The sequence below is a fragment of the Rhagoletis pomonella genome, unplaced genomic scaffold (genome assembly GCF_013731165.1).
Source record: "Rhagoletis pomonella isolate Grant_MI unplaced genomic scaffold, Rhpom_1.0 Rhpom_scaffold_00005, whole genome shotgun sequence".
In the NCBI taxonomy this organism is placed as follows: domain Eukaryota; kingdom Metazoa; phylum Arthropoda; class Insecta; order Diptera; family Tephritidae; genus Rhagoletis; species Rhagoletis pomonella.
The window spans coordinates 43640057-43709287 of record NW_023458559.1 but is presented as its reverse complement, the minus strand read 5'-3'; the positions used below and the strand labels follow the sequence as shown (position 1 = coordinate 43709287).

At 37.9% G+C, this 69231-nt stretch overlaps 4 protein-coding genes across 9 annotated transcripts in view; 2 read left to right on the top strand and 2 right to left on the bottom strand.

Annotated features, from left to right (window-relative positions):
* Positions 1–13513: 13513 nt before the first annotated feature.
* Positions 13514–53749, top strand: LOC118739028 (protein split ends-like). Of its 5 annotated transcripts, none has more exons than XM_036470115.1 (8): positions 13514–14325; positions 28878–30028; positions 30138–31430; positions 32584–35127; positions 35418–35658; positions 35727–37586; positions 39253–39681; positions 52508–53749. In XM_036470115.1, the coding sequence occupies exons 2-8, from the start codon at positions 29993–29995 to the stop codon at positions 52936–52938; spliced, it is 6834 nt and encodes a 2277-aa protein (XP_036326008.1). In that variant the 5' UTR covers positions 13514–14325; positions 28878–29992; the 3' UTR covers positions 52939–53749. The 5 variants fall into 5 exon arrangements, with proteins under 5 accessions (XP_036326008.1, XP_036326007.1, XP_036326009.1 ...); XM_036470114.1 differs by lacking the exon at positions 13514–14325 and adding an exon at positions 25344–26074; XM_036470116.1 differs by lacking the exon at positions 13514–14325 and adding an exon at positions 28279–28344 and having other exon boundaries at positions 35421–35658.
* Positions 53750–63816: 10067 nt separating this feature from the next.
* On the bottom strand, positions 63817–65410 carry LOC118739027 (vacuolar protein-sorting-associated protein 36). Its single transcript, XM_036470112.1, has 3 exons — positions 65194–65410; positions 64406–65134; positions 63817–64311 (listed from the first exon to the last, which is right to left on the bottom strand). The coding sequence occupies exons 1-3, from the start codon at positions 65287–65289 to the stop codon at positions 63925–63927; spliced, it is 1212 nt and encodes a 403-aa protein (XP_036326005.1). The 5' UTR covers positions 65290–65410; the 3' UTR covers positions 63817–63924.
* A 618-nt stretch (positions 65411–66028) lies between these two features.
* LOC118739026 (metaxin-2-like) lies at positions 66029–67264 on the top strand. 2 transcript variants are annotated; one of them, XM_036470111.1, is made up of 2 exons: positions 66029–66133; positions 66226–67264. In XM_036470111.1, exon 2 carries the CDS (start codon positions 66265–66267, stop codon positions 67024–67026), a length of 762 nt encoding a protein of 253 aa, XP_036326004.1. In that variant the 5' UTR covers positions 66029–66133; positions 66226–66264; the 3' UTR covers positions 67027–67264. The 2 variants fall into 2 exon arrangements, with proteins under 2 accessions (XP_036326004.1, XP_036326003.1); XM_036470110.1 differs by lacking the exon at positions 66029–66133 and having other exon boundaries at positions 66220–67264.
* Positions 67265–68620: 1356 nt separating this feature from the next.
* Positions 68621–69231, bottom strand: part of LOC118739025 (26S proteasome non-ATPase regulatory subunit 2-like) — a 3027-nt gene continuing 2416 nt past the window's right edge. Inside the window, exon 3 of the mRNA XM_036470108.1 lies at positions 68621–69231. This exon is cut by the window's right edge and continues 269 nt beyond it. Within this exon, the coding sequence (XP_036326001.1) occupies positions 68673–69231 (559 nt within the window). The 3' untranslated portion in view covers positions 68621–68672.

Here is a 69231-nt window from a genome sequence, read left to right as displayed (position 1 = left end):
GGCTCAAAACTCTCGAAACATTAAGTGAACATTCAAAAGTTGTTAAGAATTCCTTTGTACTTGGAAAAGCTGGAAAACCAAGGGCTTAAAAATATGTTCAATATGATTGTGAACAGTTCACTCCAAGCTAGAATTAATTTCCACAGCTTTGTCTTTTGAATTGTGACTATAATATCACACATAGAACAGAATATTTCAAATCGTATTGAAGAAATTTTGTTTTGTTTATATATTTGATACTATGTATACACCCCGTGTCACAATTTTAAGCGCGTCGTAAATTGAAAAAGTTTAACAATTTATTATTTTGTTGTTTACATTTAATTTTTTTTTATAAAAATATAATTTATTCTGTGACAAAACCATGAAAATCTAATTTTCAAGGTTTGCGCTTACTCAAAATCCTTCCCACCATGCAAAACATGAGAAATAGGCAACAGTCGTCAATGGCAACAAATTGGCGACTCACCGGTTTATTGCTGTGGTGACAAATCGGCAACAACATTTCTTTCATGTCAACTTTGGAATAAATAAGTTTAAAAAATTTCTAAACTTATAAATTTCGCGTTGATAGTATTATCCAAAATCGTCTAATTTTTACCAGGGACAGAATTGAAAAAATAGGAAGCCCCATAGGGAAAGAAAGAATTATTTCTGTTTCTATATAAGTTCCAATTTTGTATACAAAAAATGATTGAAGTATTAAAAAGAATACAATTATTCCAAATATCGCCTGAAGCGATAAGAAAATGACTCATTCAGGTAATAAGAAAACGACTCGCCCAGGCGAGTTGCCTTCGGCGGACGTTTTAGAGCGACTGGTAATAGGAAATCGACACGATGGCAATATTACCGGCAATAAATTTGTTACCGAGGGCGAAACGTTTTCTTATTGCCGGCAACAAAAATTGTTTGGTGGGTTCTAAGAAGTCGAATTAAAAAGCTTAAAATTTTTATTACAGTGTGTTGACTTTTTTAAATTTTTCGCAAAGTTGAAACTCCCATTTTTATAAAAAAAAATTATTAAAATTAATTCAACAAAAAATTAATTGTAAAAACTTGTAAATATGCGCTGCGCTTACAAATTTTGACACGGCGCAAAGCTTAAGAGCGCACCCAAGTACGAGTGTTAGGGTTTAAATATCTTGCAAAGTTTATGTTATGATTATAAAAGTTTAACCGCTACTCAATTGATCTCTAAAAATACATAATAATAATAATAAATAAATAACCACTTTTTCTGTTTTCACCAATCGGAGTAAATTGGATATTTTTATTACTACCTGGCCAATCTCTAAATGTTTCAAACCAAAATTAGCACTAAATCTCGTTGCTGATAAGTATAATGAAATTTAGAAAAATCAAAATAGTATGTACATATATACATATGTACATATCTGTGTTCGTATGGAAGAGTAGCGTATGTATGAAAGGCTGGCTTTAGTATAATGCGGCATTCGCAGCATACGATTGCGAATGACTCACTGGCGCCGAGCTGTTGAAGAACTTTTGGCAAATAAACATCAAAAAATGTCTTGTGGTTTAAAGAATAAAGGGCATGCCGAATTATACTAAAGCCAACTTCCCGACAGAAGCTACTATTCCATACGAACACAGATATATATATATACATATCGTTACCTTAATATAGCAAGGCCCTATTTCAGATTTTTGTTTCTTAACAGAGTAGTTATAACGCTATATGAATACTAAAGTTCTTCAGTTGCAAATTCCTCCAAAACTTTGGTTTTTAATACACACTGAAACAAATTAATTGATGTAGTAGCTGTTTTTAAATTCTATTAGGTCCTTACTGAACAGTCTGCCGACTTTTGTATACAGCTGGGTTTCGAAAGATAATGAGTTAGAGCCTTTCTATATGAAGGTAACGGTATGTATGTAGGTACATTAGACCGTACCATTTTGGGTGGCGCCCACATACGGCGATAATTTTTTTTTTAATAGCTTCACTGGAACAATCGAAAAACTTCTTCAGCAAAGGCGTAATGGTTTTTGAAGCGCTTTAATTTACCAATATTTGGGTAATACGTTAGGTTGATAAAAGCTGAGATCTGGTGCGTAAGTATACCAGAACAGGGTACTTGCCGTCAATGAACTTTTGTACAAAAAAGTTGTCTCCTTCAAACAAAAACATCAATATATGCCGCAACTTTAAGATCCAAATTTAAATGCGCAAGATATGATGAAAAATGTAAACGAGGCGACGCGACGCCTATGTTCCCATTCTTCCTAATACGGTCTAATGCATATAAATATTTACATACATACATATATTCTTAATGTTCTAAAATTTAATGACGCTTGCAAATTCTGTAAATTTGTTAATTACAAACGCAATTGGAACATTCTGTTCGGTGATTTGGCTAATTTTGGCTCAATCTACATGCCATTAAGCAAAGTTGTCGCAAAGTTGACCCCCTAGCATCCACAAACAAAAAAGAAAACATCTACTTTTTGGTATGCTTTCGTTGATGCCTTCCTCCTTTAAAAATAAAGACGGTGAGAACGTTATTCATAACGGCTGGTGCTATAGCGCCGCGATTGCCGATCATTTCGGGGCCCCAATTGAATGGAATGTTAACTGTAGATATGTTTTTCCAGCAAGATGGCGCCACATGCTGTACAATGCGTCAAACAATCGATGCATTGAAGGAAACATCTGTTGAACGCGTTATTTCACGAAATGGGCCAGTCAATTGACCACCAGGAGCGGGCGATTTAACGCAGCTCGACTATTTTCTCTGGGGTTATGTGATGCTATTGGTTTCTGTGAACAAAGCGGAAACTTTGAACGCATTGGAAGGCCGCATTATGCAAACGGTTATCGGTTTCAGAATGTGCTACATCCAAGTTAACCGCGTGAGCTAGTCCGATTTGAAAATACCTCCAAAAATCTCATTGCTTCGATGCCGAAGATAAATTTTTTTTTTTAAATTTTATGCAGACCTTTTGAGCTAAAATTCTTTTATCATCTGAAAACTATTTTTAAAACCCAATTTCATTATTTATTTTATTTATATTTTATTTTAAACTCTATTTTGTTTTCAATTAATTCCAGCGGACGTAAATTTTAATATTTTTCCGAAATATTTTTGCGGGAGTCTTAAAATATAATATATAATGTATATTTTTTTTGTTTGTTTTTATTTTTTATTTTTTTTTTTAGATAATGATTCACCCTAATGACATATGTTATCTCATCATTTTATTTCAATGTGAAGTTCTACACCTCTAAAACGAAGGAGGTTATCAATTCGTCGCAATATTTTTTAATGTATTTTAATAACTTTGGACCGCATTAACCATAAAGGTGGTACCTCAAGGGTGGTCACATACTAATTTGGTTTAGTTCCGATTATGGGATTATGAAAAAATTAACGCTTCTCCTAAATTTTTATATGAGAATTCATTTGGACTGTTTTTTTTGCTTAAAAATAAGTGGCTTATAGCTCGATAATATTTTGCATTTGCTTAAAAGAAATTTTCAGATTTTTTTAGACTTTCCGAAAGCAAAAAAAGCATTCTTCAATTTCGATCAGATTTTCTGCTCTCCAGCAACGATGAAGAGTGAAATTTAAAAGGAAACAAAAAAAATTGTATTGAATTAAATAAGAATAAATTAAAATAGATTATATTAAAATAAATAACTATGAATTGAAATGAGTGAACATAAATTAAATCAAATAAAAACAAAATAAATTGTGTATGCGTATGATAGTCAAGCGTGAACAGGAGCAATATTGAGGTCATACAATTTTTTTTTTTCGATGAGAAAACTTCTTCTAAAGTGGCAATTTGTTTTACTTATTCAACATCTTCTTTACCACCAAACGAATATTATGCAAATAAAACAAATGTAGGCACATTCTAGTGTGTACGTTAGTTGCTTCAAATTAACAAAAATATTGCATTCAAAAATTCACATTAAAGTGTATGTATGTAAAGTATGTATCAAGAACCCATTATTTAACATTAGTAGGTTTGGATACTAAAAAACTCAAAGTACGTAGCGTATACTTAATAAAATTAAAAATAAAAATAAACAGAAAAACCAACTTATAAATAATTGTATACAAAAGAAATAATAACTGTATAAAGATCTCATTGAATGAAACTTTTTGTGAACAATTTAATAAGTGCAGATTTTACATAACTATTACTAACAACTAACACTTAGAAACATAAATAAGTATACAATTAAAAAATGTACATAAACATATGTATGCAAATACAATAATATATGCACGCACGTAAAAATGAATTATTTAAAGTAACGAGCTAACGAACGTTGTAACCTAACAATTTTCTTCACTTTTTTTTAAGAAGGAACTAAGTTGAAGAGGTAAAAAACAAATTTAAAAAAATGTTTAATACAGCAGCATATCGATGGCTGAGTGGAAAATCGACCTATCTCGGCAGTAAGTTCAAAAACGCCCTATCTCAGAAAAATCCCCTACTTCAGAATTTGATCTTAAAAAGTTTTCTGAGATAGGGCGTTTTGGAACTGGCTGCCGAGATAGGTTGATCTTCCACTCAGTCATCGATATGTAGAGTAGTTGGCTGTAAATTACCAATAAAAATTTTAACAAATTTATAAGCAGCGTATTGTTTTTAGACAGAATAAATAAAGTGCGAAAATTTCTTAGAATTTGTGTATGTCAATGTAGCTATTTACTCTCTATTACTAAGCGTATGGGTGTGTGTATAGGAAAAAAGATTTTCTCTGATCTACAAATTTTTATCTCTTTTGAAATATTAATATTTCATACAATTGTCTACTATTTATTAAGGTTGTAACTCAGTTAAAAAATAAATGGATTTATTTTAAAAATAACATTCAAATTGATTATCTACTAGTGTATTGCATGCATAAATATGTATTTATTCAAGAAAAACAAGAAAAACTCATAACCGTTTCATTAATACGCATACTGAATTAGTAGATTATGTAAAAAAGTAAAACATTCTCTAAATCTTACATGCTTATTTGATGTTGTTTATACTATTCAACATACATACATACATATGTAATTATAATATTAATTTTTAACTCACATACCTAAATAATACATGCATAAATACAAGCAGAGATAATTATGGTTTAAGAATTTCGTATACTATAATTTTAATTACATGCGTATTTACATACATAGTAATAAGCGTTGGCCAATGTATTCCTATTATTTTGATAAATAAAACTAAAATTTAAATCGCTTTAAAATAAAGAAAATTTAATATTTGAAAAACAAAGATAAAATGTTTCTTAAAATATTTTAGGTTAATTGGTGAAACCCAAGTGAATTAAAAAATAAAAATAAGCAAAGAATTGAAGCCGCGCGCATTTTGCTAAGTATTTGGGACCTACAGTTTTGCACCACCTCCGAAGGCCGCCAGGTAGTTTTTTATGGGAACATTTATATGACTAGAAATACGATCGGAGCTTTGCATTGGCGACCGCTATTATAAAAGGCCGGTTGGAAGTTGATAGAACCTAAATCCTGTCGTATGGTACTACGCACCTCTAACCACTCCTTTTAAAGCTCAGTTAGTCTAGACTTAATTTACATAACCTCATATTTTGACCAACTTCTTATATGAGAAACTGGTTAGTCAAAACTAAACTAATCGTTGAAAACTGAGTAATCGTTCAAAATGTTTTACGTTAAATTAAGTTAACGGTATGATGAGATGATCTCCTTTTCGTATATTATGTTAAAAATCACTAGTCTCAACTTTCGGTAACACTCACTGGAAATATGCCAATAGCTTGAAAGTATTAAACTGCAAAGTTTCCATTTCTTTTGGATTTAGAAGAATCAGCTATAACTTCTGAAATAACTGTAAGCAGGTAGGTAGGAGTGGCACATTTTGCATAGATAGAAGGCCTATTGTGTTGTCACAGTCTGATACCGTTCAGTTACGCGGCTGAAAAACAACAGCCTGCCAGCTGAGCTGTTCAAGTACGGTGGCGAGGTGCTGATACGGTGCATGCATAATGTGACCAACCGTACTTCTTTCGGAAGTACAGTACTTCTTTTTTCGCTCTTGTACTTCGTACTTCGAAGTACAGTCAAATGTACTTTTTTGCAATATTTTGTACTTCAGGAGGGAGAATCTGTAACCATGATATACAATACAGGACTGATAGTCCTGTACATTAAAAACACGACTCTTCGTGACTGTCACGTGACTGCACACATTGGTAGAGTGGTCAGAGGAAGCCTTCATGCATGAAGATTATGCAGTAAGGCCTTATTCGATATTGCGGGGGCCTTGAAAAATGTCACTCCAGAGACAATAGTCAAGTATATTCATAATCTGGGGATTAAAACCAACCTAATAAGGCTTATCTACAGCTGACTTCGTGACAGAACTGTCGCGGCGGAGTGGGGTAGCGTCTGCACTCTGTCCAGAGTCAATAGGAGCAGTTCACAAGGTGGTATTCTCTCTCCCCTGCTCGGGTGATCGCCTATGTAGATGATGTGGAACTTTTGGTTAAGGGGGGATTTCTGTACACCCTTTTTTCATCTGGCTCAAGGTTACCTGAACCAGGTAGCTAGGTGGGCGATCAACGGCGGCTGTCGTGGAGGCCTAACATTGAGGAAAAGGTGGGAAAAGTGTCGGTGCTGCTGTAGGGGAGCTATCAGCGAGACTTAACTGGACGCCTTTTAGCTCCGGGGGAGTGCTCCACTTTGCTTGATCTGACGCTTAGGCCACAGCGGGTGGACCACTTGGATACATCCCGAAGCGTTCGCTGCATCAGCTCACAAAGCGTTTGCGGAAACTTTCCCCTGACAGCGATCGCAACGTCATCGGCGTACGGCAACGTCCTCCCCTCTCAAATCTGTTCCACGAAAGAGAGAAGTGGAGCCCAGCCTCGCCCTCACCACTCTGCAGCAGAGTAGCTGACCGATAAACTTTACCAGTGAGTTGGCTACTCCTGGGGCCCTCGCGGCATCAGTAATAGCCCCGGAAGTACGTTGTTGAAAGCGCCTTCAATATCCAAAAATTCGATTTACCTTTACGGTACGCATGTTGGTTATCAGACGGTAAGCGACTGTCAATGGTGTCAGAAAGGAAGCTGCTTACAATCCTTTCGAGTGTCTTATGCGCAAAGGAGGAAAGGCTGATGGGCCTGAGGTCCTTGGGTTAGTATGTGAGGCCTTTCCGGCCTTTGGAATAAAGACGACCGTGATATTTCTCCATGCAAACGGTATGTGATTAAACTTCAAACAGGCCTTGAAAATACTTAGAAGCCATTTCGGAGACACATCCAATGCCTTAATTAGGGGTGCAGGTATTGTATCGTCTGGTCCTGCAGTTTTATATGGTTTAAAGCTTTGTATGGCCGATCTGACTCTTTCCTCCGAGATGGGCATGTTCACGGCGTAGGAAGAAGTTACAGAAGGGGAGTGTTCCACAGCTATGTTCCCAGGAAAGTAAGTAAGAAGCCTATCGGGTTAGGAGATCTGGAGAGAATTTTCCGTATCCTGGCAGCTTCAGAAATACCTTCGATGCCACCACAGAAAACTTTCCACGAAGATCTCTTTGCTTCCCTCAGAGTTTTTTTATAGGACCGGTTTAAGCGCTTGTACTCCTGCTCACAGCTAAGCCTTTTGGCCTTATTGAATTGCTTCCTGCAAGTTTTGCGAAGCGAGTCTAACTCCCGCGACCACCAAGTAGCCGTTTATAGTAGCTCCAATCTGCGTTTTTTTTCTAATTTTTTCCGTAGTTTTGGGCTAGTTAGAGAGAAATTCAATACTATTTCAACATAGCGATGGACAGAGAAGAAGTGTTTATCTAAAACCTCGACCATCTCAGTTAAGCTTTGACTGCGTAAAGTTATGGCTAATACTTTCTTACGGTTTTTAGTTTTATTGTATATAAGTACGTTAGTTGTTAAGAGGTAGTTGAAAAATTACTCACCTCGATCATTCATATCTGTACTGTCCCACTGGACGTGGTTGGCATTCGCATCGCTTCCAATAAAAATGTGACCGTTTTCGTACTTGGTCACCAAGTTACGCACCGTTGCTTGAGGAGGGTGCACCGAGTCGTAGGGCATGTATGCCGAAACCAGCACGATGGATGTGCTCTCCAGCTCCAATAATGTTGTCGCGACGTCACCATCACTGTAATTTGGTAAAAGAAAGATATTTAAATCCGCTTTTGCCAAAATGCAGGCTCTAATTTTACCTTTACCACGCTCTGAGAACAGTTCAAAACCCGTGGCACTCAATACACAGACCCTTGAGTTGCAAACCCACGGTTACTGGATTAGGACCACCTCAGCATCGCCTTTGGATAGACGACATAGAAAAGCAGCCGAGGCTGCTTTAGACTTGTGGAGGTTAATTTGCAGTACTCTCATCTGAGGTATCTGCCACCCCGTGCATCGCTATGACGCTTTGCCTACGCATTGTCGATGTGTAGTTTGATTGTGAGGCATCATTTTTTTCAGCGTCGGAGAGCTCTGGTTCCGGATCCGCGACTTGTGCCTCAATGTTCACGACCATTTCCGCACCCAAACTGTAGGCGCGCTGAGCGTCCCCGCGACAGACCCTCGCGGCCTCGTCGAGGCCATAATACACTCGGCCTTTCCGCCCCTCCAGAAGCTCAAGTGACTCCTTATTTAGAGACAAAACCACTTGTCTTGAAGGCCATCAGAGCCCTCGAATCGGATGACCCTCCAATCACTCGTTGGAAGGACTGGGTTCATCATTTGAAGCATCTTTCGGATGCTCTCTAGTAACGAAGGTGTCGCCGGTACCCAAGCCATTGCTCTTGGTCTGACTGGAATGTCCTTCCAGTCTATAACATCCAGCAGAGCCCCTGGATAGACAGAGCCTATCTTTGCAACGGCGGCCTTGTACAGCGGCATCGATCTCGGGTCCTCACAGGCGACCACTTTTACGTGGCCCTGGTACCAACCAGCGTCTTTTCAAGCTGAAGGGGTTCCGGGGTTGTCCAGCAGAACATCAATAATGACTTTCGCCAAGGCTGCCTTCACCCACCTAAATTGTTCCTTCGGTATGGACCCGAGCTCGTTGCCTCGAACTAAAACCCCTATGAGGATTCGGTCTTTCGCAACCTCGGCAGAGCTGGGTCCGCCCATCCAGGAGTGTGGCCGGACTCTTGGCTGCAGGATTTTTACCTCCACCGACCTTTGTCGCTTTGACGGAGGTTTTCCACCGAAGCTCCGAGAAAGACCTGGATGCTCCACGATTTGGGGAAGACGAAATTTTTAATATTTTTTGTTGTTGTTGTCGGGGTTTTTTATTTTGTTGTGATTCATCTTGTTCGTACGACCACCTGTTCAACGAGGCAAGCGCAGGGGTCTGCGTATTGTGTGCGGAAATCAGACGGTACACCGCGACAGCGCCCTGCGGCTTGGTGTCAGGAAGGCGCCGTTCTGTTAAACCTCCTGGCTGCAAACCATACAATGGACACGGTGTCGCATAACACCGTGGATTAGAGGAGAGGAGTTGGGTTGGGATAAGAAAAATAAGGATAGATGAGGGCAACTTCTCTAGGTAAAACTGCGCTAGCAAAATTTCCCTCCGAGAAAGATAAAAAAACTAAAGAGCAGGGAAACGCTTTTCGGGTCAAAACTGGCAATTCTGTCAAACACATCGAAGACGCCATTTTCTGCAGTTGTTTTTTCATCGATTTCCTAAATATGTACATATATGCAATTATAAAGGCAAATAAACAGAAATACTTACAAATCTTGATATTGATATTGACTTTTTGCGACTACCAACCACATTTCATTTCTCTCAAAACAATATTTCCGTTGCTTTATTTTCTTGTTGGATCTGCTTGCACAAATACAAACGGCATCGCACTTTCTTTATAATAGCGTTTTAAATAACTAAAAAAATATTATATTTATTACAAAAAATTCTACACAATCTCACTATTTTTACTAGCAGCGGAGTAATGGCGGACTTTTTCGTTGAAACTAACAGCAGCGGAAACTGACGAGTAAATAGCAGCGAGGATACGGAAGAAACAGTGTTGCATGCATCAAGCTTTCGCTTATTCGCCAGTTTCCTTTTCGCCAGTTTCCTTTTCGCGAATTAACAAAAGGTTGTTGCAACAGCGGTTTTGAAGTACAGTGGCAAGGCGAATTAATACAAGGTGGTGTTGGCAGAACAAAAACAAAAATTACAATAACAAATTATACGCACATTGACAATCAGTTTAAAAAAAAATTACAATCGACACAAATTTTGACAAAAGGTACGAATTCGCCGTGAAATCAACGTCTACCGGAGCCGTTGTATTCGCCTTGTACAATAGTTTTTACTAAGGCGAATTTATAGCCGTCATCGATTCGCCATCAGTTAGCGAGTGGCGAAACGAACGAACTCAATGAGATACAACCAAACTCGCTATCGTCTATCAGTGCTAGCTAACTTTGTTTTTGCTTTCACATGCAAAATTCTTCTTTAAGCGACCGGAACTCAAACATAGCAAGCAGCGAAGTGGCGAATCGTAGACGGCTTATGTGTTTCGCCGCACGGCTTCTGATATCAAATCGAAAAATTTTGTTTGAATTTCTACACACACTCTTACAGATTTTGACAGTTTATGCCGCCAAAGCAAAAACAAATTACATGTAAATTTTTGTTTTTGTACTTCTGCCATCACCTTATATTAGTTATGTTTTTTACAAATTATCCAGTAACTTACCAGCAACTCTCCAGTAACTTTATTTCTAAGAATTCGCTCTCATAGAAAAAATTTGCAATAAAGTACGTGAACGCTTTTCCAGTAATAATTTGCAAGTTTCATGAACAGCTGATAAATTGGTTGTTTATTCGCAGCAAATTCCTAATAAAACAATATATTTTGTATTTAAATAGGTTTATTTCGTGAAATTCAACAATAAAAACCCACAAACAGTTTCCTTATTAGTTTAAATTTCATCCAGAAACATGCGATCAGCTGTTTTTCGTACTGGCAAATTCTTACAAGTAAAAATTTATCCAGTAAAATCCAGTAAAAATTTGCAACCTCAACTGTCATTTTTCGCTCTCTCAATATCCCCTACTTTGCAAGTTTTTGCGTACGAAAACGCCAAAACATGAAAATTCGTAAAAACTTTTACTGGATTTTACTGGAAATGAGTAAAAAAAACGCAACTATTAATGCTTTATATATAAATGCTTTCAAATATGGGAAGCATCGAATTTTTCATATTTTTTAAGTTTTCATGGACGGTTTGGTGGCCTTACTTCAAGCTATTAACTAAAACTTCAACTAAACGTCAGCGCGGGTTATCGATATCCTACGGCCATTCTGCAAAACCACGTAACACATTTGCTGCCAAGAATAGGATTTGCTCACACAAGCTCTTGGCTCAATCCTTATTCATTCGTTCTGAAATATACTAGCCAGAAATGCAATTGCTTTATAAAAAAGAGAATCATTTTGAAATAAGAGTGTTTTTACTCTCTTGAAAATAATTTATGCAGCCTCACATACGCGGTTTCGTATTTTGTTGATACGCGGTTTTGTGCTTTAAACGACGATATATAGGTATGTTATTAGGCTAAAAAGCACAAATATAAAGGGGATGCATATCAAATTTTGCAAACAAATTGTTTTCCATCCTAATATCGTTACCTTAATATAGTGAAAGGTCTCTTCAAAATCGTTGGTTTAAAAAAACCCTATAGCTAATTTATGAATGTAGTAGATGTTATCTTAATATAGAAAAAAGTTTCTTCAATTAATAAACACTGAAGCGAATTGATGGATGTAGTAGATGTTTTTAAATTCTTTTATGCCTTTAGTGAGTAATCGAACGACCTTTGAATCACGAAAGAATATTATATACATATGTGTATGAATATTGCTTCTTTACTACTAAAAAATATGTTTCGAATCCTTTGGGAATGTCGTGTGCTAAATTTTCGTGGGTGATTTCACGGAGAATGTCTGGCATCACTGAGTCAAGCTAAAAGGTGATTTTTGTCTTTAAATGTAAAATGTAACTGTAATCTGTAATTCGCATTGTAGGGAAAATATCCGCATCGGGCGCTTGAATAATCTTCCGCCCCATAACTCATTTGTGTGTGTGGAGCTGTGGGTCGGAAGTTCCTTAAACCAGATGCTATCCCAACCCTTAAATTGGGTGAGTAAATGTGCGGTGATAAAAGTAAGCTAACCAGATTACGATAACCGGGACGACAAATTTTTACTTATAATTCGTACTGTGTGAGATCGTGCAAATTTATGAGAAAGAATAAAAAATGGATTGAAATATTTTTCAACCTGCAATTTTTATATTGCTTTTGTTTATAGTTACGCGCTTTGAAACATTATATAGTGGTTGTTCACAGTTGCCTGGTTATTAGGTTATCTTATTATTCTGTAGTGTATTTTATTGTTGTAAACTGAATAAAAAAATATAACCAAATAACCTGACAAACAGGCACCCCTCTATCCCCCATATTTTCCTTAATTCCGTACTCCGGGGTTACTATTCTAAAATTTTCCGAAATAGCTTATCTTCTAAAATTGGAGTGTATCGCGTACCAGAGTTCTAAGACACTTTTACTTTGGACGGCAATTCTTTTGAAAACACCCTTATGACCGAACGCACTCTCTACTCGCTAACAGCTGTCAAAAAAACTCGCTTATTCAGCAGTGCTGCCACTACTAAATCAGTTTCCAAACTACCAAAAAAATGTTCAGCATTTAAACAAAGTTTCTTGAATTTACGGGATTTCAGATACACAAATTAGCAGTAAAAAATAAAATACCAAAGAATTACAGTGTTGGTTAACCATTTATACCAAATTTTAAAGTTGTACTAACTTGATCAAAAAATGTATATCAATATGCATACAATCACACTTTTTTACTAAATGCCTATCTTTCAAGCTAAGGAGTTTTTCTTTCAGGATAGGCAATTTTTCGTTCAATTTCAACAGCTTATGAATCATAACTTTTAAAGTGCTTTTTAGTTTGCAGAAAATTTTGTGAAGTGCAAAATGAAAGCGTATTGAACGAAATATGCAATAAGAAAAATTCTTTTTCAAAACAAGTTTCGGTACTTGTCTGTACATACCTTCGGACAAAAATCCGCATTTCATCCACTGGTTTCTTTTTTCGGATGCATTTTCGGATTTTTTTCTGGCTGGGAAGCGAAAAAATTTGCGTAAGCTTCATCGAGCCAGCCAAACTACCAAAGTAAAATGAAGCTACCAATTTTGGTCCAATTGGATCAAAACGGCAACGCTGTTTTTTAGAAATGTCATTTATAAACGAGAAAAACACCTGCGGCGAATTCGCTTCTAAATTCTTGTAACATCAAGTTATTTCACTCGCGCATACGCACTTTACATACGGTAATCAAAAATGTTTTATTGCCAGTACACGTATCATTTCACTCTCACATATACCCAACATTAGTTGCTCGTTACAGCAGCAGCAGTTGCAAACGGCCAAAACGAGCCAGACTAGTTTGTGTAGCGATTTCGGTCGTATTTCCATCGTTGTCGTTTTCTCTATAATTGCGTTATTTTTTCGCAATTCGTGAGATTGTGTACACTAGTGCAAAGTGTACAAAATGACAATTCAATGGATCGTCTATCGTAATTAAGTGAATTCGTGTAAATGCAAGCAAAGCATAACGAGAGATTTTTGTGTGAGAAATAGTTGTAGACGAAAATTGTACGGCGTTTCCCACACACAAGTACCCAGCAGCCAAAGTCGCAGGCACAGTTTTCGTCCCTCATACGTCGCGCGCAGCACTTCGGGTGCGTTAACCTAGTGCTAACTCTTTCGGTTGTGTGCATTTTGTGCTATGAATGTATAAACTACTCGCATTTTCGGTATTGACAAGCATTGTAGTGTACTCGCTCCGACGTGGAGTTAAACAGTGTTTTTGTAAATTTCTCTGCACTCGCTTTCCATTCGTAAGAATTATAAGAGTGTGTATGGTATGTGTTTGCGTGCGTGCGAAAACGCAAGAAATAGACAACATAACTACAAGAAAAGTAAGGAGAACGAATTGCTGCTCATCTGTTTATTTGTTTTCGTTTTTATTAAGAGCAGCGTGAATAGAACAGTAGTCGAGATACCGTGAGTAAGCCGTCATTCATTAGTGTGAGCGAGTTGGACTGTGTGAAGAAATTTCAGATGAGGAACATTGTGGCAAATGGAACCTTATGTTTGAAAACAAAGTCAGAGTTGTTACTAGCAAAAGCTGATATTAAATAAAAAGTTAAATAAAATTATCTCCCCGCAGGGATCGCATTATTGGCATATTAGGGGAATGATAAAAAGGTAAGTCTGTCATCTAAAAATTTTAAAATGCTCTATATATGACCCGAAATATGTTGCTTCTAATTTTTGTGGCACCACTCAGCAACGCAATTTTTCGTTGCATTTTTGTATGAACTTCTATAAATTATATTAATGACATAAAAGCCGACTGAGGATGGATAAAAACAAACAAAAAGCTGTTCAAACCATGATACAAAAAATAAGATAGTTTCATTACTATTTTTTTTTTTTATTATAAAGCAGATTTTTGACATTTCTCCAGATGTAAACATTAACCATAGCTTTGCCACATTGAAATTGTTTGATAGGGGAGATTTTCTTTTAAATATTTGGAAGTAAAATTTTCATACAAACAATAGTAAGTTGATGTGTTCGATAATCAAATTTGTACGTTTTTCACAAGCGTTTAAAAGACCCTTTGGGTACTGTTTATGAATTTGTACAACGATTTTGGGTTGATGTGCCGAAACGCGTCAATCGAATCAAAAAACTTTTACACACACTTGTAGACAACAGTTCACGCTTTATTACAAAAATTTACATTACTAAATCTTAGCACTAATTTAACAATAATGTCGGTTGGAAATATGGTATTTGTTATAAATTTGTATATACATTTTTATATACAAGATATTTTTATAAAATACCCAGTAACCAAAATAGACATCACTGGGGCGGCAGCCCCAGGTTTACCACACAGAAAGGGAATTCTAGTTACCTCATCCTTTCCCAAGGTTACATCACTGGGGCGAAAGGTGTTCTCTGCAAAAGGTGTTCAGCACCCCTTCTTCGGACGCAAGTTTAACTTTGTTTTTTCCTTGCAAAAAATCTAAAATTCCCCTATTTTCAAACAGCTCCCCAGAGGTCTGTGGGAGGGGTTGGGGGTAGGGGTGCCTTTTCATAAAGGGGGTTTGTGGGGCCCACACCCCTCCCCCTCCGCCCCCACCCCTACATCGTTGTACAAATAGCTAAACATTGCCCTTCATTAACTCCGTTAATTTGCTTGACACCATTTTTTCCATAGCTATTTTCATGCTTTCCATCATTTCACCCATAATTTTATTGACGGAACTATCTACCATATGGACATACTGGCCATTGCATTCGTCGCACATCCTCCTCAGGTTCCTATTATGGATATCAGCCTCAGCTCCGGAGCTGTTATGCTCACACAATTCGAGTGGAACCACTTTTGGCATACCCCTTCACATCCAATACATTCATCATTTGTAAATTTTTTCTTGCATTTTCCACAGGTCTCATGTCCGCCGCTGGCCATATTGGTATAAGTTACTACCAACTCTATAAGTCTGGGTTAATGTTATCAGAATTCATATATTTTCCACTGCCACTTGTTTACTTCTAGACTCTTTCAACTTTTTTACATCTTTTTACTAAATTTAGTTTAATATTTTTATTTATTTTGGCTGTTAAGTATACAAGCGCTATTCCGACCACTTGCATCCAGTGTTGCCAGCGTTTTTTTGTGTGTGGAAATTCAAACAAAATTTTTCAATTTGACATAAGAAGCTGGGAGGCGAAACACCTATACAAAATCCGTTTTCATGGTAGTCTTGTGGACCTTTTAATACCATACCGTTTAATTAACCCTTTTTAATAATAAAAGATACTTTTTTTTAGGGTTTGAGTACGTTTGTAAATTATATATATATGGCAGTAATACTTTTGTCTTCTGGATGGCAACCCTATGTTACATTTTTGCTTACTTGTGCTGCTTCCACATTTGATATTTCGACGAAACGCATAATTAATTAACAAGAATAACCTGGCTAAGAACTTTTGATATAAGTTCCTTGCTTGTTGTTGTTGTTGTAGCGGCTACAACAACCCCGCCCAGATCGGTTGGTATCTCAGTCGTTGTCGTCAAGTTCCACTAACGGCAACCCTAGGAAGCGTGCAGCTTCTGTGGGATCTGTCCACAGGGACAGGGCCGTTAGGGTAGTCGGGTTTTCCGGGCATGCGAAGAGATGGTTCGAGTCATGTGGGGTCTCTCCGCATGCCGGACATTCGTTCGGCACATCCTCATTCAGCCTACTCAAGTAGGAGTTTAACCTGCTGCAGTAGCCGGAGCGAAGTTGAGCAAGTGTAGTGCGTGTCTCCCGAGGCAGATGAAGCTCTGTCTCGTCAATGTCCGGGGGTGGTATGCCTAGAACGGCATTCACAGGTCGAGAGTCTACATAACTCGAGACTGAGTCCCTGTGAATGCCGTTCAGGGCCTGTCTGTACGCTGTCGGGTCCAGAGGTTGCTTAATGAACCTCTGGACTTCGTCCGTCAGTTCATATAGATGCCTCCTGACGTGCCTAGGCGAGGGCTCCTCTGCAAGCAGCTGTCTGTTTGGGTGGCCACTTCTGTGGCTCCCGATCAGGAACTGCTTGCAGAGCATTATGTTGTGCTCCCTAACTGGGAGCATTTGCGCCTCGCCGTGCAAGTGATGTTCTGGCGACATCAGGAGGCATCCCGACGCTGTCCTAAGTGCCGTATTTTGTCCCGTCTGTAGCTTCGTCCACTGCGTCCTACTAGTCCCTGGCGACCACACTGGCGCTGCGTAGTTCAAGACCGGCCGGCCTATTGCCTTGTATGTTGCCAGCAACGTTTCTTTGTCTTTGCCCCAAGTACTGCCGGCTAGCGACTTGAGGACCTTGTTGCGGCTCTGTACTTTATTGACAATAGCGGTTGAGTGCGCAGAGAAGGAGAGCAGACTGTCGAAGGTTACTCCGAGTATTTTGGGGTTATTCACCGTCGGAATTGGTGTGTCATCGACGTGAATCCCCAGCGGTAGCCTGACCTCCTTCGTCCAGATTGTGAACGCGGTCGCGGAGGATTTCGTAGGGGAGAGGGCTAGACACTTTGCAGTGAAGAAGCGAGAAAGTTCGGAGAGATAGCCGTTTACTTTCGAACACAGGTCATCAATTCCATTCCCAGTCGCCATAATCGAGCAATCGTCGGCATAGGAGACAATCGAGACTCCCTCTGGTGGTTGAGGGAGCTTTGAAATATAAAAGTTAAACAGTAGCGGGGAAAGGACACCACCCTGAGGAACCCCCTGTTTTATTTTTCGCTGCTTACTCGTTTTGTCTCTGAACATTACCGACGAATGTCGACCACTTAGATAATTTGCCGACCACCGTTTGAGCCTCTGTGGGAGAGAGGAGGCCTCTATATCTTCTAGTAGCGTGGAATGGCAGACGGTGTCAAACGCCTTTGACAAGTCCAACGCTACTAGAATCGTTCTCTCACAGGGACGGTTACGGTTAAGGCCACGAGTTATCTGAGTGTTTATGGCGTTAAGTGCTGTTGTTGTACTGTGCACTTTTCGGAAACCATGCTGATGCTTCGCTGGGGTCAGGTGATTTGTGAAGTACGGGAGCAGCAAGGCCTCGAGTGTCTTCGCTACCGGGGAAAGGAGTGTAATCGGACGATACGAATCTCCTTTGTTTGCCGGTTTCCCCGGTTTGAGCAGTGGGACCACTCTCCCCACCTTCCAGATGTCTGGGATGATGAGAGTGGCCATTGACAAATTGAGGACCTCCGTTAGGTACGCTACCCCCGCAGGACCCAAATTTTTCAGCATCAGCATGCATATTCCGTCGGGACCCATGGCTTTGGAGGCTTTCGCCTTCCCGATGGCCACCTGAACTTCACCGCAAGTGAAAGCAAGGGGGGCACAAGTTGTTGGCAGTTTGTGCAGCCTTCTGGTCACTCGACGCTTGGCTTTGTCCACCGGAGGATGCAGTATGAACTGCCGGCTAAAATAGCTCGCGCATCGCTCCGGGTCCGACGAAGCATGGTCGCCGAAGGAAATTTCGACTCTGTCGTCGTGCTTCGTCGGATTAGACAATGACCTCACGGTTGACCAAAGCTTGCTCACACCACAGGTGAAGTTGCAAGTCTTCAGATGCTCCTCCCACTTCTTCCGCTTATGTACGTTTACAAGTTGCCGAATCTCCGCGTTGAGATCCCTGATACGGGGATCTCCGGGATCGGCCTGACGAAGGCTATCACGCTCATTGGCTAAAACAGCCGCTTCGGCAGGGAAGTTTGGACGTGGGTCCGATATGCACCCTGCCGGTATGAAGCGAGCTGCAGCAGCAGTGATAGCCCTGCGGAACTTACGTTCACCGAGATGGACGTCGGTTGGTGTGGGGAGCGATGTGAAGGTGTTTTCAGTAAACTCCGCGTAACCTTTCCAGTCAGCTTTAGAAAAGTTGACATAGGTCCGGTGTTTGGCGGAGGCAAAGTCGGTTGGTTTATCAATCGAGATGACTATGGGTAGATGGTCTGATGCTAGAGTCAGCATAGGTCGCCACGTTATGCTGTTTATCAGACCAGCGCTGACTATTGTGATGTCTGGCGAGCTACTGCAGTTACCCATAATCCTGGTGGGTGCGTCGTCGTTCATTGTGCAGAATGTCGAATCGTCTATCTGCTCAGCCAAGTCTGTTCCCCTACGATCGTTTGACAGGCTTGAGTGCCAAAGATCGTGGTGCGCATTAAAGTCACCTACTACCATACGGTTTTCACCTCTGAGGAGCGCACCTATATCAGGGTGATATCCTGCCGGGCAGCAGGTGACAGGGGGTATGTATATATTAAATATTTCGAGCTCGACATCGCCTGACCGGATAGCGATGCCCTGACATTCTGCGGTCGATGTCTGCTTCGATAAGACGATACTGCACGGTGTGGTGCGTGATGAACGCTAAGCCACCACCATTATCTCGCTCGCGATCTCGACGGTGCACGTTGTACCCGGCACAATTCAACAAAGTTGAATTGCTTTGCAACTTCGTCTCTTGGACCGCAACTATTAATATACCATGCCGACACATGAAGGCGGTTATCTCCTCAATCTTGCTCTGTAGCCCGTTGCAGTTGAATTGGAGGAGCTTCATGTGGTTCGGGAGACGTGTTGTGATGTGGGGTGTGAGTGAGGTGTATGTTCTTGCCGCCGTTGGCTGTGTGTGCTGCTGAGGTGATTGCCTCCCTGTGGTGGTAGTGGGGGGCGTCGCAATTGATGTCAGCGACCGAGCAGCGCAACACGGGCCCTCGAAGTTCCCCGTCCAATCTCGCGTGGTGCGCAGACCTTAACATGCCCTAAAGTGGCACCAGCCAAGGCAGGTGTTGCACTTGACTGATGTCACATTACGGAATATTCTGGTCTGACATACCGTGCAGATTGTAGGGGGAACCAGGAGTTGTTGGCGGCGGCGTGTGGGTGGTGGTGCGGTTGTGTGTGTTATGTGGTCTGTGGTGGCTGTGGTATGTTGTTGTGTTGTGGCGACTTTGTGTGGTTGCTGTGTGAGTGTGTGGGGCTGCACGGGCGGACTATGGGTTGCCGTGGAGGCTGCTCTGTTTGAGCAACAGGGGGCCACGTACGACGTGGTCCACTATCTGTGTGTCCGTAGTCCCGAGCAGACCCTGAGGTGACTCCACCCCTCGCAGGCATTACACTTGACTGAGGTGGAGTTGTGGTGTAATCGTCTTCGGCATACACAGCAGGTGTATATTTCTGGCCCAGGGTTTGACTCGATGCCAGCCCTGAGTAGGAGAATGCGTAGTGAATGTTGCCCTATGGACGGACAACTTCTGAGATACTTCGCCGACCTAAACGGGGTTAGATCGCCGAAACAACAGCCCTTGGTCGGTTGAAACCCGAGTCATTCCGGTACGTAGAACCGGCTGTCGTGGGAATGTAAGTTCCTTGCTATTTTTTAATGCTTATGAACATTGTTTAGTTAAAAAAATATATATATATATATTTATATTTTCATACATTTTGTATGCAATTGTTTTGAATTTCAGTTATTTTCCTAGCATAGCGTCACTGTAAGACTAAAATCATATCTTCTGGAGCGGCGATCAAAGATAACGAGCAACAGTAAGATAGAACGGCGAAGTCGTTCACCCATTTTTAAACTGAGCACGGGTGCCTCAAATCATACCTTCACCGATTCAAACACGAACCGGACCCCATATGCCGGAGGCAATAGAAGACGTTCATGTCTTTGAGTGTATGTGATTTGACAGTAACAGAAGCAAACTTGGCGATAACTTCATGCTTGAGTCACTCGTGGAGGCTATGCCACAAATCAACGACCAATGGACAACATCATTTGATAAAATAGCAGAGGCGATGAACAAGCTAAGGGCCCTCGAAAGGCTGCGGCGCACCAGCGTCCTTTTTCCCTCCTGTTGTTGTTGTTGTTGTAGCGGCTACAACAACCATGCCGAGATCGGTTCTTCCCTCAGTCGTTGTCTTCAAGCTCTACTAGCGGTAGTCCTAGGAAGCGTGCAGCCTCGATGAGGTCTGTCCTTAGGGACAGGGGCGTCTGTCGATAAGTTGTTTGTTTTACGGTTGTTTGATGAACCTCTGGACTTCGTCCGTCAGTTTCCAGAGATGCCACCTGACGTGCCTAGGCGAGGGCTCTTCTGCAAGTGGTCTGTTTGGGTGATCACGTCTGTGCGGGAGTAGAAGGGACTCTAGTGTCTCCGCTACCTGGAAAATGAGAGTTATCGTCATTTGTTGGATTTCTGGAATTAAGAGAGTAGCCATTGACAGTTCGAGGACATTGGTTAAATAATCTACTCCCACGGGACCACAATTTTTCAGCATCAACATGCAAATTCCGTCGGGTCCAAAGGCTTTGGAGGCTTCAACTTCCCGATGGTTACTTTTACCTCGCCGCTGGTGAAAACAAGAGGCGCACTAGGTTTTGGCAGTATTTGCAGCCTTCTGGTTGTTGTTGTTGTTGTTGTAGCGGCTACTAAGCCCTGTTCGGGGCGGTTCATCCATCAACGTTGTCGTCAATTTCTGCTAGGGGGAGGCCCATGAAGTGTGCTACTTCCACAGGGGCTGTCCATAAGGACAGGGACGTTAGCTGAGTAGGGTTCTCAGGGCATGTGAAGAGGTGTCGGGAGTCATGTGGCGACTCTCCACAAGCCGGGCATTTGTTGGGCACATCCTCGTTGATTTTTCTCAAGTAGTAGTTGAGCCTGCTGCAATAGCCAGATCGAAGTTGGGCTATTGTAGTGCGGGCCTCCCGAGGCAGACAAAGTTCTGTCCCGTCCTTCTGGTCACTCGACTTGGCTTTATCCGCCAGAGGATGCAGTATGAACTTCCGGCTCCGGGTCCGACGAAGCGTGATCACCAAAGTCTATTTCGACTCTGTCGCCACGCTTCGTCGGGTTGGTTAATGACCTCACGGTTGACCAAAGCTTACTCACACCAGAGGCGAAGTTGCAGGTCTTCAGATGCTCTTCCCATTTCTTCCGCTTATATACATGCACAAGTTGCCGAATCTCGGCTATGACAGCCGCTTCAGTAAGGAAATTCGGACGGGCTTTCGGATGGCTTTCTCCAAAATGTTTTGGGAACTACGACGTGTTTGGCTCCATGCATATAACATGGAGTTGGTTGTTTTACCGGAGATTAGTGTTAACCAGATATTGAGTAACCGGCGCTTAGTCTTTAACGTTAGAGAAATATTTTGATTTTACATTAGAATACTAATGTAGTTCTCGTATCGAAAATCAGGTTAAAGAACTATGTTAGAATTTGATTAGAGAATGATTAGACATACACTAAGACATTAAAAACCAATTAGAATTCAGCGTTAGTCTAAGATTAGATATCTAACCTATTACTCTAAATTGACAAGCTCTAAGTCACCTTTTTGTAGAGAATACTATAATTCTCGACAGTTTCTCTTATCGTATTCTAACCTCCTTCCTTAGAGAAACACATTAGAATTCTAATCGTTCTCTGACTTCAATGTTTTTTTTTGGGAAACTCTCATGACATCTCAGAGACTTCAAAAATATCTGCCATTAAATCAAAGACTACATTCTTCATCATAAAATGTATAACTCGAAGGAGACAAAACTCCTTCTGGAAACTCCGGCACCCTTGATCTCTAAGTTTAGCTTGCTTGTACAAGAATTATTAAGTTTTCCTCTTCGGTCCTGAAACGTAAGTCATTCCACTTTTGAAGGAAAGCTAATTATGTGTCTTGTTTTTTGTCTAGCTGGCAAGAAACGAGAGGCTGAGAGAGTCTGAACACAGGTATCCGTGAACTGTGGCAAATACTATATTTACTATTAAACGGCTTAAAACTCAGTTAGCCCAGACTTAAATTAACTTGCCGTAAAAAATCATCAATGATTACTCAACACGTCAACTTAGGTGCAAATATTTTGTTTTTGTGTTTTCTTTTTCAGCTTCTTATAGATCACAAGGAATAAAATATTTATTCAGAGTCCTTGTGATTAGCTATTCATTTTGAATTTCTGAAAATTAAACATTCTAGCCTATAACAATTTATAAAACTTATTGTTCAAATTTAAATTAAATATTTAGCAATTTGGTAAATATTTTTTTATAGAGAAATGTTTTTTTTTTTTTTTAAATCTGTACGAATGTCCTTGCACGTGCAATACTGTTAGAGTACAACTCCACAACAAGTTTTTCAGGCGTTCATCGTTTTTCAGGCTTTCAGCAATAGCTGAATTGTGTAGCTCCCCAAACCCCCGCTAAAGACCCCTTGGGAGGTGTTTTGGATTTTTTCCAAAACGATTATAACCCTCAGTACTCCTTTCTCTGTTGCCCAAGAAGAGGGGCTGAACACCTTTTGCAGAGAGAACCTTTCTGCGTAGGCGGCCTTCGGCCGCACTTATGGATTATAACCCTCACTAAGTAGAATTCTCCTTTCTGTGTTGCCGAAGAAAAGGGACTGAACAACTTTTGCAGAAAACAACTTTCTGCGTAGGCAGCCTACGGCCGCGCTTAGGGATTATAACCCTCACTAAGTATAATTCTCCTTTCTGTTTTGATAAAGAAGAGGGGCTGAACACCTTTTGCAGAGATATTTCGTGGAAATTTTTTTTTTTTACAGCTCAGCTCGGAAACTTGCAAAAAATACCATATTTCCAACCGACATTATTAATAAATTAGTGCACAGATATAGTAAATTTTATTTTTGTAATAAAGTGTTGTCTACAAGTGTGTGTAAAAGGTTTATGATTCGATTCACGCGTTTGGGCACAGCAACCCAAAATCGTTGTACAAATTCATAAAGAGTACCCCATTTCTCTATAAATCTTTATATATATACATGCTCTTCACTCGTTAACAGTACTTACATATAAATATACTGATAACAGTTACTGCCCAATGTCTTTTTTTACGTTGCCTCAATCGTTCGTTCAATTTTCAAAAGTGAGGGGTCAAATTAAAGGGGTTGCAAATTGTTAAAAATCTAGCTTTGAATTATGTTATAAGTTAAATGAATTATTTTATCTGGGTATCGATAAAAATATCGATAACAAAATTTATTAATACATCGATAGGTTCCGAAAATATCGATAGCAAAATCGACAACATCGATAAAAATATCAATATTAAGATCGATAAAAAATATCGATAAAAATATCGATGTCAAAATCGATAAAAATATCGATAAAGATATCGATTATTATGTTGATAAGTTCCGAGATTCGCGAACATCTCTAAAATCCCGAAATAGTTCCCATATTAAGTCTCTGTGTCTGTATCTATGTATATTCTTTTCTTTATAATCTTTCTTCCTCTTCCTCTATCTTTATCTTTACTTTTATGGGTTTCCTCGTCCTCATCTTTTTTTTTATAATAATCTTTGTTTTTACCTTTATGTTTATTATTTTCTTCTTCTACCTAATTCGACACCTCACTTTTGAAAATCGAACAAACGGTGCAGATCTGACGGCATTCAAACTCATTCATATTCATATATAGACTGGCAAAGGAAAAATATTTCTCCTGCATAATAGTTATCAGGCAAGGTAAAAAAAATTGGGCAATAACTGTTATTAGGCAACGAAAAAATAAATATCGGGAAATAACTTTAGTCGGCAACAGAAAAAATAAACGTTGGTCAATAACTGTTATGGGGAAACGTAAAAAATAAACGTTGGCAATAACTATTATTGGCAACGTAAAATATTAACGTTGGGAAATAACTCTTATCGGCAACGGAAAAATATTTATCATCTAATTACTGTTATGAAACAACGTTTTCGTTAAATTTCAGAATTCCGGCAACGTTTTCAATTCGTAAATAGAAGATAACATTTATTTTTGGTCCCTGAATAAAATAACACAGGCCGACAGCATTTCTGACCCAGAAACCGGACTATATATTCTCGAAGGATTTTGATGCGATGAATTGCTCTATCAGCTCTGGTTTTCGAGATATCTTAACCTAAAAGTGCAAAAAACACTGTTTTTGCCCATATTTGAGGTTATGTAGCCTTGCAGATGTTTTCTTTCACCAAAATAATAGGCTGGCTTCTTTAAGTACAAGTCTTCTTCTTTCAAATGGCGTTTTGTTTGCTCAAATATCATTTTTTTCGCTGAGATATCGCATTTTTAAATTTGCATGTCATTTAGAAACATGAAAATTTCAAAATGCGTTAAACCAGCGAAAAAAATTATATTTGAGCAAACAAAACGCCATTTGAAAGAAAAAGACTTGTACTTAAAGATGCCAGCCTATTATTTTGGTGAAAGAAAACTTCTGCAAGGCTACATAACCACAAATATGGACAAAACCGGTGTTTTTTGCACTTTTAGGTTAGGATATCTCGAAAACCAGAGCTGATAGAGCAATTCTGAGGCCAGATTTGGATTCAGCGCATCATAAACCATCGGAAATATATAGTCTGGTTTCTGGGTCTGAATGTTGGTTAAATTTTGTCGGCCTGTGTAATTAATTGCCACAAAAACTACGCAGATAACTTTTAAATAAACGCTCACCAAGGTAAAGAATTAAAATTTAAAAAATATGTACATATATAAATAGGATAAAAAAAAAATATATATATATATAAATTGGATGTTCACATTCCACTGCATTCCGTTGATATAACTCATTCATTCACAAGCAAATTGTTTCCAAAATTTGTTTGCCGTTCACCCTAATATTTTCGTATGTTAAACTCTTTTGTTGCATAGAGGGTTATTATGAATCCATTTCACGACGGTGAGCAGAGCAGCATGTATAGATATGGCCGATGCAGTCGTTTACATATGCTGCGCGGTCTCTGCATTTCATCGCTGCTTCAGTTGCAATTTCGCTCCCAAGAAATTGAATATTTCTATGCTGCTGTCAGCGAATATTTCCGACGGCGAAAAGCAGACACAAAGAGAACTGTCAAAATCAGCAGCAAAGCTGGGAGCATAAAATAATTGACAAAATAAGACAAGAACCAAGCGAAATCCAGGAAGAAGACACGACGCGAAAGCGAAAAGCAAGTTAAGAGTATTCGGTTCATATTTTATTTGTTTGATAAACAATTTATTCCTTTCGCCAATATTTATTCGCCAAAACAAAGTGCAGTGAAAAGCAGAGTAAAGAAAAACATAAAAATTTGGAGACAAATTAAGATAAAACGTAACTACATATGAATGTTCGCAGAAATTAATTGAATGGGAAAAGGGGAGGTGTTAACACGAAGACGACATCCAGATCCACGACGGGCAGTTGCTAACAAAAACTTGCACGTTTTCTTTAATGAGCAGAGAAGTCAACAAGATAATCTATCCAGACAAATATACAGATATAAAATCACACCGTTTCTTTGGAACAAATATCTGTTGAAATGTGCAAAAAAATTATAAATATAAAACAAGCCAATCAAAAAATTTGACAAACAAGAGCGACAGCAAGAGCAAGAAATGATGGAAGCAGCATGGTATGTTGACAGGACATTGGTCAATTGAAGTTTATGAAAATATATGTTGCCACCTGTTATTAATAAATCATTCATTCAGGGTGATTGGTGGTGGCAAGTTATTTTTGAAAGCAAGAATGATAGAATACAAAATTGCGCCGATCAGAGAGGATTTTTGAGAATAACTTGTGTGACGTCACACTAGTGCAATTGCGAGAGAGAAATGCCAAAACATGAGCAAGAATGGAAGAAGAATGTTGCAGGGAAAACGTAAACAAGTTGCACAAGTGTGACGTCATGCAAATTCATTAAGAGAGGAATAGCGGTCCGAGATCGGCGCAACATTTGTATTCTCTCAATCGTGTTTTGAAAGCTAATTTAATTTTTGATTGGATAATTGATAGAAGAGTTGGGAAAAATGCTTTAATTTTTTATTGCATTAATTTTATTGTAAAAAATTAGTGCATTAATTTTTGAAATGTAATGCAAATACAAATTGCAATTCATTAATTCTGAAAAATATAATGCTAGTGAACTTCTAGTGATAACTTCGTTTGTATTACTAAAATCCATGAATTTTTTTCTAGTGAAATGCAAAGAACCGCTTTTTAAGGACTTCGAATAATTACTTATAGTTTATTTAGCTTCATTCTATTATGTTTATTTGTTAACGTTAGTTGTGTATTCGTATTCTCCAGCAAAAAAATATCCAGTAAGTTGCCTTTACCAAATTTCGGAGAGTAAGCCAATATTTACTCCCAATGAGAGAAATATGCAAGAAAATACGAAAACGCAAAACCAGCAAGAAGTTGCAAGTTTTATGAACAGCTGATTAATTTGTTGTTTTTCGACGCTATTTTCTAAGAAAATAATATTTCCCATCTTATTATATAGTTAGTAGTCAATTACAACTCTGAAAGCACCGCAAAACCTCGTCGCGGTCTTGCGTGATCTCGTATTTTGGGTTAATGAGTTTTCATCGAAACTACTTCAGTGGCAACGCTAACAATATTATTCTACCAAGCATTGTTGCCAACTTATTGCACTAAGCACTAGATTTAGTGCTTTTTGGAAATAAAAAAAAAATGGTTTAGTGCCATGAACGAAAGACACAAGATCACGTAAGAACAAGAGAGTGAAAAAAGTCGACTTTTTTAGCGGGTTCTACGCCATCTTGTTTCACTGGAAAACTAGCGAAAAGTAAACAAAGCAAAGAAAACAACGAAAAACAAAATTAGCCAAAAATATTGTCAGCCACTTTAAGCGCACAATTTAGGTAAAATGATGCAATGAAATGCTTGAAAATGTGTTGTCATGTTGAATTAACTCTTCTTTACTTAAATAAAAGTGTAAAATAGTGGTGCTTGTGATGTAAACAAACGCTCAGCTGACGAACCCGCTTTCGCAAACTTTTTTCTCAAAACCAGTTACAAATACAACGTCGCGTTCTTACGTGATCTTGTATTTTTGGTTCATGGTTTAGTGTCTAGTGGCTTTTTTAGTGCGTTTTTTTGGACTCAAATTTCTCATGCAAATGAAATAATTTGAAATATTTAAAGCTGTGGCAGCACTGAACTTACAAGAATCAATAAATTTAAATGCACTAGAATGCAGCCATTATTTATAAAAAGCCCAAGTTGCAAACCTTCGTTCCCGTACACAGGTAATTTAAGTATTTCTGTTTTCTTTTCTAATTGTACATATTTTGATTGATTTACACAGTTCGCCAAATTTAAATTTTTTTACCTCCTGAGTAAAGCACATCGTGTCTTGTTAATTATTTGGTACTGATCCAAATCTGGCCACAGAATTACTCTAGCTCGTCAGAATTTTGAGGTGTCCATCATCAAAGTGCCAAAAACACGGTTTTGCTTATGTTTGAAGTTACATTGTGAAAACAACAAATTTTTTTTGCTAAATTCTACTTAAAATTTAGTATTACTTTTCCGCTTTAAAATTCTTTTTCCTTTGTTGCGATTCGATTTCCCTTCCTCGAGATATACAAGCTTAAATGTGCAGTACTTCGGTATTACCTCGTAAGCATGAGCCATCATAGCATGTTAAATACTATAAGCTGTTGTAAAAAAAAGTATCCTTTGATTTAAAAAAATTTTGTGCTTTTAGTGTGGTAAAACGCTTTGTTTTCCAAGTTTTGGTGCCTTTTGAAAACTGTTGGCAACACTGCTACCAAGTGAGAGCGAAGAAATGACAGAAAGCAGACAAATCAAGAAAATCGTGTCAAATGCAAACATTGCAAAACTTTTTTCACATTTTCATAAGGAAATATTTTGGTAAAAATATTATTTTAAAAGAAATTTAACGCTATAATATATACCAAAGTGAAAATATTAGTTTTTAATAAAAAGCCTTGTGTAATGGCCACTGCAAATACATAAGACCGAAGGGTGGTGGTGATGGTAAAAAAAGTCTGAAAGCGTAAATGCAAATGTTGAACGTCTTTATTTAAATTTTGAGATTTCTTTAATACTAATGCGATAATTTTTGCTAGGATTCAAGAATTCGTAGAAAGGGGCAAGTAAGCGGTATAATTGGAAAGGATTAAACTAGAAATTTGCATTGCCCACTAAGGAGCACAGGAGCGAGGATATGAGTGTATGTGTGTACATGAGGATAAAAATGGGAACGAAAAAAAAGAAATTATGCAAAGATATTTTGTAACATATCATACTTTTTCAGCTAATTTTCCTAATCCCTTCTTGTACATTAAAAACATTAGTCTATGCAAGGGAATTTAGTTATATGCTTAGCTGCTTTTTCCTGGTTAATACATATGTATCTCATAAGTTTTTCTTTTCATTTTCAGATTTCATTAACAAATTGATGAGCAAAACAAACCAAAAAACGCAAAAGAAAACGGTTAACAAATGCTAAAAAGAGAGAAGTAGTTATAGTATACAAATGGAATTGAATAAAACCAGACAATTTGTCAAAAAGTGATACAAGAACATCGTGGAAAACTTCGCGAACCACAAACTTTAAAATAGTTGGTGTACAAAAAATTTTTAGAAAACTACGTAAGAAGGCGTCTACGCTTAGACGGCAGTGGTATTTCACTCCCGACTAAAAAACATTTAAAAAAGGGTTACATTAAAAGACAACTACAACGGAAACGGCATACCTCTAATAATCTTAAAAAGAAAATTTAAAAAAAAAATACCAATAAGATATCAAGGATACACATGTTTCTTAAAAAGATTAAGTAAAGTAAAAGTTTAGTAAACCAAAAGAGGCGGAAAGTTAAAAAGTGCAAAAAAAGGCGATGTGACATAGTAATTGTGCTACCCACCCACCATAATTGTTAGCAGTAGTGAAATCAATTAATACTATATGAAACACTGAAGAAAAGGCTATTTATAGGAAGTTAATATTCATTAGGTTCGCCAGTATGCCAGCACCACTAACTGGAGTAGCAAAACTAATAACAACAACAAGCAAAGGATTATCTTCGTATGCCTGTGTTTCTTCTACTAGAACGTAAAGGCACATCAATTGTTATTGAATTCAATAAATTGGCTTACGCACTCCCCGAATAGGTGGATTCCTACTGCATTTCTGCGACTGTAAGCCATTTATTTGCTGTAGAATTCTAATAAATAATACCGTAAAATTGAAAAAAATATATAAAAAAAAAAAGTCGCAAATACAACGGCATTCCAACTAATTAAAATTATACCCTCTGCAAGAGTACTAAAGCGTATATCTTAAGTAATAAAAGTAGGCCACACAGAAGCTTTTTTTGCTTATATAAAGGCAGAGCTTTAAAGGTGCTCTAAGCATTCTCAGAGCTGGATTTGTGTTTTGGGTTCCAGAAATTTTTTGGCGCTTTTATTTGATGCACATCTCAAAGAGGGAATTGAATCAAATTTGAATGTCGTCGGTGATTAAGTTTTATCGAAGTAGGAAGGATTCACTGGCACCATGCAAAGCTTGGATTCATCATGTCAAGAAGCTGATGTAAGTACAAAAGAAAATTTTACAAAATTTAATTGAAATTTAATGTATTTTTCTGAATTATTTCATTAACTCTGCGCTTCCTTCTTGATTGCTTTCCACCGCAATGCAGTTCATAATAAATGACACGCTTAAAAAGCTAAAAGGCTCTAGCACTAGCATTAATAGCAACAGCAATTCGACGTTACCGGCGTTGAACTCGAGCGGCAGTGGCAGTAGCATATTGAGGCAACAACATCCGCATCAACAATTAATTTATCAACAGCATCAATCTATTCCACAACAATCGAAGCAACCGCCATACTCACACTATCAGCATCTACAAACTGCGCTGCAGTGTCCCGCGCCGCCACAACAACCACAACTATTGACATCTCCACCGCCACCAGCACCACTGAGCAGCGTAACGTTCTCCAGTAAAAGTTCACTGCTTGACTCAAGTCTGCTACATTGTAATATCACACAGATTCCTAGCCAACCTCCTTATTGCATTTTCGATGATGGAACTGAATCACCAAGTGAAGTACCGCCAGTTGAAATACTCGCAACAAGTAATAGCAGTAGTGTTGGCGGCGGTTGCGGTAGCAGCAATATCGGTAGTAGCACAAGTGGCTTGGATGGAATTGTGCTACTCGCTGAACCTTCAACGAACGCGTCAGCGCATGGTACAGCTACATCTACGGTGCCATCACCATCGTCCTGTTCATCATCGACAAATCTTTCCAACTTTAATTCAATCACTTCCCCCTCGCCGGTAGTGCCCGATTTGTTGTTATCAACACCGCCAGGCTTAAATTCTACAACATCACTCGGCGAATCAAATGTAGCTAACATCGGAGTTTATGGTAGCTTGGGAACAAGTGCATTTCTAACATCTTTAACGCAGTCGTCACAATTCTCCACAGCAGCGCATCAAAGCAACAATAATAATATTACAATAACCAGTAATAACAATAACAAAAAGGCTGATAAACGTCCTTCCGCGTCCTTAAGTACACAACAACAACACCACAGCAATCATTCACATCATCATTACCAGCACCACTACCAACAATCATCAACAACAACGCATCTTCATCCACCTCAGCATTTGTTAAGTACATCATCGCCCTTGGCTGGTGCGCTGTCATCGTCTGCATCGCCTACCTCCTCGCCTAGCAAACGGCAAAAAATTTCAAAAGAATCAACAAGCCGATCATCACCATCAACATCGTCCGCGCGTAATTCTGGTAGCAAGCGCGACAGTAGCTCGTCGGCGGCATGTGCATCTGGTAGCACAACATCATCTAGTTCAGGTGGCGCATCATCATCGCCGTCATCTAAGTTCTTTAACATTCACGACAAAATACGCGAAAACTATCTACAATTGTTGGCTAATGATTTAAACTCATTCACGGAAACTGGGGTAAGCAAATGTACTATGATTGACTAATAATTATCCTAGAAGTTCAACGCATACTTTGTTAGGTTAGATTTAGCGCATATTTTTTAGTGCGCTCTATTTCAAACTGGAAACATTGTGTTTGCTTTTTGGAATTCACAAGATTTAAAAAACCAGTGCTGAAACAAATTTGGGGTCACTGAAACTCAAAAAGTCCTTATGTACACAATTATTAAAGGGAAGTTATTAATACAATATGTATTGTAACTCCAAACCTAACCCTTTTTCAAGAGTTCCTATCTTATACAAGCTCTAATTATCGACTTTTGCCCAAAAGATTCAAGTTTGTGGTGAGTCCGCCCGGGCTCGAGCTTTTTAAGGGACCTGAAATATCAGAACCATAACTTGTTAATATTTTTTTTTACAATAAAGGCTTTTATTAGAAATATATTCCGATTCGTGCTGATTCCCTCTGACCCTATACGCACATGTTTTTAAATTAATGTAATTTATGTATAAGGGCTCGTGATTTTTCATGGGGCTGGATTTTCTCTCGACGGCGCTGAGTCGTAGTTAACGATACTGAAAGGATGTAAGAATTTGCAATAGCCGAACAATGGCAATATGTTTTATATTTCCACGCCATTTCATAAAATCGTTCAAACTACTGCTTTTGTAACGTATTTACTGATCAAATTAAGCTTGATATCTTTTAAATAATAATAATAGATTGGCGTTTACACATATGTTAGTGTTTGGCCGAGCTTTTCATCCAATTTGTGGCGTGCGTCTTTTTATGAGAAGCTGTTTTTCATGGCAAAAATGCACTCGAAGGTTTGCCATTACTTGCCGAGGGCCGACCGCTGTCAAGAAGAACCCTTTTTTCTATTTTTTTTTTTTTGCGATGTTGCTTGACCAGGCCTGCTCACCACTACATTACAGCGGCCTTATCTAGCATGCTAAAAATATGTCATTAACGTCTCCGGTACAAAAAGTTAATCCAGAAAATAACTACCATTGATGGCAATAATAAACAACTTTTTTTCCCAACTTAAAAAGTGTCGGGCAAACTCACCAATTCTCAATTAAAAAAGTCCACACCAGCTATGCAATGCCAAAAAAAAAGATTATACTCTTGCATAAAACTATAATTACTATGTGCCTAATCTATTTGCAGCTCAAACAGCGTTCGCGTGCTTTTGTTCTGGAGCGTTTGGTAGAAAGTGAAAAACTGAATACAATTGTTGTAAACCTATACCCGGGCAATAAAGGATACTCATTAGCGTTACACTATGACGATCGGCAATTGTTAACGCCTAATGGCGAATTTGTGCATGCAGGTGATGGGTCGGGTACTGGTGGCGCGGAGAGCATACAAGCAGGTACGAGTGGCACTTCTTCCGCAACCACCTATAGAGGTGCTTCTAGTCGTAGCATTGGCAGTGGTAGTGGTAGTAGTAGCAGCAGCAGTAAACTAAGTTTCGCCGCTATACCGCCTGATTTAAAAGGCGCCGGTAATGACTATGAAAATGCCTCCGACTTGAAGCTCAAAGTTGCAGGCGGCAGAGCCGATGAACATGGCTTACAACAACATCAACAACATGAGTACCCACTGATCGAAGTACTGCGTTGGCCCTACGAAAATGATCAATTGCTACAGTGCATTGATCGTGAGGTAATACCGGACTTTCTTGTTGACATGTTGAATGCGCCCAGCCTCACATTGAACGCTTCGCACGATGACAGCGAAGCTGCACGTACCTACGTTAAGCCGAATGTCTTCTACGCTGGCTGTGTAATTGCGCAAATACGCGATTTTCGACAAACATTCGCTATTTCGACGAATATCTGTGATACGAAACACGTCCTTCTGCGGCCCACAAATGCCACCATATTTGCTGATGTGCAGCACTTGGCCAGCACAACGAATCTGAACATTAATCCAACGACATCGGCATCAGCTGCGGCAGCAGCGATTTGTGGTGCAGAGGATAAATTACAACTGGAAAGTCAGTTAGTGCTAGCCACTGCGGAACCGTTGTGTTTGGATCCCGATCCTAATATCGGTCGTTTTGCCATCAATGCACAGAATGCGCGACAACTGTTCAATACGCATGAGTTGCGACGTCAAATGAAAAAGTACACGCAAATTTCAATAAATCGAAAACGAAAATTGGATCAGTTTACTCATCATTACGGACTTGAGTTATGTGACTACTTGACACGACTGCGCGCACGGCCACGTACAAGTAGCCTGGTGAACGCTAATGCCGCCGCGGCCACAGCGCCTAGCAGCAATCCCCTGGTGAGTGCAATGCTCACTTCGTTCTCGTCGAAAGTACCACGTCGACCGCGTGACGTCATACGACCGATACGTCCGCCACGGCTGGAATATCCATCGAATCTGAAAGTACCCGAGCAGCTTATAAGTGTGGAAAAGTATGCTAAGACGTATGAGCGGCCACGTGAAACCACAGACTGCCAGCCGCAATTGATCGAAGAGTACGTGTTGGAAACTGAACGTGAAGAAAATGCTGGGCGACGTGTGATCTATCACATAAAACTTTCCATTTTTCAACGACCCTCGAATTCTGAGTACCTGGGTGAGCTATATGTCGATCGCGATTACCGTGAGGGTGAACGCAATGGTGAGTCTTGTCGCTTTTCGTTGGGCACACGCATACATGCGAATCGATACATACAGCAATTCACCGAGATTTTCACCGAAGAGGGACGCAAAGCAGTTAAAATCACGCACTTGGTGCCGGGTCATTTGCCCAAGGTAACACACACAGGCATCACACCGGAACAGCGACAGGCCTTGCTGATGCAACAACGACAGGCGGCACTATTAGCAGCACAACAACAACAGCAGCAACAACAACAGCATGTGCAACATGCTACGACCTCGGCGGGTAATGCTCAGCATGTTACTGTTGCAGCAGTGGCTAGTGGAAGCACCACAGCCAGCCAACACCAACAACCGCCGCAACAGCAACACGTTGTGTTGGTCGGACCGAATGGCCAGCAACAGCACATATTGCCCGCCACCGTACAACACATAGGCACTGTTGGACATCAACAACAAGTTGCGCAAACTGTTTGCGCCGTTGGCGGGGGCGTGCAGCAGCAGCAACAACAACAACACATTGCCATAACGCCAACAGGCGGTAATTTGACGAAGAATATCAACATTGTCGGGTTAACTGCCAGTAATGCGGCTGCTGTACAACAAGTATTGCGCCAACAACAACTACAACAGCAGCAACAACAACACCAACAAATTACAACACAATTTATAGATGCGAACGGCACAACGATGCACATACAGTCGAGCGGCGGCAATGTCAGTAGCGGTAGTGCGGGCATTATTCATGCGCAACAGCAGCAGCAGCAACAACAACAGCAGCCAGCGCAACACATCCAACTACATTCGGTTGCAGGTGGCAATACTCATACGACAACGCAGCTAAGCCTTAGCAACGGATCATTGGTGTTGGTGCAACAACATCCACTTACGCAAGCGCAGCAACAACAACAGCAGCAACAAACGCAAACGCTGCAACATGCCGGTATTACTATACAGCCCGCCAACTTGCAGCAACAACAACAACAACAGCAGCAGCAAAAGACTCAGGTCATCACGGCGGCGCAATTGAACGCCGTTACTGGCACAAATTCAGCGTTGCGCACACAACTCAGTTCCAGCGTGCCAATATTGGTATGTATAATAAATTATAGTTAAAAAATCCCAACAAATATTAAAAGTTTTGCAAATATATTGACTCCAGTGTAGCCTGAATGGTCTGGTTTTAAAAAAAGTTTTTATTCTTGCTGATCACTGAAAATGAGCCAAATCATCAATTTTATCAATTATATTGTATTGTCCTTAAGCCGTCCACAAATTTTCAATTTAATCAATTGTCTGAAGTACTTGCAAATAACGATGAAAGATTGTTGACGAACAGTCAGACCATTTTTAAATTGTTTAATTTTCTCGTTTTTTTTCAGCAGGCGCAGCTCAAGGCCGCGCCATTACTTACTGCACAACAGCAGCAGCAGATCTTGCATAAAACCACACAACAGCAACACAGTACTGCCAGTAGCAACAATAGTAGCAATTCGACGACGACGACATTACACACAAATCCTGCGATAAATGCAATCTTCACCAATATCATGAATAGCGCCAATCAATTCCAACAACAGAAGCAACAGCAGCAACAACAACAACAACAGTTGCAGCAGAACTGTGAGTATAATTGTACAGGCAGTCTAATCCATTTTTATGCAAATGTTTCCCATCTTATTTATTTGTAGCCAACAATAATAGCGGTGGTGTCAGCAACCCTAATGTGAAAAATAGCAGTAACGCCTCCATACGCAGCTTATTGAATAGCGCACCTGCCGCTATGACAAGTACACCAGTGGCCAGCGGCACTTTTACCACTTCGACCGGCCAACATCAGACCGTCACACAGGTGCAACACACATCTTCAACGCCTCAGCAGCAACAACACCAGCAGCAGCAACAGCAAACAATTGTGAGCGGTGAAAACTTTGTCCAGGTGACAACACAGCCAGCCACTGTTTCGGCGGCGACAACAGTGCAGCAACGTAAGCAGACCAACAACGAAGTGCTGCAGAATCTCCTTAATCCTAATCGAAAATTTAATATCGTCACCAGCGGTGGCAATATTGTGACTGCCAGTGCAGGAGGCACAACCTTCCGTACTGCAGCGGGCAATTTGGTTGCTGTCAATCTGAACCAAGCAGCCCAACATCAAAACCAAGGCCAGGACGGCCAGCAGATGCAACAGCAAACGACTGGCACCCAGGCACATCAGACGGTGCGCGTGTCAATGTCGGCACTCGCCTCACAATTAGCTTCACCGCCAGCGATTATGACGAATCCAAATGCGCCCAACTTTGGTTACACAGTGAGTGCGCTGGGTGCTGGTGGCGGCGGCGCCACGGTGAATACTGTAAGCAGCGTGAGCGGTGCATCTGGGGGCAGCATAAAAATACTCAATAGTGGCGCGCAGCAACAACGAGTTGCGTTGGCAAATGCATTACGACGAGACTCTAGCAACACAGGTGCCCCACCGAATGCTATTGTTGTTGGCGTGGCCGCACCATCACCTGGTAGTGACTCGAATGCGTCAAATGCCAGTGGCTTTGCGGTGCCGCAGCCAACCAGTACCACAAATTCAGTTGGCACCGCAACCAGCTTGACACTGCTAGGTGCGGCAACGCCGTCGCCTTCCGGCTCCGATCATTCACAGTCGTCATCACAAACGCAGAATCAAGTACTGCTTGAGCGCCTTCACAACAGTAGTGGAACTGCTGCGACTGCGATGCCAAATATGTCTCCCCAACAACAACAACAAGCGCACGTGCACACACAATACCTAGCGAAAACGTTGGTGCAATCGCCAGCTGCTGCCACATCCATACACTCACCCATGTCTAGTCCACATCCACAGCCATCGCCCTCACCACAGCATCACCACCAGCATCAGCAACAACAACAGCAATCAACTGCCTCCAACACGACGACTACGCTGAATTTACAGGGTATTAATCTCTTGCAAGGCGCCATAGCTAATTTTCCTGGACTGCAGAATGTGCAAGTGCAAATACCGGGCTTGGCTCAGCCGCTTTCGTTGCAGCTGCAGGCCGCTGTGCAACAGCAGCATGGCCAATCACAACAACAGCAGCAGGCGCAATCTAACGCTGCCACTGTCTCGTGCGTGCTTAGCGGCGGCGGTGGTGCGGGTGGTGCTACAGTAAGTAACAGCAATGCTGCGGCCGGTGTGGTCGGTAGCAGTGGCGTAGTTGGTCAACAGCCACATTTGCAACAACGTAGTTTATTGGTATCAGTTCCTGTCTCAACACACAGCCAACAGCAGCAACACCAGTCGTCGCAACAGCATACAATAACGCTGCAAGCGGCAACGGGGACGCAGCAAACCCAAAATCATGTGCAACATGTACCACCAACAGGTACGATTGTGAATCTACCTAGTGGCGGTACGGCGACCACTGCCGGTACACAAACTGTGATGCTAACGAATACCGGCGCGGGTGGTGCTGGAACCGGTGGTGCTGGTGTCGGCAATGCAGGAAATGCAGCAGGCGGTGGCGGTGCTACAGCAACAATGCTAACATTGCCAATTGGTAAGTTGAACATTTTATATACTATGAGACTTAATGCTTAAGTAGTTTTTTAGAAATATTGATATCTTTGGAATGGGTTTGAAAAAGTAAAATTTTTTTTTAGAAGATTGCATTTGTGGCATGTTTTATTAGGTCTTCCAATCGGGATTTAAAACGTATTATGTTTGCTTTCACGATTTTTCTGCGAGGAAGAACTTCTAAAATCTAAACTACTGATATCGCTCAATATTGTTGAGTTACGGCGGCACATTTGCTCCGCCGGACCCAAAGAAACAACCCAACGCCGAGCCACCACAAGGCTGCAAAGCATCTGTCTTATTTTCACATGAGCTAAAGTTCAGGGAAAAGCCAAATCCAAATCCACTGTTTCAGACGGACAAGCATTGAGATGCAAAATACTTGGTCCGACCAAATTAGAAAATCTAACTGAGCTTTCTTTTCAAGTTCAGTAATTTTCGTGCAAACTGACCTCCGCCACACCACCGCAGTATTTTTTCGAGATCTAATCTAAGTAGAAGCCCTCGAAGGTATTTAACTTCTACATCTAGAAGCTTGCTTAGTCACCACAAGTAGTTTAACTGATCGTAGGCATCCACGTTAATAACCCTAACATTTTAGAGCTTGCTAGCCCCCAGCGCACATAACTGTAATTGTAAATGAAGTACACAGCCGCAACAAGGTTCTCAACTTGTTGGCAGCGCTAGGGCCGGTTCTAAATTATGCAGCTCATTGTATTTTTCAAAGAGCTTGCTTTAATCGTCTGCACATTGAAGACATAACCTTTATGGTTAACATTGCAATTGGTTGAAAACTTTAAGAAATGAGCCAGCCCTTGCTTTCATCCTAAAATAAGTTAAAATTTATTTTTAAAAATATAATATTTTGTATCATTACTTATATAAATTTATTTCGCCCAAAAACATACAAATATCAACGATAAGCAAACTAAAATTATACTTCAAAAATTTGCATTAAAATTGCCGAAACTACACTAATTCTTTTTTCTTTTTGCATTTCTCATTGCTTCCTAACGAAACAATGCTACCCTCCTTTCCCTGAACACATTACTCAACTCAAACCTCAAAAAAACAATCCTTGCATATCACAAATTGATACATTATTACGTCATTCTGCTGCACATACAATGCTTGCACATCATATAATTTTACTTTATTTTCACACTTTGTTATACAAATTTGAAAATTAGTTTAAACTCAAACTGTACTTAAATATGTAAGCAGAAAGCTATGTTCCCTCCTCTCCGCACCAATTAGCTGCACAAGTGTAACATATGTATTCACACACAATGTTCTTGTATGTAAATGTCGAACAAATTTTGATACTTGTAACTACTTGTTTCAGTAAACAAACCTTGCGAAATCAAATCGCTTCCTCACTCCTTTTTCCACAAATCTTGCCCTGTCCACCCCAAAGCCGCACATGCGACATGTTCCTTACTAACATTTTCATTTAACAGAAAGAGTATGTAGAAATTATCATTTTGCCAAAAAGTGTAGAACAAAAGCAACAACAAATTGTCTAATATTTAATCACATACAAACGTTCGTTCACTCGTTCAACCAGTCAACCAATTCATTTAACCAATAAATCAACAACATCAAAAAAATCAAAGCAACAACCCGCGTACTTCCCCTTTCAATTCCAGCTCAATTTGTTGGTCCCGGTGTACAAAAACTAAATCCTCAAACAATCCGTACCTCAAGTGGTGGTGGTGGTGGTGTTGCAGGTGGCAGCATTGTAATACAACAGCAACAACAGACGCCACAACAGCAGCAGCAGCAGCAAGTGACGCAACAGCATCAGCAACAGGGCCATCAATCGCAACAACAACAACAACAAACTACTACGACAATAAATGTGAGTGGAGTTGCCGCGGGCAGTGGCGGTAGCGGCGGCGGCATTGTCAGTAGTGGTCAACAGACAGCAATTCAATTGGTGGGCACCATACAGCAACGTCCACGCAACATACAAGTTGTCGGTACGAAACAATTGAGCGGCGCACAAAGGCAATTAATTGCGACGCAACGCAATATTGGCAGTTCGACGTTGAAAATCGCCGCGACCCCAATTAATGGTAAGACATGAAATTATTAACTAGAAAGATATGCAAGAGAAATGTTTATGAATCATAAACATGCATACACCTGTGGCCAAAATATGTGCATAATAGAAACACGATATTGGGTTTATTTAATATTTATTATTTTTTATAAAATTATAGCTCAATATCAAAAACCATTTAAGTCAAAATCTCAAAATTCATGGAGAAAGTTACAAAATTCTAAAATCTAAATTTGAAGCTTTTTAATCAGAATTTAAGATTAGTAGTTTGGTATGCAGTTTTATAGTCCGTTTGATTTTTGTATAATAAATTGGAAGTTTGGAGTTGCTAAAATATCACGTTGATTTTTTATAATTTTTATTTACCTGAAGGAGTTAGTCATTTTCTTCCATACAAAGTATGTTCGACAAAAAATTATTAAAAATCAACAAAATATTTACATGGCTTGAGCAATACTTTTATAAAAAAAAGTATAAAAACTAAATAAACAGAAGAAAAGATGTCTAAACTGGTCAACATTTTGTGTTTCTGTTATTTTGTCCATTGGCGTACGTATGTATGTACATTAGGGCGGTCCACAAAAAAGTTTGAAATGTAAAGCTCTCACCCCCTATGAATTTTCTAAATGGAAAAAATAATGACCGCTTTTTTTTTAATATATATGACATATTTAGAACTGCCCCAAAGACCATAAAGTTTTCCATGTATTTTTTATGGGGAAAACACTTTTTCGTAAAAATAGTATAGAGTTCTTGAAAAACAATATTTTTCGATCGGAAAACTTTTTTCTCTTTTGAATAGTTTCAATAATGCATATTTTTGGATTCTTAAAGGACCTAAATAATAGGGGAGAATGGTTCCGTGCGCAGAAGTGGAAAGCATTTGGCTGCCATTCACCTGGGAGTGGCCAGAAGTGATTCTTTTGCGTACGGTTCAAATCGCAGCTCAACGTCCGGATATTTATATCCACGTATCCTCTAAGTAGCAACCAAACACCCGTTTGGGAGCGAGCTAAAGTGAAAAGGTGTAAAACTTCGCATGCCCTGGGTTTGGGTCCCGCCACGTTATAATCCCCCCGAATGAAAAAGTTCAGAAAGCCTCGGATGAGACCCCTTTTTCTGATTACGATCACGGCATATGTATAAAGGACTGTGATTTGAAGTTAGCCATGGAGAAGTAGACACTTTGAACGTACCGAAAGGTGATGTAGATCTACGTAACTTTGATGTCTGCTATGATGATGTTTATACACAACTTTTAAAGCTGAAGGTTAAGAAAGGAGCTGGGCCAGATGGACTGCCGAATTTGTTCTTGAAAAACTGTGCTATCGGCTTCTGTGAACCAATCACACATATCTTTAGTAAATCCCTGCAAACTGGTGTGTTCCCCGCTGTATGGAAGATATCTTATATCAGTCCCATTCACAAATCCGGACTGAAGTCAGACGTATGTAATTACCGACCAATTTGTATCCAATCGTCGCTAGCTAAACTCTTGGAAAAACTGGTATTGCCCTGTATGTCCTTCGCATTCAAGAATATCATAACTACCAGGCAACACGGATTTACATGTGGTAGGTCGACATCCACCAATCTATATCAATACGTCACCTACATTTTGGATAAAATGAATGGCAATAAAGATGTGCACGCAATATACACAGACTTCAGTAAAGCTTTCGACATGGAGGACCACAACATACTACTTGACAAACTTGTTCTGTATGGAGTAAAAGGGAATGCTTTAAAATGGTTTCGATCTTACCTGTGTGAAAGATATCTGCAAGTCAGAGTCAATGGCTATATTTCTAGTAGTTTTGCTTCTACTTCTGGAGCTCCGCAAGGTTCACATCTGGGACCAATTCTGTTTAATATCTTCATAAATGACATTGGTAATGAACTTAAGTCTGAATATCTGCTCTATGCAGATGATTTAAAGATATATAGAAAGATAACCAGTGATGAAGACGTTGATATGCTACAGCATGATGTTGATAAGATCCACGACTGGTGTACAACGAATAAACTCTATTTAAACACGAGAAAATGCGCTGTTATGTCCTACTCCCGTTCGCGTGAACCGCATACACTTGTATACTGGTTGAACGGTCAACAATTACAGGTGGTCACAACCATTAAAGACCTTGGTGTAATCGTTGACAGTGAACTAAGTTTCGCCAGCCACATAAAAAAACATAGCATTACGAGCACACAAAACGTTAGGGTTTATTCTCAGATCTGGCAAAGATTTCCGAAATCCGTACACTCTCATCCGACTGTTTAATGCACTGGTAAAACCAATCATTGAGTACTGCTCTATAGTTTGGTCACCGTTCACAGACCAGCTTGTCAATAGACTGGAAGCTCCTCAGCTCAAATTCTGCAAGTATTTGCCATACTTTTTAAGCTCTTCGGGTGTAACCATGAACACCAATGAAGTCTATAAACATTTCGGAATCAGTAGCCTCATGAGCAGAAGGCAAGTTGCCGACCTGTCCTTCTTCTACAAAGTAATCAATGTTCACATTTGTTCACCTGAAATTCTTGAGCAATTTGGGTTCATCTGCCCCAAAGTGGGCCTCAGAATCAACCGCCAACTCGAAACAACAAGGACGACAAAGAACTACATATTGCACGGGCCTAACAATAGAATCGCAAGACTTGTAAATGAACATTGCTCTACTTTAAATTTCTTTGGAGGAACTCATGCGCTGTTTATGAAAAACGTGAAGGATCAACTACTTCTTACTTGAAACATCATACACAGCTATACGATAGTGCGCTTGTTATACTAGTCTTTTTACATTGAATTGCGTCATTGAATTGTTTAATTGTTCTTGTAATGTAATTATCCTAGAATGTTTAATGTGTTTAATTATTACATTAGTACAAAGCCGATTGGCGTTAAGCGTTAAGCAATAATAAATTAAATTAAATATATAAAAAATTATAGTTATGCACCTTATCCAGACCCCTAATGGGGATGGGGCCTCTGCCCGGCTGGTTGGTGTCCTCGGGGAAAACAAAGGCTGACATCACCGCCATCCAAGAAATGCGATGGACGAGGCAAGGCGAGGTAAGCGCATAGCCTTACGGCGTCTACTACGGTTGCCACGTAAAGGAGCGCAAATACGGTGTTGGATTCGTGGTAGGAGAGAGACTCTGTCGCCGAGTACTGGCGTTCACCCCGGAGGACGAACGTCTAGCCACAATCCGCATCAAAGCGAGATTCTTCAACATCTCGCTAATCTGCGCCAATGCCTCGATGAAAGAGAAGGACGAGGCGTCCAAGGATCTCTTCTATGAGCGCTTTGAGCGTACATAAGAACGCTGCCCTCGACACGATATCAAAAACGTGCTCGGCGATTTTAATGCCAAGGTGGGCAAGGAGAGGATATTTGGCGCTACTGTCGGAAAATTCAACCTCCACGACGAAATGTCCGATAACGGACTGAGGCTGATCGACTTCGCCGGGGCCCGAAACATGGTAATATGTAGTACTAGGTTCCAGCATAAGAAGATCCACCAAGCTACATGGCTGTCTCCATATCGAACAATCGGAAACCAAATCGACCATTTTGTGATAGACGGAAGGCATGCTTCCAGCGTTATAGACGTACGTACACTCCGAGGGCCAAACATCGACTACTATCTTTTTGCGGCCAAGATACGCACCCGCCTATGTGCATACAAAAATGTGCGCCCAACAATGCAAAGAAAGCTTAACGTCGAAAAGCTGCAATCACAACAGACGGCCAATTTATTCGCCATTTGGCTCACACACCTGCTCTCTGAGAGCCCTCGTCAACAAACCGACATATGGGAGCAGTGAAACCACATTTCCCGCTCATTAAGTACCACCGCCGAAGAAGTAGTCGGATTTCAGCGAGCCTGAAAGAACAACTGGTACGATGAGGAGTGTCAGTAAGCTGCAGAGAAAAAAGATGCCGTCCACAGGGCCACGCTGCGATCTTGCGCAACGCCTGCTATGTGAGGCGCTATAAGGATCTGAAGAGGGAAGCTGCAATAAGAGAGAGGCCGAAATACGTGAGTGCGAAGAGCTTAAAATGCTGACCGGCAGGAAGAATTCCCGAAAATTTTACCAGAGAGTTAGGCGACTTACGGAAGGTTTCAAGACCAGGGCGAACTCCTGTAAGAACAACCATGGTGACCTAGAAACCGATGTCCAGAACGCATTTAAATTATGGAGCGAGCACTTTTCCACCGTATTGAATGGCAGCAGCACTGAACGTAGTGGAGCAGACGAACCCGAGCCCGATGTCCGATGAAGATGGAGTCGATGTCCCACAGCCTGACTAGGACGAGTTACGAGTAGCGATAGCTGAAAAACTACAGAGTTGTTGGAGCTGACAGCCTGCCAGCAGAGCTATTCTAGTGCGGCGGCAAGGAAGGTTATAGGTCTTATCAAGTGTATTGTGTGAAAGATTGGACCTTATCAGTGGACAAAACGAAGTATCTCCTGTCATCACACAAACAGCCAGAGCATACGCGTCACTATTGACAGTTGAAAGTTTGAAAAAGGCGACGACTTCGTTTATTTGGGAACCATCATTAACACCAATAATAATGTCAGCCTTGAGATCCAACGGAGAATCACTCTCGTCAACAAGTGCTACTTTGGACTGAGTAGGCAATTGAGAAGTAATGTCCTCCCTCGTCGTACAAAGATCACACCCTATAAGTCACTCATCATGCCTGTGCTGGTGTATGGCGCGGACGTATGGACAATGAAAACATCTGATGAAGCGGCTCTTGGAGTTTTCGAGAGAAAGACTCTGCGAAAGATTTATTTATTTTTTTATTTTTTTCAGTCGATTTAACGATGAGCTGTATGAGCTTTATAACGATATAGGATATAGACATAGTGCAGTGAATTAAAATTCAACGGCTCCGCTGGCTTGACCATGTCGTTCGACAGAAAACCGCTCCTGCTCGGAAACTGTTCAACGCGGGCCGCGATGCTGGTAACAGTAAGAGCTAGGCCTCTGCGTGGGAAAGACCAGGTGGAGAAGGACTTGGCTTCACTTGGCATTTCCAATTGGCGTCAGCTGGCACAGAAGAGAAATGACTGGCGAGCTGTTTTGGACTCGGCTAAAATCGCTTAGACGCCAATAAAGAAGAATAAAAAATAGTTAAGATGAAAAAATGGTTAAATAAACAATTGGGTACAATAAAGAGAAACAGAGTTTTCCGACCGGAAATCAGTCTCATTGGGAGTGTCGTGTCGAGTACCAGTCGCAATTCGAGAGTCGAGTCGTATCGAAAATTGCATGTCATTGCCTAACATTTCGACTCGACTTATGTGCTCAAACGGAAAAACTTGGCAGCACTGGATAATTTTCGACAATTTTCGTCGTCAACTTACTTCAGCACGACAGTAGGCAATGCTAATGTTGTCGACTCGTGCAATTTGGTCTAATTTACGAGTAATGCGACGAGGCTGATTTATTTTCAATAATTCTATACCATTTCTACGAAAAGGTCCTCTTTTTCCATTTAGAAAAATCCTAGGCGATGAGAGTTTAACTAAAAAAAAAAATAAAAATTCGCCGCATGTATTTTTGGACCACCCTATCGCCGCCCGTATGCCAAAAACATGAATGTGTAAAAGTGAAAACTTTGGGAAATCACGCAAGAATTTTTTTTCGAGTTTTGACTACATTCATGTAATTGATATTGTAAAATATGTGGTTTCTGGGTTTTGGTATAGCGCGTTTTTTTATAAAGAGCTTTTCATATTTCGAAAGTGTCACAAATACTTACATTTTGCCACACTTCAACAATATTTAATGATTCCCTCATTTATGTTAAAAAAAAAATACCAAGAATATACAGATAGAATCAAATAAAACCAATTTTGCTTCACCTCGCTTGCTTAGGTTTCAACAAATGTATAATTCATTTTGACTGCTGATAGTTTCTGCTAGTTTGGGTTAAGAAACGTTTTCCAGCAGAACGTAGTGGTAATAATCTGCAATTCAAATTATAACCGTTGTATGTACATCAGACCGTACCAGAAAAAAGTTCGCCGTACACCCCTGAGTCAAAGTATTTTCAAACAAAACAAGTAAAGAAGTATAAGTTCGGGCGAAACCGAACTTTATATACCCGGCGCAGGTATCAAATATCGTTGGTTTAACTTTCTCTAAACTACCTTGGCATGATAATCAGGACTGTTTTTCCCGATTTCAAACGGTTTCGATAATATGCTGAATTAGGCTTAATGATATAATTGAACCAAGTTTGGTAAAAATCGAGTCGTTGCCGAGATATACTTTTGTAGTCTATAGCAGTCTTATTTATTGTTAAGAGATTGTTGTAGCTATTAACTTGGAGTAAATTAGTAGGACTAGTGGGAGTATATTAGCAGTTATTGAAATATTGGTGTTTTCGTATTTCTGAAACATACCGTTATATGGAAAGCTGGTGTAATTTTAGTCCGATTTGAATAATTTTTCACGAATTTATTTCCCGTATCAAGGTTATACAGTGTACCGAGTTTGGTAGAAATTGATAAAAAGGTTACCGAGATGCGCATTTGTGGTCATAAGTCAACGGCGTCACGCCCATTATCCAAAAATTTATAATAATCTAATTTTCTGCTAAGTGGTGATTGCAATCATCGATTTTAAGTGAATTAGGCTTAGTAGTTGCTGATTTATGGCAGTTTTCGTGTTTCTGTAAAACAGATTTCTTAGCTAGACGCTAGGCAAGGCTCGTACCGAGTTTGGTAAGGATTGGTGAAGCGGCTATTGGGACACAGCATGTCATCATAAGTTTGCAAAAATTTCATAATTATGTTATTTTTTGCCACAATTCTTCTTCACATACTAATTTTCAACAATTTGCATCCAATATTAACTGAAATATCCCAGTTCTTGCATTTTTCGAAAATACCGTTATATGGGAAGTGGGCGTGGTTACAGTCCGATTTCGCCCATTTTCAATACCAACCTACCTTGGATAAATGGATACCTATATACAAAATTTTTGGCTCGAGTTATCGTGTACACGGACGAACGGACAGACAGATTCGTTTCGATTCTCGATTCGTTTTGGCTGTTACAAACAACCGTTATGTGAACAAAGTTAATATACCCTTGTGCACAAGTGCGCTCGGGTATAAAAATTTTGGATTCGAATATTTTTGAATTGCCAGTGCCACTTAACTTAAAAGGAAAAATAAACCAATTTTTTCATATAAAAAAAATTACTAATTAGTAATACAATTGAATACCGTATTTAAATAAAGCATATAATTTATATTGTTTTAAGCGTTAATTCGTTCATGTTCACCCACAGCCCTGTTAAACATAAAGCAAAGTAACAGAAGTCCAAGGCATATAAAAATATAAAAACACCATGATTTTTGATTTTTTACATAATAGGTTATATATGTATAAAAATTAAAGATAATTTTCTGTTTTATTTAAATAAAGTATTCAATTGTATTACTAATTAGTAATTTTTGGTTTAAAATATTTTTTATAGGAAAAAATTGGTATTTTTTTCCTTTTAAGTGTTTCTCAAATTTTTATATACGAAGTATACAAATACGCATATCAAAAGAAAGCGGGTTTAATCGCCTTTACAACGGTACCAATTGTTTAAAAATCGGTGAGTAATTTTTTTGTTTAAAATATTTTTTTTTTTTTGATAAAAAAAAAAAATTGTTTTTTCCTTTAAATATGGTTTTTCTCACATTTTTCTATACGAAGTATACAAATATGCATTTCGAAAGAAAGGGGTTTAATCGCCCTTACAACGATACCAATTTTTTAAAAATCGGTTAGTATTTTTTGTTTGATAAGTATTTTTTCCTTTTAAGTGTTTTTCTCAAAGTTTTTTATACGAAGTATACAAATGTGCATATCAGAAGACAGGGGATTTAATCGTCTTTACAACGATTCCAATTTTTTAAAAATCGGTTGGAATTTTTTTATTTAAAATATTTTTTTTATAAAAAAGGTATTTTTTCATTTAAATGTGTTTTTTCTAAAATTTTTATATACGAAGTATACAAATATGCATATCGAAAGAAAGGGTGTTTAATCACCTTTACAACGATGTAATATTTTTTTAAATCAGTTCGAAATTGTTTGAAATATAAGGAATTTAATTTTTCGAAGACCTGAACTTTGACCCCTTATAGCACCTGTAATATAAGTTTGTACAAAAAAAGTTATATACCATTTAAATAAGAGCAAAAGGAGGATTACGTCTATATTTTTAGTTTTAATTATTTTTATGCAATAATTAAATATGATTTTTTACCAAAGGTCCTATTTCGCACTTCGAAGGCCCATATCTCGATTTCGGAATCTAACTTCGAAAAACGGAGAAATTACTCTTTTACCTATGACTCAATCTCTTAAAAGAAATGGTTTGGTTCAATACCCAGAAAAAAAGTTGATTTTGCCGTACAGTGTAGTTGAAACATGGTAGAAGTAAAAATATTAAAATTTAAAAAGTTACCTACGAAGAGAACTAAATAATTCTTTTGTTCTTTCAATCCCTACATGTGTATGTCTGAAGGTACTGGCCCAATGCAGGCTTGCTTTGCTTGCTTCGCTCCGAGAAGTGTCAAAAATTATTTGGAACATACTGAAATGTATAAAGGCTGGCCAAATGGCAGCTTTTCTTCACTTGCTTTAAGCGCCTCAAAGTTTTAAATAGACAAATGTTTTTTTTGAAAGCGTTTTGTAGGCTTTTGACAAAGAGGTATGTTCCTTTCAAAATACATAAATTCAAACAAAAATTTGCTTACTAAATTTAAAAAAGTCACAGAAAATGCAGGTAATTCGAAATGAAATAAAAATGATTCATTGTTTCCATATTTATATTTAACATATCGTTATCTTATAGTAAAAAGTCGCAAAGCCCAGTTTTACAAATTTTACACGAGAGGAAAAAACGTCTAGCTCTTGCTGCAAGTAAATCGCTTTTTTAAGTTATAGTTTTTTTTAGTAAATGTAGATATAGATATGTATGTATCATTATTATCATTTCTTTTAAATACAAACATTATTTCGCATTAATTTAAAAATAAATCTGAAAGTTTTTGATAAATTTTTTTGAGTTTTCTAGGAAATAATTATTAACGTTAAGGGAACAGACATTGACTTTTCAACCAGACAGCTGGATACTTTGACAGCGTTCCAAGCCACCATTCGGCCAAGCAAGTTTTCAAAGTAAATCAAAGCAAATTGAAGTCAGCAAGGCGCGCAAAGCAAGCCTGCATTGGGCCAGCGCCTTGACTCAGAAAGTTTTACAGTACTGTACTCCGCAATGAACGATTTTCATCTCCAGAACAAGCTTTTAACGCGTTCACATTCCACGTTTTTGAGAATCACTGCTTATGTAAAAGTGTATATCAGGCGACCCCAGAAACTCCGAGCAACAAATTTCAACTGCATCCAATCATTTTACAAATTTTTGTCCGCAATATTAGATTTCAATTTATCATCGTAAAGTAAAGATTTTTACCGAATTTCCCAGAATGTAACGAATTTTTTTACCCAAACCAATTTTGGAGAGAGGATGAAAGAATTGTGAAAATATATCCGCCATTTTGGAGTTTAAAAATTCATAATTATATTCCTTATCACCTGCCCCCAAAACCCCCGAATAACGAGTTTCAAGTTATTTCAATCATTTTCAAAACTCTGTTTGGCATATTGGATTTCAAAAAATGCCACTCATCATCGAAAAGTAAACATTTTATACCAAATTTTGAAGAATGTAATGTGACTTTTTTACCCGGACCAATTTTGCAGAGGGTGCTCCAGTTGACGAAAAACGCCTCATACGTAAGTCGTGCGAGAGAATTTGTTTCTTTTTTTTCGCTGGTTTAAAGACTTATTAAGTGCCCCTCGTATTTTTATATACAGTGCAATCCGGTTATAATGGACTCCACGTGACCGCGTCAAATTGTCTATTATAACCGAGTGTAGAATATAATATTTTTAAGTAATAAAGAAATAATGTATGTACATGTATAAATACAAAACTGTATACTTCTCATGCAAGGTAAATGCCCTTTTTCCAGATCAAAAACCAACCGTCACTTACAATCTACCGCAGAAGCTGATTGCCTATTTTGACAGATTTCGGTAAACCAATGAACTTTGTTGAGGTATATAGACATTTTCTGTTGCAGAGACGGTTGCTTCTCTTTACTGAATTCGGGAAATTACCGAACTTTGTTTATTGCAGAGATTCTTTTTTTAAATTTGGCCTTGACAGCCCCGGTTATAATGAACAAAACCCGATCATAACCGAGTTTATTTTAACCGAGTTTTATTTCATATATTTGAACTGGTACTTTACAAATAGGTCTATAATAACAGAGTTTCCATCTTAAGCGAGTCCATTTTGAAAGGACTACACTGTATTTTTAGAAAATTTTTGAAAATACCTTGACTTTTCCAAATTTACTTGGGTTTGTGATTTAATCATTTTGTTTTTGAATATGTGTGTACTAGGGTTGTTTCGAATGTCACATTTTTCACTTTCGCGAATGCGAATGTGCGAAAGCGAATGTTAGGAATAGCATTAAATAAGCTATAATCAACTTAAATTTCCTTTTATAAATTATACAGTGTTTTAATCTAGTAGTCAAAGTTCAAAAGGAGCATATTAAATTTCAGGAAAAGTAATTTTGCTACCTTTTCTCCCATGAGGCGAATTCTTAGAGACTCGTACATAAGGCCGGCTACACCGAACAATTGCTCACTTTCGACGCATAAAGTACTAAAATTAACTAAACCATGTAACTCTTAATACAACTACGTAAAATATGAATAGAACTGAAATATTTTACAGGTCATCAAAAAAAAAGACCACTTTGCAAACGTTAACAAAAAATGCGAACACATTTGAGAGGGTGCCCAATTAGATCTACATATTTATAGCGTGGCGACGAATAACTGTTACCCAGGTTTTTTTTGAGAAATAAAAGGGTCTTTTATAGATCTTGCGAAAAAAAGTATTTTATTGTTACAAATTTGTAATACAAAAAAAAGAAACGTGAATTTAAGTCCTCAAAACTTTAATTCGCTAGCAATATGGTTGTATTGGAGCTGCAATTAATGCGTCAGTGTTACTTTTTATGAAAGAGCATCACGTTCTATGCGAAAAATTGGGCGACTCTCCCTTCATCAAGCGTTCGAGATGAAGAAATGTTGACAATTAATAATAATAATAATAATAATAGATTGGTGCTTACACATATGTTAGTGTTTGGCCGAGCTTCTCCTCCGAGCTTCTATCCGTCCTGTATTATACGGGACAGTCCTCTTTTTTCGTCAATTGTTCTAGTAATTTATTTATTCCATACGGGACGCCAAAAGTTCTGTATTTCTTTTATTGTCCCATATTTGTCCCATATTCGGTATTTTGGCGCCCTAGCAGCTCATAAAAATGACATGCCTATGAACTAGTACTAGGTTTTATTTTAATATGGACGCTTGTGATTCGAATCAAGAAGCACATATGTAAATGACGTTGAAAAACTGGGTATTTGTGAGTAGATATGAATCGAAATTAGACGTTAATGATTATTGTTCAAATTTCTGAAAGAAATTGCACTAGTATTAGGCTTTTCAAAGGTCTTTTCAACGCATCTCACGATGAATATTTTGTATGGAGCAAAGCATATTGCAGTAGTAGAGCAGCTGATTTTCCTTTTTTTTGAGAATCTCGTCTTTAAATTGTAATTTTCTTTACATTTTACTCAAGGCGAATTAATATAAGGTGATAGCAGAAGTACAAAAACAAAAATTTACATGTATTTTGTTTTTGCTTTGGCGGCGTAAACTGTCAAAATCTGTAAGAGTGTGTGTAGAAATTCAAACAAAATTTTTCAATTTGATATCAGAAGCCGTGCGGCGAAACACATACACAAAATCAGCTGAGCTAGTAACAGCACCTTATATAAATTCGCCTTGATTTTACTCTAAAATTTTTAACTTTGTTTATGAAAGGGAAATGGAACTCTTCAAAGGTACGCTTTGCAATTCAGCTCGTTCCGCATGCTATTCACTGCATTGCGCTTGGCCGAAATCAGAGTCTCCGTGGAATAACTCGTGCTTCAAAAGTATTAGGATATTTTCATCATGTTTTTCTGCCTTGGAATGTTTGCATTTTTAAATTCATTTGTAATGCTAACTAACATAACCTTATCAGTCCGATTCTGAACAGAAACTCCCCGGGAGTTTTTCTTTTTTCCCTTTCCTGCTATCATGAATTTTTATTCACTCCCTTTGGATTTTTTATTTTAAATGGCGGAGTTGAGCTGCCAAAAAAGTGTCAAAAAGCTCTTTCGAAGTTCGAGTTTCCTCCTCCCAAGTTTTCGGGAAAATGCTATTCCCTGGGAGTTAATTATTGGAGGATTTATTGCTCGGGAGAAACAAATTTTTTGCAGCACAAATTCCCCGGGAGTATTCAGAATTGGGCTGCATACTTTCACATAAATTTTAATTAAAAAATCCCTTCTAAAATGTATGCAGGGAAGCACTTTCTTCATACCTTCTTGGATAGGCCTTTTAGAATGGCTTCAGTGAACCCAAATTATCTTGTGAGGAATTGCTCGTTTAAAGTAATATTAATAGTTATAACATAAGACAAAGCAATCGTTCAATACGAAAATGCTCGTGCAGTGCACTAGTACATAGCCGCGTTGGCTATAAAACAATTTTTTGGTGCAGAACTATTTTTTTGTTATTAGAAAATACATACATACATACATATGTACAAACGTTTTTCGAAATTTGTTTCTAATCCCGATTATTTTCTACTCTCTCCCTTACGTTCTTAAGCATCGAATGCAAACACAATTACAACAACAACTAATTTAACTGCCACACCCATTGTGATGTCGACGCAAAAATTGCAATTAAAGACGATAAAAACGCCACAGCAGCAGCAACAACAACAACAACATGCACGTATAATAAATCAAGTGACGGCGACATCTACATCCCAAACGCAAACGCCACATCAAGCGCAGCAGCAGCAACAACAGCAAACGGTTATTATAGGGCAGCATGTAGCCACAGCGCAAGCGGCACAGCAGGCGCAACAACAACAACAACACATACAACTTGCAGGACGCACCGTAACAACAACGGGTAATGCCAATCTAAATCAACAACTTATTTCGGCAATAGCCAAGGCAGCTAAGCAGCAACAACAACAACAACAACAAGCGGCAAATCGACGTAGATCGGCAACAGATGTAAATAAATGAATGTCGCTGAATATATAATGTATATGATTTAGTAGACAAGTAGTAAGTGGAGCAGCAGTAGCAGCAGCAGCAGCGGCGGTTGGCTGAATTGAGTCAAAAGAGTATAAGTGAGAGAAACTATATAAGCAAAGCAGTATAAGAGAAAAGCAGATATTAATATAATAATAATAATAATAATAAAACAGAAAAATTTAAGCATAACCAATTATATTGCAAGAACAAACAAGATACGAAAGTTTAGGCTAAGGTATTATATTATACTTTACCCTAAATAATATGCGTGTAATTCCTACTTCCTCCCTTCCCCTCACTAACACATAGCCCCAGCCCCTCCTACATGCATATACATACATTCTATATGCATGCAAACAATATAATTATCGGCTGCCATACTTGCTAAAGCGCGCACGTCTCTCCCTTCCAACACATACAGACGCACACTGTTAACGGCCACCAATTGATTTGATTTAAATTAAATTGATTTTTAAAAAAGTATAAACGTTTCAGTTAACGAATTTCACAAAAATCTCTAGGTGGCTTATTAATAATAAAGCCGGTGAATGCATTGGATTGTACATACAATAATTAAAGATTAATTGGTAAAGTATTTGAAATTGATTTTTTTGCAAAAATAAACCTAAACAATTATGAACAATGGAACACATAGACAATTTTGATGAATTCTACACTACATAAGATCAAAACTATTGGCGCGCGCGAAAGAACTTGGCATAATACATAATTTTAGTGATATATCTTAAAACTAAAAGCGTCCAATTGAAAGCATGTTTATCGAAATTTTATTAAAAAAGAAAAAATCAAAGAAAACACTTAATTAATTCGTTTAAAAACTCTACCCTAGTCATTACAACCTACAAACATACATATATGTATGTATGTGTATATGTTTGTTATTTAAGTGGCTAAAGTCGTTGTTAGTAGTTATTTATTAAGCACCACATCAAAAACGTAAACAAATTTAACCAAAAAACAAAAATAATATTCGTGCTTTTCTCTGAAAGTATGCGGCGTCACTCAACTCTCAAAATGCCTCCTCTTAAAAATTAACTTATTTTGGGCGCCTGGATTTTGCTGTATGTATGTACATACCACGTGTAATGTAGCAGTACGAAAAACTCGAATCGAAAGTAAAATTAAGTTAAAAACTAAAATGAAAGATTAAATAACAAAACAAAACAAAAAACAAGTTGTCGCGCAATCAGTGTAGTGCTGTGTTCTTTTTTCGTCGTCCATCGATGAAAAATGTACTATCTGACTGCTGGGAGCCAAAAAGTTGTTTCTGTTGTATTTCTCTCTCTCTCAATTTCATTTTTTACGAATCGAGCACGATAGGTGCAAGCTCTACAAAATGTATCTGTATTATACTTTGCTGCTCTAAATTTGCATGCGCTCCTTGTAGAAGAACAAGTTCGTGAAGGATCTAAGAAAGCGGAAAAACATTGCATGTGCATGCGAAAAGCGCCGAAAATAACGAAAACGCACGACCGCAGCATACTCAATTTTACAATTGCTTAGCAAAAAAAAAAAGATAAAGTGAATCAATCTACATTTTTTGTACATACCCGCAGGCAGTATATATGTAAATATGTATGTATGTATGTATGTATATGCATTCAAGCATACGCCAACATACTCAATTGAATAAGAATATATTTACATATATACACACATACATACATGCATAGTACATATAATTAAGAAATGTTACACTTTGGCTATATTACATCAATCAATTTTTAGCGGAGTTATTATTTATAAAGTTTTTTTTTCTTAGATTTCGCATTTGAGTACTAACGCTGTGCGAAAAGTGTCACACATACATACATATGCATACGAGTATATGTATGTGTCCTGGCACATAGATATTGTACGCTTGTAAAAAAAGAACAGTTATTTCATATGTTACGTTAATTAAATACATAATAAATTATCTTTAATTATTTAATATTTGGCAATTAATATACAATTAAGCATAAATAATAAATACATTTAATTGAAAACAAAAAACATACAAATACAAATATCAAGCTAAACGAAAACAAAAAATACAAACAAATGCAGCAATAAATTATAAACAAAAAACCCAAAATTAATAAATAAATATAATTTAGAAAATACAAACAATTATGAAGACTCGCATTTTTCACTCTTTAAGTCGAAAACGTTTTCTTCCGTGCAAGTCGTTATAATTTTTTTTTTTTTGTAATTGAATTATTTTCGGAAAACGTAACGTATAATAATTGCATAATAAAAATCAAAAACAAATTGTGTCTTATTTGTTTAATACGTTTTTAATTACATCAGAGCAATATTTTTTATTATTTTCGAAATGCTTGAATGTCTATGGGCCATTTTCACGATCTCTGGTTAACTCAGGGGGTCTATAAAGGTAAAGATGTTTAACTAGACGTTAGAGTTAACCAGAGATCGTGAAAATGGCCCTAAAAGACCTGCCGTGGTGATCAATACATATGGAACGAAAAACAAAATTTTACAAAGCCTGGCCTAGGAAAGTTTTTAAGGTAAAAACTGCGTTTCTCTTGGTTAAGTTTAATATCTCAGTGCTGAAAGCTTATGTAAATGAGACAATGCTTAGATTTTTCAACAAAAATATAGTTTTCATCAAAAAAGTTGAGATAGCTAATAATTCAATGGTCATAACCAGAAGAAAATAAGCTAGTAAAAAGCAATTTTAAGCGCTTAGATAAGCAGTAAAACATTAGTAAATATGCTCGAAAAACAACAACAAAAGTTTAAGTTCAGTTTAATGTTTTGTTTTTTATTCAGTTTATTTTAGTATTGAAAATTTACATTGAACAATCAACCAATGTTGCTTGATATTCTCAAATAGCAAAGATCTGCTCTGGTCGTTATAATTTTTTTTTTTTTTAATATTCATTATTCTCCATTTAAATATAAATTATCTTTATTCACTTCAATAACACCAATGCCTTCCCGTAGAGACAAAACCTTTGGTTTCAAATTTTTGTATCTAAGCAGAAATGCAATTGAAGTTACGATTTAATAAAAACCAAATCCGTTTTTATGTTATTACGTATTTGTAAACTTTTCTTTGATTCGACAAATCAAAAAAAGCTGAGGAAATGCTCAAGAAAAATTTACTGAGCCAAATTTTCTTAAGTAGTACGGATTTCTTTAAGAAATTTTCTGCTCTTCCTACTATGGTTTTCTAAAGTACCTTTTACTTAAATTTATTTGAACAAATCGAGTGAAAGGTCTGAAATTTTAAGAAAAAGCATTTGCTTAGATTTTATGCACACGGCCTAGGGTGATTGACTCGGTTTTTCCAAACCGTTTTTTTTTTTTTTTTTTATATCTATAGTCGGTTTTTTTTTTTTTAATCTTGATTTTACGAATATCGAATAATTTGGGGACTAACAGTACACCAATATTCATCCTATAAATGAATGTTTGGAGCTTTACCGTTTTCTACATGTTTGGCCTAGCTCCTCCTGCAATTCGTGCTCTGCTTCTTGATGTTGTGGCACAAACGGATAGATCTACACTATTATTCCACCTCCGAAGGGTTTTTATGACAGAAGTACACTCATAGGTTTGCCATTGTATGTCGCGGGGGGCGGCCGGTAGTTGAAAAAAAAAATCTTGATGCTCCTGGGACCAAAAATTGAACCATGGATCTCCGGAGTGACAGTAGGCACCTCGGCTATGGAGGCAAAACCGAAAAGGTCAGAAAAAATGCAACAAAGTATTAAAAAAATAAAGATAAACCAAACGTGAATTTTTTATTGATTTTTATTTGATTTACTTTCTATCTAAAAATAACTTTGCACTTATTTTGCTTCGCTCTTTTCTAAATTAAAGCTATCTTTACAGGGCTCCCGAGAGTTTGTTCTCCGGGAATTTTGTTTTTCCCGAAAAAAAAAAAAATCCTCCCAACTGTTAATTCCCAGGGAGAAGGAAATTCGAACTTCGAAAGAGCTGTTTGACAGTTTTTTGGTAGCATAACTTCGCCGTTTAAAAGAAAAAATCCTCAGGGAATTTTTATTCATAATAGGGGAAAGGGAAAAGAGAGAAAACTTCCAGGGAGTGTCTGTTCGGAATCGGGCAGATTGTAATTTTTGGTCATGACTTCATACCAAAACAAGCATTTTCATTGTATGAAAACTATGTAAAGTAAAACCGGTTTATCCGTTTTTCCTGTCAATTTCCAAATCGGGAACCGGTTTTTTTTTTCTAATTGCAATTTTTCGAATAACTCGGTTTTGGAAAAAATGCGAATAATCGAACACCCTAATATTACCCATTGTTTTCTAGTTTTACAGATTATAAGTAAACTCTTCAGAAGCGGTAGTTATTTCAGTCAGTTTCGAAAAATCAGCCAATGAGCCGACTAAAATATCATCATTTAAAAAAAGTATAGAGCCAGTAATTCTCAAATAAGCCAATGATATGGATATAATTTTAGAAACGTAAATGTTGTTCCATATGTTTTGACCACCACTGTATACATCACCCTCATTGCGAGAGTCGTGTCGAATGCAAGTCGTTTTTCGAGAGTCGAATCGTATCGAAAATTTCACGTCATTGCCTAAAATTTCCACTCGACTAGTGTATTAAAACGGAAAAACTTGGCAGCACTGTATAGTTTTCGCAAAGTTTCGTCGTTTACTTTTTTTAGCACGACGGTAAACAATGCCAATGTTGTCGAGTCGTACAATTTAGCCTAATTTGCGACTTACGCAATGAGGCTGAATATGTATGCTTTTTCCACCGAGCCGGCTCGACTGCAGTTTACCCTTAGCTCATTTACAGATTTTATTTAAACGATAAAGGTCCATAAATACTTGATTTTTTTACGATTTTATTACGTAGGTATGCGTCTTTAAATAAAAAGCAGTGAGGCCTAAAAATATTGTGGGCAGTTTAGAGCATTTAGAATATTTTAACTTTTGACAGCTCTTGCTACATTCCAAAGCCTCACTATTCTGGTTAGGCAGTTAAAGTATCACCGAATCCATCGTTTAAAATCTACGAATTCGAATGCCTGCTACGAATACGAAAAAATTTATCACTGAATCCGAGTGAACTCGAAAATATCATTGCCAGCTTCGAATGCTGATTCGAAATCAGCTAGTGCAAAGGAAACAATAGACATTTATTTATGTATGCCATTTTGCTCACCCTTCGCCAGCAGTTGCAATGGTCGAGCGGACCTTTTTTTTTTTGTTTTTAACCGACTTCCAAAAAAGGAGGAGGTTATCAGTTCGTCGGAATTTTTTTTTTTTTTTATGTATGTTACCGCATGACTTTGGACCACGTCAACCGATTTCGATAATTCTCGGAAAGTATCGGAAAGGTTGTCTGAGACACAACACAACACCACAGGTGATCCCATACTAATCTGGTTAAGATCCGATCAGTGGATCATGAGATATATGTATATATATATATTTTTTTTATATGAGTGTTGAAGTCGCTTTTTTTTTGCTAAAAATTACTTGTTTTATTTGATTTTTGTTTCTTTTTTTTAATGTTTTTTGTTTAGCTTAAATTTTACGCATTTAAAAGGAAAAATATTTTTTTTAAATTAATTTTTATGATATTAAAGTAATTGGGGGTTCTTTCACAAAAAATATTCACTAATAAAATTAGCAGATGAATGTATGTATGTACAAACATGCACATATGTATGTATGTATGACATTGATATTTTACGTCTTCGTTTACACAAATATATGGAATTATATCAAACTTATAACAACTTTGGAGTATAATAAATATTTATTATTAACAATAATGCAGCTTTTTCCCTTTCCTTTTGAGATTCAGTGACTTTATATCAGAGACCCAATATAATTATTATCCTAATATCTGTAGTTATAAGCAATAACCGCCTAAGTCGACTTAAGAAAAAATTGAGTTATATATGCCATCGTATTCTGAAACTACTGATCCATGTGTATATGAAATCACCATCTCGCCAGCTGGGCTATTTACAAGTTATAAACGAACATATATCGGTTTCCCCATAAGGCTAACATTCCAATCCAAATGTTTAAAACGTTTTTTCTCGAATTTAGGTTTTTCGACTTAAACGGTTATTGCTTATGACCATAGATATTTGATCACAAAATCGTCGCCCTGTTGTAAGTAAACAATTTTTCGTCTTTGTATAATAATTATTTATGAGAAATATGTATCTTTTTTCGAAGGCGTAAATCATTTCCATCTTGAAATAAATGTCCCGCGATACGAAAAAAATAAAAGTCCCATATAATTATTACTAGCAGACCCGGAAAACTTCGTCCCGTGTAGAAGTTATTGTGTCAACAATGATCTGGTTCGATGCTGAATCGTCCTTGAATCTGTATAGTACAGTTGGTGGCAATTTTGAAAAGGGGGAGGGTGGTATCATTAGCCCACAGAAATCCAATATACACAGGCTTATTTCAGACGAAATACCGTTGATGTCTTACTGTTGTGTTTGTAGGCATTTATCAAGCATTGTCTTTATTCTGTTTAGTCGCCGCAAAGCAAGGACCGCAATTATTCTTGTGGTTGATTTAACGATGGTAATAACGTTGATCCTTGATGTCTCCGAGTGACTCCACTTGACGATTTTTACCAATAACTAACTCGACTCCAGCGCCACCTTGCAGCTCTTTGTGGGCTAAAGTACATATTGCCGCTGTCGTTACCAATATATATCTCGAATATGAGCCAAATCGGACAATAAATATGATTTTTAGTAATAACTTCAGTCCAGCGCCACCTGGCGTTTCGTAACTCACAAAGGCCCTAACCAACAAATTTTTATTTTACAGGAGAACATTAAACATTATAAAATGAGTATCAAAAACAGGTAGCACGTAGCATGTTGTTTTTGGTACTAACACTAAATTTTCTCCATGAGTAAGGGATTGACTTCAAATAGCTCGGCATCTGGTCCATCTATCAGAAAAAAAGTATCCTATATGTCAATCCAGGCAGTAAGCTACCTCCTTACTTTCAAGCAAATCGCACCATAAATGAGATTTTTTCGAATAGATTGGTCCCTGGTCTACTTAGCGGAAAAAGGTATTCTAAATGCTAATTTCGGCAAAAAAAAACTGCCTACGTGCCAAATTTCAAGCAAATTGGACCATAAGAACGACTTTTTCGAATAGATCGGTCACGGTATTACTCACCGGAAAAAAGGATCCTATATGTTAATTTCGCAAAAAGCATATCGGACCATAAATACGACTTTTTCGAATAGATCGGTCCCTGATCCACTTCCCTAAAAAAGGATCCTATATTCTAATCTATGCAAGAAGCTAAATATGATTTTTTCGAATAGATCGCTTCCTGGTCCACTTCCCGGAAAACGGATCCTAAATGCTATCTGAGCAAAACGCTACCTACGTACCAAATTTTAAGCAAACCGCACCATTATAAGAGTTTTCGAATAGATCGGTCCCTATGACAAACCACCATGTCATAGCTGAAAGCTATTTATATAAAAAATTTTATGAAAATCGGACCAGCCGTTCGCGAGATTACCTTTTACAAAAAAAGGGACATCTCTTTATATAATTAGGTTAGATGAAAAGACGAAAATAGTTTACATCTTAAAATAATCGTCCTGCGAGACGAAAACAACTTTTCCATTGTTCAGTTATAATTATAGAGCAATATTAAATTTTATTTCTTATAATTGTTATGGTCTCTGCTTTAAATTTTGTTCCGACAGCATAAACTCGTCATAGAGTATCTTCAATAAGAACGGATTCGATGAAGGCTCTCTACGAATTTCGAATTTACGTTCGTAGCTAGATTTCATGAAAACCAAAGCTACGATGGATTCTGTGATAGTCCTGATTACCTTTTTTTAATAGAAAGCAGTTGGGTCTTTTATGTGATTTTTATTTTATAATGAGATGAGTTTATTAGAAAAGTCAGCAACTGTGGATCTCGTTTGAAAATAATAATTTTTTTTACATTTTTTTTTTTGCTTGAGTTTTTTAGTTCCCCGACTAACCGTGCAAGAAGATGATTAGGTGTAAGCAGGGCCACCAAGAGCTAATCCGGGCCCGGTACTAAATATGTGCTGGGAACAACCCCCGCCAACAAAAAAAAAAAAATATCTTAAAATATTGTAATCAAATTTATCAACTTAGTAAAATTTTTTTATTTACCAATTTAATTTTCAAAAAATCCCGGGCCCTTGTTAATTTCGGGCTTTCTTGTCGTTGTCGACAAACTACCAGTCGGGCCTGGGTATAAGTACATCCTAACGGGGCGACCGCTACTAGAAAAAACTTGTTGAATGCTGCTCAGAACACGTCTAACCATCAGGCTATATCCTTATCCCCGAAGGTTATCTAATCCCTCAGTAAAGCTTGTAAATAGAGTCAAGTGTAATAGTCGTCGTAAAAAAGCGCCTGGGTTTATTTATTTCAAGATTTTTTAACACTTTTTTCAGAACCGTAATTATATTCACTAACGGCAAAAACTATTGGCACAGAGAAAAAATGTTTATTAGGTATAATTTTTTCTGCAAATTTTTTTTATAAAAATATGTTCAACTAACGGCTTCAACAAAAAAAAAAAAACTTCTAAAAAATCAGTGCGATTTTTTATCAACTTCAAGTTTGCCTTTTTTATCAAAAATGGGCTACAAAACTGCACTTAGAAATTCTGTGTAAAATTTAAAAAAAAAATCTGTTGAATATTTATTTAATTTGCACAAAGTTAAAAATTATATTTTTTTGATTGTTGCTGTAGTATGAACCATACTTTTATAACAAGTTATCGGAAAAAATTATAATAAAAGAAGTTTCATGTAGTGTGAAAAATTTTGTGCCAATACTTTTTGCCGTGAGGGTATGTATATATGTACATTAAGCTGCGGGAAATAAAATAGTAGCAAAATTCAAAATCATGTTGTTTGCAACTTTAATAATGTTCATTAAAAAATATAGTTCGATCTATAACAGAAACCACACAAATAAAACTTGCAAATAATGCGCAAAGTTCACAAAAATTAATCTACCTAAAAACTTTTCATCAAAATTTCAAAGTTTATTCAGAATTTTTGAGTATGCAGTTTTGTAGTCCATTCAATTTTATTGCAATAAAGTGCAAGTTTCAAGTCACTTAAAAGAACCATCGACTTTTTCTTGTTTTTCCTTTGTCGAGGGTGAGCATTTTCCTCCGTGAACAAAATCTGTTTTTTATATGGAAGAAAATGCGCAACACCCTCGGTAAAAAAAAGTCTAAGAAATCAACGGTAACTTTTAGTGGCTTGAAACTAACACTTTATTATACTACAACTGAAAATTTTGTAGTTAGTAGAAGATCCGAATAAGGAACGACATTCACCCATCTGTTTATTGGATGAAATTTTTTTATATGAAATTTAATGTGGTATTCGTTTATGAGAAGGAATTATTCACATGGAATTATCGGTAAGGCTCAATGTTTCGTCATTGCAATGTACTCAGTAGGTCATTATAATAGCAATCGCAATAGTCATTATTAATAATGATATTTTTGTACTTACTAGGTGTTTTGTCGAGATTTTCCTCCCGTTTATGATGTGCGTATTCACGTTATTACTTAAATGGCGGTACCGACAGTTTTACACCGCCTCCGAACGGCAAATGTTTAAATGTTTAAAAGAAACTTCTAATTTAGATGTTGCTCGGACCAGAGATCAAACCCATGTCCCATGGAGAGGTAGTACTCGCCTCTAGCCACTCAGTCACAGCAGCCGTAGTTAAAGCATTAGCCATGCGATGAATTTTGTCATTGGCACTGGGAATAGTGCCATAAATTTTGGTTTCAATTATAGATTGCTGGATACATTAAGGCAAGAACTTAGTGCTACTAACAACCCGGCCGCCTAAAATCCTAAATGCAAAAATTTAAAGCACCAGCATCTTTTTTTATAATATCGGTTGTTAAAATTTAGCGTAATCTTATATATTTGTAGAATCCCACTACTGAATGGCTGCATACCTGATATTTTTATATATGTTTTTTTTGCGCTTTTACTTAGATTTTATCACAGAAGAATCATGTTGACTTGCGCTGGAATCTGACGAAAAAAGAGTGTGTGAATGTGGTGCTGTCTCTGTTACTTCAACAGCGTTTTTACTTAGCTTTTAACATTGGCTTAATAATATTCGCACTGACCTATACCTGATTGAAGTGAAATGAGAAATTCACAGAAATTAAATAAATAAATAATGCATTTAAATTTTCAAACGATTTTGTGACCAAAATACGAAAATGCACTCAAAATATACATATTAGTAGAGAACTAATACTAATAACTCAAAGTTCATAGTTTAAGCTAAAAACTTGAATACTCAAAAGACTATAAAAAATGATAATGTACTTATGAATGTATGTATGTGTGTGTATATACATATAAATATGTAATAAAAGCATTATTGCTATATAATGCTTGCAAGCAAAAGAAAATACAAAAAGCAGTTAATAAAAACATTAAAAATTTATATCGAATTAAACCTAAATAAATGTAATGTGAGTAGATACAAATACATAACACTAATTACAATTGTATGATAAGAAGACTCTCGATTTAGCTGGCATAATCTTTCTTTATAAAAAATATATGCTGCAATTTATTATAGTTACACTAAAAAATATAATGACTCTAGCGATTAAAAATATGCAATGTTATGATAAAAAAATGCAATGTAATCTGCGCAATCTAAATATATACATATATGTGTATATGTATGTATGTATATAAATATATATGTGTGTACGTATATACATATATATGTATATATATGTATCCAATATCAAAACTAAAAAATATATTGTAAAATATGTATTTATGTAAGTGATAATAAAAAGATATTTATTAAATGGAAAAAATGAGAAAGCTTTAAAAATTTTATTTACTTATGTTTTGCATTTTTACTATTTAGATATTAATATGTAATTCCATTTCCACACTTCAACCTCTTAGCTATCATTGTCACGATGAAGCAACAAGTTTGGATAGAAGCGTAATCCTTCTAACGATTCATCGCGACACACTTTACCCAAACGCTCAGCGGCTAATAGCCGCTCCTTTGCCAACAGCAAAGAAATACCCATATGTTTGGCAAGCTCTTCAACCGCTAACGATGTGGCCTCTTTCACCTTTTCCAACGTATCTGCCGCTACAAGCTCATCATCTTGAGATTCCAACTGGAGTACCATAGCGCCACTGGGAAATTTTCTCAGCTTTATGGGACCATTGAGTTGTTCGCAAGCGTGTAGTAAGTCCTCTGGTGAGAGTAACTCAAGGCCGCGCGCACGGTTTACACGACAATAAACATCTGCAAGCGACATCATGCCACCTTGTTCCTGGAAATTGTAAAAATATAATTAATATGAAGGTTAAAAGTATTGAACTATCCTTTTGGTGTATACATACAAATGCACTGGAGCTCCTACTCACCTCAATGGGATCCAGAAGCAATTCACATACTTGTTGCGCCAAACTGCGAAAATATTCAGAGTTACTGGAGAAATGTTCTCGTGTCACTGGATCGTCTATACCTAAACTCAACAAATAGGATTTAAAACGCACCGTTTCGTCATCGGAAATTTCCCCTTTTTGTTCGCGTATCTTTGTGCTTATCACCTTAGATATGGCTACCATATCTTTAGCCATGGCCATTAGTACATTAAGGTCCTGAAAAGCCAGTGCAATATTTTCATCCGTCTCTTTTGCCTTGGCTTCAATGGAACGCTCGATACCACCAATGCCAGTACGCATTTTCAAACGCAATTGTGCAGGATTGTTTCCTGCACCAGAATTTTGTTGGACATTACCCGCCTGGCATAGTGGCCTTGGTATGACTATTACTTCCCAAATACGTGCCTCTATTGTTTGGCGTAAAGCACTACCGAACTCGGGTGTTAACCCATTTTTTCCTGAAAGTTTAATATGGCTATGCGGACTGTAATCAATTGGGCCAGGTGCTTTATCTGGCGGTGGTTCGCGCAAGTGTAATATGTATCGTGTCTTGCGTCCGAAGAAGTATGAACTGGCCGCCTCTTCACTGAGGGATATCACATGACGTAGCGAGAGGCAGAGTGTTATAGAAGCACGAGCAATTTCACCAGGCCGACCCCAGAACAAACGATGAGTGGTGAGTACCACCTCACCTTCCTCATATTCTGTCTGGAAATGTTTTAAAAATGATAAATACTATTGTTATCTGCTGTACTAAAAATACTTACCTTTTGATCCCCATCATAAATTTTGACATTACGATCTCGACTCACAAATGTTTCATCGTCGTGCAAGCGCGCTTCCAGGTATTCAAAACGATTCATCTTTGCATTACGGACATTAACAAGTGTTTTATTGTTGTTAAAGTTGGAAATAAGCCTTCTTTATTAACAATTAAAAAAGCAAGGCATAACGTCATTAAATGATTAGCAAACAGCTGATTGTATTGTAATTAAAGACCTCGTAGACGTTGCGTTTGTTTGTTGTGAGAAAATATAAATTGGCTGCTATGCTTAATTTCAAAAGTAATTCTTATAAATTGTTGAAACAGCGTTTTCATTAAGAAATGGTAAAACATGTTGTCATTATATGATTATGATTTTTAATTCACTGTTTGCCTGTTGTCAGTTTTTAAATTTTACTCTATTTGCCAGTATTATCGTCAAAATGAATAACGCCTACATTAAGCTGAAATTAGTCAAGACCGTAAACGTACCGGTACGTAAACCGAGTCAGCTGACACGATCTGTCATACTAGGGCCAGAGAACCATGAACGAACGAATAAAGATCACCTAGGACGGCGTGCGAGAAAAAAGTTATTTTTTTGCAGTGACGTCATTTTTTCGCCGCCTTGTGAATAAAACGGAATGAAACCTGTGTGTGAATGAAAGAACCGATTAAAAAATGACGTCATCACCTATTATTTTTTTTCTCAAATGCAATTACAAATACACGGTTGCCGGATCTTGTAAATTGGTTCATGCCAGAGAACATGTAACACCTTGTATAAATTCGCCCTTACACCTTGTATAAATTCGCCTTAGAGCATGTGGAACAAAGCTATAAATTTGCTTTGGTTTAATTTTACGATCCACACCACTATTCATCAGCTGCTTTCTGACTAGTTGAGCCTTGGAAAAAATCATCTTTGGGAATCTAGCAATTGTGTAAGCAATTTATAAAATCAAAACAAGTTATTAATTTCAAGTTTCTCTACTGACTTATTGAAAAATTTGCAATAAAATAATCCAATATGCAGTCCTCGCAGTACCTTAGTCAACTGAACGCTGTCGAGAAGATGAGCGACGAGCCGTGGCCTGAAGATGCAGTTCTCTACCAGCCATACGAAGCCGAACAAATACTTTTGCCAGAGCATGCCAGTTGCTTGGCAGTTAAGGCATATTTAAAGATGTGTCAGCTCCCATTTGAAGTGCGTTCTTGTTCAAATGCTGAATATATGTCACCAGGTGGACGTATGACCAAGCTGCCCTTTCTCCGCGCCGGTGCATTTATAGTTGCCGAATTCGAACCGATTGTTAATTTTGTAGAGCACAAAGGTTCCTCCATTGGTCAATGGCTTGACGAAGACAACAAATCTGATATGCGTACTTACGTTTCGTTGGCGGAAAACATTTTCACTATGGCTGAACTATACATAAGCTTTATGAACAAAACAGTGTATGAAAAGGTAACAGCGCCACGCAATGGCTGCGTATTTCCGTGGCCACTTAACTTGATACAAAACAGCTCGAAACGACGCAATGCGCTACGTATACTGAAAGTGTATCAGTGGAATGATATGACAATTGATGATGTTATTGAAAAGGTGGATAAATGTTGCGAAACGTTGACACTCAAGCTCGAAGAATCGCCAGATACGCCGTTCTTTTATTCTAATGAACCTTGTGAATTGGACGCCATTGCCTTTGGACATCTTTTTGCAATTTTAACGACGGATTTGCCCAATATGGCATTAGCACAGACTGTGCGGAAATTCAAAAGTTTGGTAGCATTTTGCCAATTTATAGATGACAAATATTTTAAAATGAGGTCAATATAATTTAAATAGTTTTAATGTTGTCCGTTGTCGTTTGTGTACCTTATGCATCGTAGTTTTCCATATTTTTTTTTTCACAAATATGCTTGCGCAAAAAAATTGCAATGTGCTTATCTCAATTTATTTACAATTATACAAATATGTACATACATACTTACATGTGCTTTGTGCATTAATTATTTAATATCACATAGCATTTAAATTACAATATTATTGTGCTTTCAAGGTGATCGAATACGAATTTGTTATTTTTCAATTGCAAAAATGTTTGGCTTTGGTTTTACCATCATCTCAGCAAAATGGCTTACTTAATTCTGACAAAATATAAATATGTATACAGTTCTGCTTAATTCATTTGTGTATACAAGCACCCTTATTATCTCAAAACTAACTGCCTTTCCTTTAATTTTCAGTAAATAAATCTGGAAGGAATCAAAACGATCTCCCAAACATATGAATACATAAGTTTTAGGTAATGGGAAATTCCATTGAAAAGAGGAAAATTACATAAAATTAAATATGCCCTAATTATCTCTATTTCAGTAGTAATCTCTTTTTAAATTACTACATTTTTGTGTTCGTATGGAAAAGTAGATTATGTCGAAAGGCTGGCTTTAGTATAATGCGGCATTCCCTTTATTCTTTAAACGACAAGGAAGTTCTTGATGATTTTAATAAGAATATTGACTTGTTAGTATCGGAGCATTTCTTGCACGTTTATTTGCCAAAAGTTGTTCTACGGCTTAGCGTAGTATGCTGCGAATGCCGATTTATACTAAGGCCAGCCTTTCGACATAAGCTACTTTTCCATACGAACACAGATTTCATTTAGCTGTAGGAAAATATTAAAAAAATCAAAAGCTGTAATTTTTGTCTATGGAAACTTTTATTTCATGCATAATTACTTTACACCAGTCACAAGGAGATGTCCTACCAGTCACAACTTTAAATATTTTTTAAATTTTCTATGAAGATTATATAAACCTCATTTTTATTGAAAACGGAAGCGTATAATTCATATTTTACAACACATATACATCGTTCGTGAAAATTAAGTGTTTTGGCTAAACAAGGGTAAAATATAGTTCTGTTCAGTGTCCCACCAGTCACATTCATTTAAATGATAGTTACATAAAACTAAGAAATCGTTTGGTATTTTTGTTAAAGCAATTTTATACATTAGTTATCGTTCTATGATAAAAAAAAATATCTTTCGCTGTTGTATAAGTTCCGACGGCATAGTTAAAATTCACAATTGATCACATTCTGGAGTAAAATGTCCCACTAGTCACAATGGCCCTAATGTATTTTTATAGCATTGTACTAAAATATCGACGTATTAAATAAAGCTAGTCAATAGAGATGTTCCGTAAAAATAGAGGGTTTCGTTACAATATCGTTTTGTCAGCCGCAAAACACCCTGAAACTTCTCACGTAAACAGTGCATTGTGTCTGGGTTTCTTTCCTTCAAAAGCGTTATGTTCCCCACTTCGATCTGCGTTGACTTAATATAACAATTCATGCTAAATAAAAAACAGGCTTATAGGAAAGTTTAAGTTGTTTATATTTTATTTTAAATATCAGAAATTACCAGCAAAAATATGTATGTGTTAAATGTAGGTTAATTCGACAAAAATGCATTAAAATTATTACTTGACGAAATTTGGATTTTTCTTCAATATGACAAAGCCTTCCATAACTGGAGTAAGGGAGATATACTCATCAGTTGCCAGTTCGGCACGTTCGCCCATCGCAAGTAAAACCGGTGTAGTATGAGTTTGGAAACCAGTAATGGTTTTAGGTTTGCCAGCTTGGCCCACAACATCAATAGCTATACCAACACGCACCGGCACTTGCAGTTGATTTAACTCTTCATCGAATGTTATCAGCATGCGTGCCTGCATTGCTGGCACCAAAGTATAAAGCAAGTAATGTGAGCGACCCAATATTAATGTCTTAACATCCAATAGAGAAACGAGAGTTGCCATAAGACCCGCAACAGCCATAGGATTCATTAGTTGGCGATCACTGTGATATGGGCTGAGCGTCAGTGTGCCCTTACCCAAATGTGTAAGACTTTGTGCAATTCGAACCATGAACAAATTACTCGGATCCTTCGAGTGATATTGTGCCAATTGACGCAACATAGATGCCAGGCGAGCATTATTAGTACCTGCGCCTATAAGACCCATTGCAAAAATGGCATTA

Coding starts and splice junctions, on each gene's coding strand:
- LOC118739028 (XM_036470115.1), top strand. CDS start 29,993: ATGCAAAGCTTGGATTCATCATGTCAAGAAGCTGAT. Junction 31,431..32,583: donor ACTCATTCACGGAAACTGGG/GTAAGCAAATGT, acceptor ATCTATTTGCAG/CTCAAACAGCGTTCGCGTGC. Junction 37,587..39,252: donor AATGCTAACATTGCCAATTG/GTAAGTTGAACA, acceptor TTTCAATTCCAG/CTCAATTTGTTGGTCCCGGT.
- LOC118739027 (XM_036470112.1), bottom strand. CDS start 65,289: ATGAATCGTTTTGAATACCTGGAAGCGCGCTTGCACGACGATGAAACA. Junction 65,135..65,193: donor TTTATGATGGGGATCAAAAG/GTAAGTATTTTT, acceptor AAACATTTCCAG/ACAGAATATGAGGAAGGTGA. Junction 64,312..64,405: donor TGCTTCTGGATCCCATTGAG/GTGAGTAGGAGC, acceptor TACAATTTCCAG/GAACAAGGTGGCATGATGTC.
- LOC118739026 (XM_036470110.1), top strand. CDS start 66,220: ATGCAGTCCTCGCAGTACCTTAGTCAACTGAACGCTGTCGAGAAGATG.